Below are 61,468 nucleotides of genomic sequence, written 5' to 3' on the forward strand. Positions count from 1 at the left end.
AATATCATTTGATTAACTCATATTATATAAAATTTAAATATAGACAATTTATAAAATATATGCTTTTTTTTTTAATTAAGGTTTGAGTTTGCAACATTGGAATTATTCACTTTTCTTGGTCAAACTATGTTGAATCTATTAATATTTTGATAGGTCGACTTCTCTTAATTATAATCTTTCTTTCAAATAAATAAATCCAAAACTTTCACATATTTAATGAGAAATACCAATAGAAATATATACTTGTGTTATATATATACCAATAGAAATATATACTCGTGTTATATAAATATATAATATATATATATATATATTGTCGTAACGTCTAGATCCGGGGATCTATCGCTAGACATTGACTTTAGGGAGTCGCCACCAATCTTTTTTATCAAGGTGCGATTGGCCACCTAAGGAATCTGTCCTTCCAGGGAACACCTAAGTTTAAGGGTCCCTAGAAGAATAGGTTCAGGTCTACAAACCAGAACAGGGTTCGGGAGTTCGGTTACGTGTGAGGAAGGTTATAGCACCCTCACAACGCCCATCAAAAGATGGTACCAGCTTGAATTTGTGTTATCCAAAAGCCTTAAAATTTTACCAAGTAGTTAGTTGTTGAAAATTATTCTCAATTGACTCTAATACTTTTAGCAGAAAATTGAGAAAATTCCCTCACCTCAAGAGTATGCAAGAAAAACTACTGTTTCACTTGCAGAGGCTCCGTCGTCGGATTATTTAAAGAAAAATCAAGATCAACCAATTAATCAATTATCAAAAATTATTCTCAATTGACTCTAATACTTTTAGCAGAAAATTGAGAAAATTCCCTCACCTCAGGAGTATGCAAGAAAAACTACTGTTTCACTTGCAGAGGCTCCGTCGTCGGATTAATTAAAGAAAAAAAAAATCAAAATCAGCCAAGTAATTAATTATCGAAAATTATTCTCAATTGACTCTAATACTTTTAGCAGAAAATTGAGAAAATTCCCTCACCTCAGGAGTATGCAAGAAAAACTACTGTTTTTACTTGTAGAGGCTCCGTCGTCGGATTAATTAAAGAAAAAAGAAAAAAAAAATCAAGATCAAAATCAAAGTAAAAAAAAAAAAAAAAAAAAATTCAAAAAAAAAAAAATTCAAAAAAAAAATTCAAAAAAAAAAAAAAAACCTGGAGCGGCTCGGATCGCGGCTCGGCTTGGTGCGGCTCGGCTCGGCTCGGCTCGGCTCGGAGGGGCTGAAACGCGCGGGTCAGAAAGCGGGTCGACGCTTCGGGTCGGGTCGGGTTCGGCAAAACGCGCGGATCCTCTTATTAACTTAAAGCCAAAACGACGTCGTTTTGGGAGGGTATAAAAGGCACCTTCCTCCGTTTTTCAGCAGACCGTTCCTCCCCTCTCTCTCTCTTCTTCCCTTCTTCTCTGCCTTCTCTCTAGAATTTGAAGAACGCCGGTACCGGATTCTGGAAATTTCGCCGGAATCTGGGAATTTCGCCGGAAATTGGCCGGAAGTTGGCCGGATGGTCGCCGGTTTCTGGGATTCTCCGCCGGAAACTGGGTCTGTCGCCGGAAACTTCAAAGTTCGCCGGAATTGTCGCCGGAAAATTCAAAAGTCGCCGGAATTTTCGCCGGAATCTGGAAATTTCCCAGAAATTTCCAAAAAATTTTTTCGCCAAATTTTTCTAAAAAATTTTTCTCACTGCCAGAACACTCCTAAACTTTTCCTTAGCTCTCTAAACACCCCTATTCTCTCAATCAGTAGCTTTTGCTTCTGTTTTCTGTGTGTTCTTGAACTGTTCCAGGAGGTGCTTTATATAGGGATTGATCAGGAGTTTCTGATCAATCCCAATTCCTCCTTGGACGGGAATTCAGTCTTTGAATCCAATTGGACTCTCTTGATTGAATTCCCATTCCCGGTAGGATTCTTCAGCTTCAATCTTAGCCCTCCAAAATCAAAAATAAAAAAATACTAGATAATAATCAGATAAATCAAAAGATATAAAAAAAATCTGATAATCAGGAAAAATCAGAACAGATAATTAAAAATAATAATAATAATAATAATAATAATAATAAAATAAGATAAACCCAAGTATATATTACAAAAAAAAAAAATAATAATAATAATAAATATATAACTATATACATATAAATCTAATCTAATAAAAAAATAAATAAATATATACATAATAATAATAATAATAATAAAATACATAAAATACAAAAGAAGAAAAAGAAAAAAAAAATACAGGATTGAATTGGGCCTTATCCGTTTGGGCCAGGTCCAATTGATCTGGGCCCGGACCCAATTGGGTGTCTACAGCTGCCCCTCTTTGCACATTTTCTGTGAAACAGAAATTGTGCAAAGACGTAGACACCCAATCAAAATTCAACTCAACATTTTTATTTTTTGATTTTTTTTTTTTTAAATTTTTGTTTTTTTTGTTTTTTTGTTTTTGTTTTTTTTTGTTTTTTTGTTTTTTTTTTGTTTTTTTTTTGTTTTTTTTTTGTCTTTTTTGTTTTGTTTTTTTTTTTTTTTGCCGAAGCTCCTCTAAACAGAGACTCAACGACTTTTGAAAGTAAATTGCTCCTCTAAACAGAGGCAACGGACTTTGGAAAGTAAATTGCTCCTCTCAACAGAGGCACCACGACTTTGGAAAAGTAAATTGCTCCTCTCAACAGAGGCACCACGACTTTGGAAAAATAAATTGCTCCTCTAAACAGAGGCACCACGACTTTGAAAAGTAAATTGCTCCTCTAAACAGAGGCACCACGACTTTGGAAAAATAAATTGCTCCTCTAAACAGAGGCACCACGACTTTTGAAAAGTAAATTGCTCCTCTAAACAGAGGCAACGGAACTTTGAAAAATAAATTGCTCCTCTAAACAGAGGCATCACGACTTTTGAAAAGTAAATTGCTCCTCTAAACAGAGGCAACACGACTTTGGAAAAATAAATTGCTCCTCTAAACAGAGGTACCACGACTTTGAAAAATAAATTGCTCCTCTAAACAGAGGCAACGGAACTTTGGAAAGTAAATTGCTCCTCTCAACAGAGGCACCACGACTTTGGAAAAGTAAATTGCTCCTCTCAACAGAGGCACCACGACTTTGAAAAGTAAATTGCTCCTCTAAACAGAGGCAACGGAACTTTGAAAAGTAAATACTCCTAGACGATCATGTCTGAAGGAGTTGAAAGTTGTGTTTGAGGGAACTTCAGGAGATTATGCCCAAAGGTCTTATAAATCAACCCTGATACCAAGAGACATCCTATTTCAAGGATTAGGAACTTACCTGACAAGTTTCTTCTCAAACTTGCAAAGTCTTTTCATATCTGTCTTTTCCATGTGGGATGTTGGAACACCCCTGCTTCTTGAATTTGTACACTATACTTTCCTGAAAGTAGTGTATGCTATGCAAATGCATATGAATTTCAATGCATGCTATGCAAATGTTGGCCAATTAATTCCTGTTCAATGTATGGTACTCAAGTTTCTCAAGCTCTTTTTTTTCTTTCTTGGGTGTCAAGCCCTTTGATTCCTCAAGGATCCAATTGCACTGCTCTTCTAAGATCGAACCAGTGTAGCTCTCAATTGTCCTTTCCACTCACATTCTTTCCTTGTTCTGTTTTTCAATACTTTGGAATAAACTTCATCAATCGATCATCCCTTGACTATCATTCAATGAATTTCTCAGCACTAGCAAATTTCAAAACAAATTTCATCCACCATCACTGGGTCCTTGTCTCAGCCTCAACAATTCCAAAACAGACTTTGTCTACTGATTGTCTTCATCATTCAATCATATCTTGCAAGTCATATCAATCAATTCATCACTTTTCAAGATTTGCCCCATCATCTCTTTTAGGTTTCTACCATTTCTTCATCATCTTAGATTTCTTTTCAAATAAATGCAAGACTCTTTTAAGCACATATTCATTCATTCATTATCATTTCAAATCCTGACAAATACAATGCAATCAAGCATTTTCTCAATTCATTCTAGGGGTGAAACAATAAGAGAACAGAAGGTGAATTATGGTAAAGATAATCAATGGAGATCTATTTTGGTACAAAGCAAATGGGAAAGGAAATGAATTGGATACATGTCATTGGGATGGATGGTATGTCCAAAATGATGAATATTCGACAATTCTCAACATTAATCTAGGATTCATTTTCAAAAACTTATTCCATTTACAGTTGAAGTCATCTTGAGCTTGGCGAACTTTGCCCCAGTCTTTGAGGGATCTTCAAATGTCTTTGATCTTCCATTCATGTGAGCCATTTGCCCTGGATCTTTTTTTTTTTTTTTTACCAAGATCACCCTTTCAGGTTTTCAATTTGAATCTCTTTCTTCATTTTCTCATTTTTTTTCTTTTTTTTTCTTTTTTTTTGTTTTTTTTTTTCATCATCTTCTTTTTTTTCTCATTTTTCATCCATTGTTGATATCTTTCATATATCCAACTTTAGAGCAATGTAGCATGATTCCATTGCTTCATCATGAGTATACCTTCGTTCAACATATGATCATTCAAGTTGAGTATTCACACTTGATCCAAATGGACTTTTCAAGGTTGTAATGTAGGCCAAGGTGAGGGGTCATAAAAGAAATGGATATAATAGGCTCAAAACATATATTAAAAAGGTTCAAAACCAAAGGATCATTTGATACAACTTGACATTTTGCCCCACATTATTTCACTGCTTTTTCTTTCCTCACACAAAGGATCTCATTACTTTACCCCAAATCATGTGTGGCATTTATTTTTCTTTTGCTTTTCTTTCTCTTTTGATCTTTGAGACCTTTTGTGGTGCTTTTTTCTTTTTCTTTTTTTTTTCAAAATTACCCTCCAGTGTAGAGGGTGATCCTTGGTTGGGGTTCTTCAAGAAAGAAAAAAAAATCATGATAGGCTCAAAGGGGTAGCAATAAATGGTTTTTCCAATGGTAAAAGAAAGATGGCCATTTTTCATCTCAATTGTGAATACCTTTCTTGAACATCATCTATTAAACAAAGCTCATGATCCTGTATGAAGGATTGCATATCTTCAAGACATATCTCTCTACCTTACTTCTTGCTCAAATCATCTTCTCATATTAAATGTGGATGAGTTCTCAAAATTAAATCCCAGAATTACTGTTATCATTGTCTAAATATTCATCATCTGAAATTTGAGAATGGGAGTATAAAGTTATGAAAGGTAACAGGGCATGGAATAATGGTCAAGTGAAAGAGAAAAATGTAATGAAATGCATTGACTTACCTTTATTAAAATGATAACAAGTGAAGTCATATTAAAAAAAAATCTAACATTTTTGAAAAGAAATCCCAAAATGACAGAAGAAACCTTCAACCAGCCTTATCTCCATTGACATCTTGCCCCTCAATTCATTGTGAATCTCCGGATCCTTTCTGTTCTTGACTTTCGCTCAGTACACTAACATTAGGTGCTGTTGCTTTTCCTTGATCAAAACTTACCATTCCATCATTGATCAACCGTTGCACCTTATACTTTAAAGCAGTGCAATTTTCAGTAGAATGGCCAGTAATTCCATAATGATAGTCACAACGGGCTGTAGGATCATACCACTTTGGATAGGGTGGTTTAAGTGGTTCCACATGGCTGGGGGCAATTAAGTGGCTATTATAGAGTTCTCGATATAACTCTGTATAAGTCATAGGGATTGGATCAAATACAGGTTTTTCTCGAGTAGTTCGTTGTTCTCGCGAGCCACTGGCTGGGTTAGTAGGGCGGATTTGGGTTCTTACAGGAGCTTGAATGTTAAGGCGGTAAGTGGATGAATAAGATGGTTGAGGAGCTAGCTGGTATGGGTAGGATGAGACATTATTCACAGCAGGGTAGTATGGAGAGTAACCTTGGGATGGGTAGGGTTGATAACCCCTGAATTGTTGTCTATCAAAGCTCACAGCTTGAGCTTCAGCTTCTTTCTTTTCTGATGCCTTCTTGGTTTCTCCTCCTTTCAACTTGCCATTTTTTATGGCACTTTCAATAATTTCTCCAGAGATCACCATGTCAGCAAAATTCTTTGTTGCATTCCCTATCATCTTTTCATAATAGGGACGTTTCAAAGTACTAACGAATAGCACTGTGGTCTCTTTTTCTGTTAGTGGAGGTTGTACCTGTGAAGCTATATCTCTCCATCTCTGGGCGTATTCTTTAAAAGACTCATTTGACTTTTTCTCCAGATTCTGCAAAGACAAACGATCAGGAGCCAAATCGATAATGTGTCGATATTGACTGATGAAGTCATGTGCCATATCACTCCAAGAGCGAATACGAGTCCTATCCAGTTGAACATACCATCTGGCCGCAGAGCCAGTAAGACTATCCTGAAAGACATGCATCAAGAGTTTTTCATCATGTGCATGAGCTGCCATCTTCCTACAATACATGGTGATGTGGATTTTAGGGCACTTTGTACCGTCATATTTTTCAAATTTCGGTACTTTGAATTTATAAGGGATAACCACATCAGGAACTAGGCAGAGCCCAGTAGCATCAACTGACCCATAAAAGTTAAATCCTTCTACAGCCCGTAGCCTCTGCTCTAACATGCTAATCTTGAAACTTTCCTCAGCCTCTACTCTCATCTTTTCCTTCTCCTTCTCTTCTAGATCAGGAATTGGTTCTGCTGCCTTTTCAGTGAAGACAGGATTTATATAGCTGTTATACTGCCCTGGGTTGAAAGCTGATGGCATTCAAGGATAGGCGAAATGTTGTGGCGGGACCTCTTGGGCAGACTGGGCTTGAGGTGGGCCAAAACCTGGAGGGTACAAAGGGTCAGCCACTTCTTGTAAATGGGGAACTTGTTGGCTTGTATTTCCTTCAACCCCTTTCCCCTTATTCATGTTATTGAGGGCCTCCAGAATTTTGCTAAGTTCACTTTCAATCTTCTCCTGAGCTTTTTCTAGCTTTTCAAATCTATGGGAACTTTCCTCTTCCATTTGCCTTGCTCTGGATCTTGTGTTGTATGGATGAGCAGGATTTTCACTAGATGGAGCTATTCTGGGACCTTGAGTACCATACTTATGATTAGAAATGTTATGCTGTGCCTTATGTATGATGCTTTGATACACAAATGAAATGTACATTTTTTGAATGAAATCTAGTATGAAATGAATGCAAATGATTATGTTAAAACATGATCATGAAAATAATACAGATGCATACAATTAGACAAACAACATAGTTAGTTCCATGGATGAAATGAAAGTGATGCTGATGCATAGTGTTACATATGATAAAAATAATACACAAAGTTAAGCAATCAAAATGATTAGATAAACACCCTTTTGTGTCCTAATTTCAGGGTATATCTATCATTGGGTAGAAAGGGCTCTATCCTAGGTGTAGGCACTCTTAAAGTTCACTACATGCGGTTTTAAGGTTAGAGTCTAAAGGTCCTCAAATTGTTCCTTACATCCTTGTCCATCACAGACTAGTAAGGCACCCTAATCCTCACCCATTACAGGCTACAAGCGGAAAAGGTTCAATTTGAGTGGGAGTATTTCGCTAGCCACTGCGGATGCATTAGACCTCACGAAAGCAATAGGTACTTTACTCCCTCCTAGAGGGACAGAGCTCGGGTGTAGAGCTCATGTTATGCACATGCACATGAATGACATAATTAACAAGGTAAATAAAACATGAATGAATAATACACATATATACAACAAGGTTCAATTTTATTAGGCTTTTGGATAACACAAATTATTTGCTGGCCTGACTCTCAAGGTCCCCAGTGGAGTCGCCAAGCTGTCGTAACGTCTAGATCCGGGGATCTATCGCTAGACATTGACTTTAGGGAGTCGCCACCAATCTTTTTTATCAAGGTGCGATTGGCCACCTAAGGAATCTGTCCTTCCAGGGAACACCTAAGTTTAAGGGTCCCTAGAAGAATAGGTTCAGGTCTACAAACCAGAACAGGGTTCGGGAGTTCGGTTACGTGTGAGGAAGGTTATAGCACCCTCACAACGCCCATCAAAAGATGGTACCAGCTTGAATTTGTGTTATCCAAAAGCCTTAAAATTTTACCAAGTAGTTAGTTGTTGAAAATTATTCTCAATTGACTCTAATACTTTTAGCAGAAAATTGAGAAAATTCCCTCACCTCAAGAGTATGCAAGAAAAACTACTGTTTCACTTGCAGAGGCTCCGTCGTCGGATTATTTAAAGAAAAATCAAGATCAACCAATTAATCAATTATCAAAAATTATTCTCAATTGACTCTAATACTTTTAGCAGAAAATTGAGAAAATTCCCTCACCTCAGGAGTATGCAAGAAAAACTACTGTTTCACTTGCAGAGGCTCCGTCGTCGGATTAATTAAAGAAAAAAAAAATCAAAATCAGCCAAGTAATTAATTATCGAAAATTATTCTCAATTGACTCTAATACTTTTAGCAGAAAATTGAGAAAATTCCCTCACCTCAGGAGTATGCAAGAAAAACTACTGTTTTTACTTGTAGAGGCTCCGTCGTCGGATTAATTAAAGAAAAAAGAAAAAAAAATCAAGATCAAAATCAAAGTCAAAAAAAAAAAAAAAAAAAAATTCAAAAAAAAAAAAAATTCAAAAAAAAAATTCAAAAAAAAAAAAAAAACCTGGAGCGGCTCGGATCGCGGCTCGGCTTGGTGCGGCTCGGCTCGGCTCGGCTCGGCTCGGAGGGGCTGAAACGCGCGGGTCAGAAAGCGGGTCGACGCTTCGGGTCGGGTCGGGTTCGGCAAAACGCGCGGATCCTCTTATTAACTTAAAGCCAAAACGACGTCGTTTTGGGAGGGTATAAAAGGCACCTTCCTCCGTTTTTCAGCAGACCGTTCCTCCCCTCTCTCTCTCTTCTTCCCTTCTTCTCTGCCTTCTCTCTAGAATTTGAAGAACGCCGGTACCGGATTCTGGAAATTTCGCCGGAATCTGGGAATTTCGCCGAAAATTGGCCGGAAGTTGGCCGGATGGTCGCCGGTTTCTGGGATTCTCCGCCGGAAACTGGGTCTGTCGCCGGAAACTTCAAAGTTCGCCGGAATTGTCGCCGGAAAATTCAAAAGTCGCCGGAATTTTCGTCGGAATCTGGAAATTTCCCAGAAATTTCCAGAAAATTTTTTCGTCAAATTTTTCTAAAAAATTTTTCTCACTGCCAGAACACTCCTAAACTTTTCCTTAGCTCTCTAAACACCCCTATTCTCTCAATCAGTAGCTTTTGCTTCTGTTTTCTGTGTGTTCTTGAACTGTTCCAGGAGGTGCTTTATATAGGGATTGATCAGGAGTTTCTGATCAATCCCAATTCCTCCTTGGACGGGAATTCAGTCTTTGAATCCAATTGGACTCTCTTGATTGAATTCCCATTCCCGGTAGGATTCTTCAGCTTCAATCTTAGCCCTCCAAAATCAAAAATAAAAAAATACTAGATAATAATCAGATAAATCAAAAGATATAAAAAAAATCTGATAATCAGGAAAAATCAGAACAGATAATTAAAAATAATAATAATAATAATAATAATAATAAAATAAGATAAACCCAAGTATATATTACAAAAAAAAAAAAAAATAATAATAATAATAAATATATAACTATATACATATAAATCTAATCTAATAAAAAAATAAATAAATATATACATAATAATAATAATAATAAAATACATAAAATACAAAAGAAGGAAAAGAAAAAAAAACATACAGGATTGAATTGGGCCTTATCCGTTTGGGCCAGGCCCAATTGATCTGGGCTCGGACCCAATTGGGTGTCTACATATATATATATATATATATATAGTGGCATTATTGCTTCCAGGCCTTATGGTTTTGATAAAATGACTCAGTTGATTCATCCACTCTGGATTTCAAACTCTTTGTAGTTTTGTTTCATTTATAATCCAAGCATATGCTTGTGTCACGGACCCAAGGGGGAGTCCTGAATCCCACATCGAACATAATAGGAAGGTCCCTGGGGTATAAAAGGGTTCACACCATCTCCGCCTTGTGAGGCGCCTTTTGTAGGACAAAACCGTGAGGCCAAGGGGGCCAGAGCGGACAATACCTCACAAGGGTGTGAACCGTGGCGGAAGGCTGATCTGGGACGCCGGAAGGGTGAATGCCCGGGTCCTGGAGCCGCGCGGGTTCGGAGCTTGAGTCTCGACCCGTGACAAGTGGTATCAGAGCCAGCCCTAAACCGTTCGATCCACGCCGAGCGCCTCGAGGGAGGTAGGCAGGGTGGCCAGCCTCCGTGACGAGGGCGTCACGAGGTTGGGTGTGGGAGAATGTCACGGACCCAAGGGGGAGTCCTGAATCCCACATCGAACATAATAGGAAGGTCCCTGGGGTATAAAAGGGTTCACACCATCTCCGCCTTGTGAGGCGCCTTTTGTAGGACAAAACCGTGAGGCCAAGGGGGCCAGAGCGGACAATACCTCACAAGGGTGTGAACCGTGGCGGAAGGCTGATCTGGGACGCCGGAAGGGTGAATGCCCGGGTCCTGGAGCCGCGCGGGTTCGGAGCTTGAGTCTCGACCCGTGACACTTGGCCTCTCTTAATTTTCATGCTTTCAGGGCAGCAAAGCTACTGTATTGTATTAGATTCACCTTATAGTCTAGGCTTTCCTCAGGTACCCAAGCTTTTGGTTTACCAAAATCTAGCTCCAATTCAAAATTTATGTAATGTTTAGACTCTAAATTAAACACTTAATTACTCTCTACAGCCTTATTTGGATAAGCCAAATAAATTTTATTAAGTAATCAAAAGATTACAAAGCTAGAACTAACAGCAACAACAACAACAACAACAAAATTCATCTAAACAAGATACACCGAATGCGTGAAACATCAATTGCCACACCAAACGTCAATTGCCAAACGTGTCAAAAACAACTCCAAACGGAATACAAGCACTAGACAAACTCCTAACATTCCAAGATAAAATTCTCATAATAGAGATCATAATTTCTACAAACAGTCAAAAGGCCCAACTTTTGAACACACCAAAACACCGAAAATGAAAGTGTTTACACATCCTTCCAAGCTCATTAGTTTTTCAATAATTAAGTCTTCACTACAGGTAGCAATTAGGCCCAGTTTCTTACCAAGACTCCTAGTTTCCATTGCCTCTGTAAGAATCAATTTCCTGCCGACAAAGTCTCCATCAGATAGGATTACTCTTTACAGCTAAAGAGAGATAAGTGCACATATGGTTTGAATTAGAGTAAGCACAAGGAGGACTACTGCAGCAATTGTAGCAACACCTCTCCATGGAGTTGAGAAATACTGGAGTCTCAGAATTGCTAGCCAACTGTGACGACGAACTGCATTGTAAGCGTTTAGTTCTCTAAAAATATCAGAGAAATGGTTCTTCTCCATTGGAGTAATATGTTTGCAAAAGTTGTTGAATAAAGTTACCACTCTCGTATTGCTGCCGAGCTGGTTGATGATAATTCTTCTTCGAATGAGTAAATCCACATCTTCAGTAGATTTGATGAGATATTCCATTAGAAAGATATAGTCGCACAAGTAAGTTTCATGTGAATGGTAGCGTTGCTCCCAGGCCATGAGATTGCGGAAAAATGATTCAGTTGACTCATCAACTCTCAAAGGTGGGATTTTCAATTCTCCATTTTTTTTGTTAAATTCTATGTCTAGTAAGCATCTGTTTGTGCTCACTTTAAATTTCACCCCTGCATCACGCAACAAAACTGCACTATATAAATACCGACCTTGCACTCTGCCCGCCTCTAGGCTGTCTTCTGTCTTTTTGGATGATGGTACATATGAAGAAGACATTAGATTAAAGAAATGCGCAATTTTGGTTTTCATCCATTCGATTCCGAATTTGCTACAGAGAGATTTTTCTTTGCTGCAATCATCCTGAAATGCATATGGCATCTGAAGTGTTCTTAGCAAATCTGTGAAATGTTTAGCTCCCTCCAGCTTGGCTCTATATGCGTAATGGCAATGGTTTGGTAGCATTATATCCTCAATGGGTTTGTTTTGGTTGTAATAAGGACTGAAGAAGTGACAAGTAAGATGAATAAAGGAAGGGAAGTCGGGGTTACCACCAAAGGCAAGTTCATAAATGTCCTTGAGAATAAAGAAAGGAAGTTGATTATGAGCCAAAAACAAGTCTCGCCGGATATCATGCATTTTCCTTGGGGTGTTGAATATAAGATCAATTTCTCCTCTCTCTAATTCCTTGTTGTAGGCTCTCAAGAAAAGTTCAATGATGAAGCTTGCATCCACTAATACCATCTCAATAAACAATCCGGAACTGCCATCATTGACTGGTATGTTCTGTTGGATAACGTGTGAGAGAAAATCCCAACTTCGGCAATAGGTTTCTTCATAACAACCATGGATTCGGTCTGCAGAGTCTTTGATCAATTTGAAAAAATCGATCAAGCTAGCTTTCTTCTCAGCTCGCTGGAGAAATGAGGCCAAACATATCCGCTTTTGTATTTCGATGTGTTCTAAAATGGTCTCGTAACAACGAAGAGGACCAATAATGACAAAATTTGGTCTGTAGGCTGCTGCATTTACTTGGCGAAGTAAGGGGTCAACACAGCAGATAATACGATCCTGTAGCAAGGATCGCTGAGAATTGTATTTTACGATGTCAAACTTGGATTGAATCTGTATAGCTAAAGCATTGAATAGACTTTCCTCCGATGCAGAATTATTTTGGTTTGTTGCAACATTCTCCATCTGTCAGGTTCTTTGATTTCCACCTTAGCAAGACCAAAATCTCGGTGTTAGAAGAAAAATGTAAAATGCTAAATTTACTCACGTATAATCATGTAATACTGATTTATAAGTCAAATATCAAATATATAAAAATTTATTCACTATATGTTAAACAAATTAAAAGCTATGAATTTCTGGTTTGATTTATTCATAAATTGAGAATCTAACAATGAGTAAAGTTGTAAGGGGGCAATAAATTAGATTCAGAAATAGTAACAACAGAATTTTAGGAGTGGTACCTCCTGTTGTAGCTAGATATGATCAATCGATGAGCGAAAACACTATAGGTTCTGGTAAGGAGGTCTTCTTCAATGAGAGAAGGGAGCCCTGGGTTTCTCTTCCTTTCCCTGAATTAATCTGCAATCTGCATTACTATTTCACTCCTTTCATAAAGATATAAATAAATTTCATATATGTATACTATTATACCATTGACCTGCGTCAATGCATATGGGCTTTGGTGTTTTTATCAACGAAAGAACACATACTGCTAAGTTTAGTTGCATTCAAGCCAATAAAATATACATTGTATTCTTATATAATAATCTATATTAATGCACCCCTCGGATCTGTACGAAACATATTGGTCAAATTAAGGTCATTTTTTTATATTAATTGTAATTCTTTCCAACGGCTATTCCTTTATTTTTTACAAGCTTGTTTATGTTATAATTTCTCTGCTCTTTAATATATATTTTTTAACAACTGGACTTATTTAATGATAAATAATATATCTTGCATATTTTATTGGCTACAACGCAATTTTTCCAACATGCATGCATTGACGCAGACGCGCTTTCGTATTATAATACTATAATTAAATTAATAACGTTATGCCAAGTGGCGTTAGTGATTTTTATATATTATATAATCATAATTGAATTTATGATAATTTTAAATATTAAAATAATAATAATATGATTGATTAAAACTTAAAATTTAAATAGATTGATAAAATTATATTTAAAATCATAAAATTTACTACTTTTTTTAATTGTAAATTATAATTTTATTTGTATAAAATAATAATACCACCTATTACAGGTTGCCTGTTCATTTTATGCATTTAAAGTAATGTAGTTTATTACTGTTCAGTACTGTTTTTGTTCAATACGACTTTTTGCTTTTGATGTTATCTTGATGTTTGGTAACATCAATTCAATTTCACCCATCTTAACCAAATTCCTAATCGAGAAAAAAAAATTCGAAAGAAAATTCCGAACATCAAAAACCAAAAATTTTCTCCGAAAAATATATGATAAAGTGAGAAGATTCTTCATATTTTTCCAAAAGTCAAAAAATAAGAGTGAGTCAAATTTGACACAACAAGAAGCATCTCCGTAGTATCCCAAAATGAAAAGCCAAACAAGTTTCCACCCACATATAAAAAAATACTATACTATATTAAATTAAAATTTAAAAAAATCTGTACTGAGAAATTTGAAACTCATAATTTGCAAATATTATTTTTAAAAATTTTTTAATTTAAAAAATAATAATCAAATTCATCAATCTAATCATTTCAGTCGTCTAATCAATTTCCAAATCCTCAATCAACATATCCTCAATCCGAATCCCGATCATCTGATCAAGTTACATATACCCAATCTAATCATTTTTCATCTTCTCAATTTGCATACTGGCCATCTAATATGCAGCGACAATCCTAAAACTTTGATCAGTGTATTCTAGCCAACAACAAAAATCACGTGTCTTGTCGGGTATTCTAGCCAAAACATATATTGTTTGGTTGAAGTGATGAGACACTTAACCTTTATATATATATGTAAGGAATAAGGATCGATATCCGTGGTGTAACTCCATTTCTAACATTGAATTATATTTTAGATTCATTTTCATTTATTATTGTTATTTCATATTATAATTGTTCTCATCGCTAGCGCACAAGATGTTTATTATTTTAGATTTATAAAAAGAAAAGAAAATATGTTTTTTGTAGCCTTTGCTTCCTTCAAAATTAATATCTTCTACAAATATCATCATAGTTTGGATTCTTAATGAATTAAGTGGGGGCAAATTAATCATTCGATCACCATAAGGCAATTTATGTTATAACCATTTCACAGCTCGTCGGTAGCGATGAGTCCATCACTAACAAATTTTCTCAAATAAAGGCTTAAAGCTTTTGTAGACATTATTAAAATATACAATTCATTTTCCTTAATTATCTAACCCAATCTCTTATTGATAATAAATTTATTTTATGCCATCTGTATACTCTTAATTTTTTAAATTTCTTTCCAATTAACTTGATGATCCAAATTTTAAAATTGACTAAATACTGATTTGAACATGTAGAATCAAATTTTAGCTTTGACTGAAGACTTAAATCAAGATCAAGCATTTGCTAAGTTTGTCGATTTAAGAGCTAAGCATTTTATTTATTTATTTATTTTCAAATAGGACATGGTCCTTTCAATATTGTTTATTTGGGGACAAATCATTTAAATGGGGATAAGAGACACGCCGATAATTTGCCTAATAGTTGAAACATGGCAAATGTAGGGTTCAAGAGGGATTGGGTTAGATTATTTAATGTTTACGATCATTTTTAAGGTTGCTTTGATCCTTTAGAGTTCAGGTCATTTTTGGATCAACTTATTTCATATTCGATTTTGGATTAGAATAAATTTAATAGTTAAACATAGGATCGTTTAGAATGAAGTTTGATTTGTTATGTGTTTTGATCAAGTTGGTCTCAAAGTTTAGATCCTTTGGGATTTGGAGTATTTGAGATTCATCACATTTTATATTCAAATTCTTTTGAGCTTAGGTCAATTCAAGTTCAATTTATCTTAAATTGCGATAATTTTAAGTTTGAGATCAGGTTTCTTGAGGCATGTTTTCGGGTTCGAGTTCAGTCTACGACATCGACGTTATAATCACTACATGGTATAATTGTGACAAGCGGCCCAATCACAATTTTCCAATACGAGTGTTATGTTTTTTTCCCTTGGCGTAGTGGTTAAAGTGCTTGTTGAGGACTTAAAATGTTTGGTTTCGAACCATCATTTCCTTTCCCCATAAAAAATGCATTAAGGGAATATCCGATCAAATTGGAGCAATAAAGAGAAGATTAGCATCACACCTGCGCAAGGATGACACGCACAAATCAAGAAAAAGTCTAAAATTTTTTGGAGAACATCAAGTGGAAAATGAAGAGAATGGGAGAGAGAGCTAAAGAGAAAGCGGGTAACAGGTTCAACAGGGGGTGGCATCAAGGAAACAAGTGGAGTAAAGAGCAGGTTGCTGCAAAAAATGATCATGCAAAAGGAATTTAATCACTGTTTTTGTGGATAATATCTACCCAACTAAGAAAGAAGAGGATTTGTGGAGGTTGATAATGTAGTATGGCAGGGTAGATTTTTATGTCCCTTTAAATAGAAAAAAAAAAGACGTAGCAAGTTCGATTTCTTTTGTTTCAAAGACTTATGTGAGGCCCTATCAGTTATAAGGCTTTGGATGGCACAATATGGAACGGTTGGAAGCTGCAAGTTAGTCTCTGAAAGTTTAAAAAATGCAGGGCAACACAAAACAAAACACTTAAAAACTAGAAGAGGTTCGAAGGATTGACTAAGCCACGACGGCTAACAGTATATGGGCATGGAAAACCTTCATATGCAGAAGTAACAAAGTGGAAGCCAATGGAGGTCGAAAATAATGGTTGTAGAAGAGCTGAAGAGAAGGTATGTACTAATTCAAATCTTGAGCAAGAAGTTGAAGGTGAAAAAACCCAAAGTTCTCAAATAGTAATAGAAGAAGAGGAACTGAAGATGGAATGGCTAAAAGCATGCACGGTGGTGGAAGTTAAAAATCCACAAGCAATAAACATGCTCCAAGTCAAGGTGTATTGCATTTCTCTATTATAGTCATGGGTAGCATCTTGATCTTGTTACAATTTGATTCGAGAATAGAGATTGAATGGATGTTGGAATATGGGAAAGCCTAGTTGAGTGAATGTTCTTTTGGGTAAAACCATGGAGTCTAGAGTTGATAAGTAAAGATAAGTTTGCATGGTTAAAATTGGAAAACGTCCCCATTCATGGATGGTGTTTTGATCTCTTTAAGAAAATTAGAAATTTATGGAGAAATTTCATATCTATTGATGAGAGTACAATGAACAAAAAGAAGCTGGATACTGCTAGGGTTCTATCTTTAATCAGGAAAGATTATCCTCTCCAAAATGTAGTCCAAGTGACGATCAAGGGGGTTACTTATCTAGTAAGAGTTTCCATTGAGGAAGGTCTAAACTTCTTATGGAATTTAGGTGTAAAAAATTTGATAAAAGTCAATCTTTTGCAATCCTTATCAAGATCATGTTCAACTGAAGCTTCTCTTAGAGAGGAATAGATACAGAGTAAGCATTCAAAAGAAAAGGGTTCAAGAAATCTCGTAGAGACCAATGGAGAAGAGGAGTAGCCTTCATTAAACCAAGGAAATTTGAATAACAATGTCTATTTGGATTTGATAAATATAGGAAGGTTCTTTCTTTAACATCTGTATGAGAGGATGAGTTAACTATGTACGATCTAAGAGCAATTCACTCATGTAGTTCACTAAACCAAGGAATTATTGTATTTGTTTCTTGGAAAGATTTTCATCAAGAAAATCTACAAGTGTCTAAGAATGTGAGGTTAAGTTATGTACTGTCCATCTTTCAAATGCATGCTTAAGAAATTAATTTCTGAGGGACCAATGATCATTTTTTTCTCTAAGAGCATTATCTCATCTTATTGAGTAATATGCTAGAACTTATCCAATAGCTATGTATGAGATGTGACATCTAGAGAGAACAGTAAGATATCATCAATATGAATTAATGCATAATCAAGAATAGGAGTAAATATCTTCGTCATTACTTTTTAGAATAGTGAAAGAGCAACTTTTAATCTAAAAGGCATAACTGTCCACTAAAATGGTGTTGAGGGATGCAAAATGTCATTTTGTATTTGTCTTTTGGATGTATACCTAATTGCCAAAATCTTGCTTTTAGGTCAAATTTGGAGAAGATTTTTGCGTTTGCCAAATTTGGAAATAATTTTTTTTTTGTCTGGAAAAGGAAATTTATCATATGCAAGAAAAATGTTAAGAAGCTTGTAATTAATCACCAATCTTAATTTTTTCATGAACTTGTTCTAAACGTTTGTTGACATAAAATGCATCACATACCCATAAAGAAGAGGTTGGTTCAATTAATCCGTGAGCGTGGAGAAGGGAACATCCTTGGATTACCAACTTAAAATGATCTGGGTTCATGTCTGAATAACCTGCTTTTGTGGGATTGGCATTTTCATCTTTTTTGAAATGATGAGTAATGAAAAATTCAAAGGTTTTCCAAAAATAGTGGTTGCATTTTTGGAGGAATTTTGAATGATTTTTTGCACAAAAAATGAATAAATTTCTATCTGAATTCCTAAAAAACATTTGGTTGGATGGTTAAAGTGAAGAGGTTGGGAATGTTTTTCTAAGGTCTAAAATAACTTTCAAACTTTATACTTTTTTCATTAAGTTTTAAACCCGGTATACTAGTTATGACATCAAAACCAATAACAAGGTCTTTTTAGGGGAGTGGAGATCCTAAAATCTTTTGAGTTATTTGATAACCTAGAAAAATCTGAAGGGTAACAAGGTTGTTGATAAAGTCCGTAAAGAATACATTCTCATCAGCGGTCTTGAAGAAAGTTTTTTATTTTTTTCAAAGGTTTTTAGGTAGGTAAAACAATAGGATTTTTTATTTGGGCTGCACTAGTGTCAAAGAAAGTGGTAACTGTTATGGAAGGAGAATGTTTGTGAGTGAAGATCTAAATTGGAGCTAGAGCTAATTTTGAAGGTTGGAGGGTTTGGATTTTTTAGAGTTCTTGGACTGTCATATAGGTAGAAATGCCAAGGCTTTAGTAACTGATGGCTTCAGTTTTGAGCTTTCTAGGTGGTAAGTCATAACAATACTATCTGATACTATTTCAATAATATGCGGATCGGTTGCCCTATCAAGATGATACCAAACATAAGCATTTCATATATCAAACATATAATCAAGGTATTCTAGCCAGTGGCTAGAGTGATGAGCAAAGTGAAAGGTTATATGGCTAGTGGCTACAAATGGATTTTGTAGGAAGGATGAACTTAAGGTGGAAAGAATTCTAAAAGATATGCTAGTTCCTCTATATTAATTCCATCTCCTAATCCTTGTGTGCTAATAACTTTTTTGCATTTTAAGGAGCTAGTTAACAATTGTCTTAACTTAGACATCTGTGCCTCGATATTCAATTGTATTTCCATCACTCTTTCCTTTATCTTTTCTTGTGCCTTTTGTAGACACCCAATTGGGTCCAGGCCCAGATCAATTAGGCCTGGCCCAAATGGGTAAGGCCCAATTGAATTTTTATCCTGTATTTTTTTTTCCTTTTGTATATCTGTATTTATTTATTTTTATTTAGAATAGATTTATATGTATATAGTTATATATTTATTATTATTATATTATTATTATTTTTTTTTTTTGTAATATATTTTTGGGTTTATCTTATTTTATTTTTTAAATTATCTGTTAATTTGATCTGATTTTTTTTATTATCTGATTATTATTATTTTTTCTTTTTATCCTATCTTTTCTAATTATCTATTATTTTTTTATTTGATTTTGGAAGGTTGAGATTGAAGCTGAAGAATCCCACTATGAATGGGAATTCAATCAGAAGAGTCCAGTTGGATTCAAAGATTGAATTTTCGTCCAAGGAGGAATTGGGATTGATCAGGAACTCCTGATCAATCCTTATAAAAAGGACCCATGGAACAGATGCAAAACACACAGAAAACAGTGAGTAAAGCTATTGATTTGAGAGAAAAGGAGGCGTATAGGAAGCTAAGAAAAGTTTAGGAGTGTTCTGAGAGCTAGCAGAAATTTTTTAGAATTTTTGCCGATCTTTTTTTCTGGGAATTTCTGGAAATTCCAGATTCCGATGAATTTTCCAGCGAAGTTTGAATTTTTCGACGAAAATTCCGACCAACCTTGAAGTTTCCGGTGACCTGCCCAGTTTTCGACGAAGAATCTCAGAAACCGGTGATCTTCCGGCCAACTTCCGGCGAACTTCCGACAAAATTTTTAGATTTCGGTGATATTTTTCAGAATCCGACAAAAATTTCACCGGTGTTCTTCAGCCTTTTTAGAGAGAAAGAAGAGGAAAAAGGAAAGAGAGAGAGAGAGAGGGGAGGAGCGTTCTGCCAAAAAATAGAGGGAAGTGCCTTTTATACCCTCTCAAAACGACGTCGTTTTGGCCTTAAGTGACCAGAGGATCTGCGCGTTTTACCGAAATCCTACCCGACCTGGACGTCGACCCACGCGTGTCTGCCCCTTTTCGAGCCGAGCCGTGATTCGAGCCGCTCCAGGTTTTTTTTTTTATTTTCATTTATTTATTTATTTGTTTTTTTTATTTATTAGATTAGGTTTATTTAATATTCTTTTTATCTTAATTTTATTTTTATTTTTGTTTTACTTTTCTTTATTTTTCTATTTTTATTATTCTATTTTCTTTAAATAAAAATCAAAATTTCCAAAAAAAATATTTTTAGGGAAAAGTTGAAAGTATCAATTTTCCTTAAAAATAAATTTCCAAAAAATATTTTTAGGGAAAAGTTGAAAGTATCAATTTTTCTTAAAAATAAATTTTTAAAAAAAAGGGTTTTTGAGGAAAAGTTGAAAGTATCAATTTTCCTTGAAAATCAAAATTTCCAAAAAAGAATATTTTTAGGGAAAAGTTGAAAGTATCAATTTTCCTTAAAAATAAATTTTCAAAAAAGGATTTTTGAGGAAAAGTTGAAAGTATCAATTTTCCTTGGAAATCAAAGTTTCAAAAAAAATATTTTTGAGGAAAAGTTGAAAGTATCAATTTTTCTTAAAAATAAATTTCCAAAAAAAATATTTTTAGGGAAAAGTTAAAAGTATCAATTTTCCTTAAAAATAAATTTCCAAAAAATATTTTGGGGAAAAGTTGAAAGTATCAATTTTCTCCCATACAAGAACAATCATTCTCTCCTTCCTTTCTATTTTGATTTTGATTTTGATTTTTCTTTAACCAATCCGACGACGGAGCCTTTGCAAGTGAAACAGTAGTTTTTCTTGCATACTCTTGAGGTGAGGGAATTTTCTCAATTTTTTGCTAAAAGTATTAGTCAATTGAGAAGAATTTCCAATAATTAATTGCTTGGTAAAATTTTAAGGCTTTTTGGATAACACAAATTTAAGCTGGTACCATCTTTTGATGGGCGTTGTGAGAATGCTATAACCTTCCTCACACGTAACCGAATTCTCGAACCCTGTTCTGGTTTGTAGACCTGAACCTATTCTTTTAGGGACCCTTAAACTTAGGTGTTCCCTGAAAGGACAGATTTTTAAGGTGGCCAATCACACCTAGATAAAAAAGATTGGTGGCGACTCCCTAAAGTCAATGTCTAGCAATAGATCCCCGGATCTAGACGTTATGACACCTTTTTGACTCTTTCAAACCTAATTGTATTCTCTTATTCCATGATTAGAGAATTAGAATGAGTATTATACTTGTGCGAAATTGCTTGAGTTGATTTCTTTGGTTTTGCTATCCTTAAACCTCAAATTATTAATCATGAATTAAAATGCATAGTATAATCAATATTGTTATTATTATTAATATTACTATTATTGTTATTAATATTTTGATTTTATTAATTTACATGTATGCAATGAATGAAATGTAATGCAAAAGAGGTATTGCTTTGGATCAATCCAAGCAAAGGAAACATCCATTAACCATAGAAATCTTTATACATCAACCAATCATTTGTGCATTAAAACCATAAAAATACCTAACATAGGCATACTACTTCTTACCTTCATATAAGAAACTCAACAGTCATTAACTGCAATCTTAAATCGATACGACCTTTCGTGCAAGTTCTTCATCTCTCTCCATCATTTCGTTGGCTTTTTGCACTACCTTATAGATTTGAGAAGTTAAGTGCTCTATATACTGTTTCCTTCTTAGGCTTTTCGCTCTCCACATTTATTGAGCCTTTACTTCCATATTGCAGGTATAAGCCCTATAATCCTCTTTTGTTTGTTATTCAGTCAAAACCTTATTTATGTGGTTTTGATTGTTGACCAACTGAATTTTCAAGTTCATCAGCTCCTATTCTAAGGCCCTTTTCTCTTTTTGCAAATCATAATTCCTATTATGCTATTCTTTCAATTTGGCCCTTAGCTTTTCATTTTCTTCTTGGCATTTAGCTACTTTTAAAGAGACTCCAAAAAGCTTATATTTCCATGCTTGCTATTCTTTAATGAGAGCAAATATAATTTCCTTGTTTTTTCAAGCTCTACTCTTCCAATACTCCACCATCTTTCTTAGTTCTTCCACTTCCTTTTTAAATCCCCTTGAAAAATCGATGTCCATCTTCAATCTCTTATTCTCTTAGCGAAGATCTTACAAATCTTTTTTCAACACCTTTCGCTTTTTGGTCAACTTTTGTAATAAATCTTCTTTCATCAGTAAATCATACCTCAACTAGTTGACTTAATCTACCATTGCCATTATCTCTTTGTCTATCTTTTTTTTTTCAATCTCAAACTCTTGTTGGGTGATCTAAAAAATTAACAATACAAGCTTTGATGTGGGGGTGGGTAACTAATCTAAAACATCTGTTGGTAAGGGCCTAACTTCATTGTCTCTCTTCATTATTTATGCAAGGTACCTTCTGCAACATTATCTATTTATTTGGCCAGGTTCATCTAATTAATCTACATCTATTTCTTGATGATCTCTTGGACATTTTTCATATAACTGGGTGTCTCATAGTCGAACTTGAGCAAACTAAGTTTATGAGTTATAGGGATGAACTGACGACAATTATATTGCCTTTGAACCATAAGAGGTGCATAACTCACTGCCTCCCATATTCTTAGCAATGGTTGTGGGAAACATCCACGGTGCTCTCCATGTTACATCCTTACTAGTAAGCTTTAAAAAAAAAAACATCTACTAACCTTTTGTCCAATCCCTACGCCATTCTTTGGTGAAAGGCAAAAGGGAAAAAGTGAGACCAAAACTATTTTCTTCTCTTGTTGTCTTGCTGTTTTCTGCATGGTGTATGTTATGTTTGGGAAACTCATGGCTCTTGAGTATTCTTTAGTAGAAAAAAACAATTGCTAAAATGGAGTATGAAAATTTGTTGTGAAAAAGAGTGCTTTAAAGTCTAGGTTTTTTTTTTTTAAATGAAAAATGAAGTAATGTCTTAAAAAGAGAAACAATAAGATTTTTTAAAAAAAATAGTAATAATAAAAAATATAATAAAACTTTTGATTTTATGAATGTTTAAATAAGCCTTTCTACATTATTATTATTATTATTATTATTATTATTATTATTATTATTATTATTATAAGCTTATTTCAGCTTATGCTTGATTTTGATTGCTTAATAACTTGATGTATACATTAGCCTTTTAATTAGCATGCCTATGTCCTTTTTATTCTTAGTTGGTGTTTTTGAAATTTAAATTTAAAAAATAATAATAACAAAGGAAAATTTTTTCTTTTCCCTGCCTAAATGTTGGAGGGAGATCAAAATTATATTCTAAAAATTAATTCTGTCGAGATGTAAAAAAATTATTAAATAATAAAAATAAAATAATAAAAGATTAATAAATAACAAAAAATTTTAATAAAAAAAGTATAAAATATAAAAATTTATTTTTTAGAAAAATTTATAAAAAAAGAGCTTATACAAAGAAATATATAAGAATTAAATTTTGAAAGTTACAAAATACGAACTTATTTCAAAACTTTGCCTAGATGTTGCAGATTTTTAGAGATGTTTGTAAAACTCTAAAATTAAAACCCTAAATGAAACCCTAAAATTAAAACTCTAAACAAAACTCTAAGGTTGAAACCTTAAAAATCGAAACCTTAAAAATCAAAACCTTAAATGAAACTCCAAACGCTAAATCCTTGGTGGAATCCAAATCCTTATTCCTTAGTTGAAACCTCGAAACCATCATAAAATTTAAAGATTTATATAGAAATTTCTCATGAAATAATATGTTCTCGAATGTTACCTAAATGATAGGATATTTAAGAAATTTTATTTTATTAAGAATTTTCATATATTTTCATAACTTAAAAATAAAAACTTAATAATAAAAATAAAAGATAATAAAATGAAATTTTAAATATAAATAGTCTCACCCAAATTCTACCTAGATGTTGGAGAGTCTAGATGATCTCTTTATATTTGAAAACCTGATTCCTAAATTCGTATTTTATCACCTTTTTCATATATCTCATATTTCGATTAATATGTACATTTATAATGTATATATATATATATATATATATGTTTATTCTAATTATTGATGTTTAATATTAATTATTATGTTTTTCATTTTTACTACACGAAAAAGTTTTCAAAATATTAGTGTTAAATTAATAAAATTAAAATAGCATTTTATAAAATATAATTGTTGGTATTCTACATAAATGTTATAGAGTTATCAATGGTTATCATTTATAAAGAATGTTATTTTATTGTTTTTAAAAAAATATAACGATAAATCTTAAATGAAAAGACTATATTTGAATACTTCTTTTATGTCAAAGAATTTGAAAAAACTTCTTTAATCTAAAGATTTTCATAATATTTTAAAGTAAAGATTTTTTTAAATTGATTTTCTTTCTAAATAATGAAGAAAATTATAATTAAATTTCATATAAAAACTATTTTTGTCCAAAATAATAAATAGTGCATGATTAATTAGTGCCAATTTTGTAGGCGCTATGAAGATATTAATCCTTCCTCATATGTAATCGACTCCTAAACCTAATTCAGTTTTCGTATGCCAAAATAATCTTTTTAATAAACTTTAAATCCGTTTTATTAAAAAAATAAAATATTTGGGTAGCCAATCATACTCTAAAGGAGATTGGTGATAAACTTCTATATTTTTTTATAATTTTAAATTTTTACATCTAGCGATCGAATTTTTGGATTGACATGTTATAATAATAATTATTATAATTGTTGACATTTTACTTATATGTTAGAGAATCATTAATAATTATCATTTACAAAGAATATTATTTTATTATTTTTTAAAAAATATTATGATAAATCTTAGATGAAATGACTATCTTTAAATTCTGCTTTTATGTCAAAACATTTGAAAAAACTTCTTTAATTTAAAGATTTTTATAATATTCCAAAATAAAGATTTTTTTAAAATTAATTTTCTTTCTAAATAATAAAGACAATTTAAAGATGTTAATATCGATAGTCTTAATATTTTTATTAGAATCGTTCTTTATGAAAAGCATCATAAAAGTTAAATTATGAATACACCAAATTAATGTATTCGACAAAAAATAGATCCATATATACAAAATCAAAGGATTCTCCTAATCATGTTATAAGAAACTTAAATATAAAAAAATACTCTTAAATAAAACTTAAAAATTTATTTAAGTTTTTATTGTTTTATTGCATCACATATTTATTTTCAATTAATTGAATTTTTAAACATTTATTTTTTGTTCAGTTAAATCTTTAAATGTTTATTTTTACTCAATTAAATTTTTGATTAGATGAAAATGAGTATTGACGGTTAATCAACTTTCATATAATAAAAATTTAATTACTGAAAATAAATATTTAAAAGTTTAATTAATTAAAATAAGTTGACAAAAAATTAAATAATTATTTTTTTCAAAAGTTTTTTCTTTTTTTTGTTCTTTTATCTAAAAAAACAAATAAAGAAATAAGGTTGGCTTTAGCCACGGTTGTCAATTATCATGCTTATCACTTGTCCCTTTGGGACCTGCAATTTTGGAAAAACACCAATTTTGCGTAACAAGCACGACATGAATGCCCCTAAAGAAATGGTTTACGTATTCTCCAAGTACTTACTCTTTTTGGGTTTTGACATGGAATATATGTATAAGATTCTTTGGGCAACATTTTTAAGACATTAGTCATGATTTCAACTTAGTAGTAAGGGATTTGTGAATTTCGCTGGGCATTTTTTTTTTGTCAGTTCAAGTAAATTTATTTACATCAAAATTAATATATTTATGAAAAATTATTTTTTTCATAATTTCTCAACTTTTAGATACATGCAAGCACAAAATTTTGGATTTTTTTAAGGTTTTAATTTTGGATAAAGCTAAATGACTTATTAATTCTGAAAAAAAAAAAAAAAACCATTTTGAAACCAAGCAGATTATATTTAGAGTTCATGATATTGCAAGCAATGTTATTGTGTATGTAGACCTACTATTTGGTTTTCGAATAATTTTGACTCATTTGGCATTTCTTTATAATTATTTTCATTAGACGAATGTTCGCACTTCGTTGCGAGAAACAAAAGTTTTGCATTTATTTGATTTTAAAAAGTTATATCAATAACATGTAATTTATGAATAAAATATAAATAAGTACAATATAAAAATATATAACTAACAAAATACATGCATGTATAATTAAACAGAAATGTAATATAATTATAATAATTATATCAAAATATATAGATATTAACACATAAGTATCAATAAATTAATTAAGATTATTTCAAATAGTTGTCTCAAATTGAATTGAGATTATCCTTTAACAAAATCATGTATTTTCTAATTACATACATAATATACAAATTTCATATTCTTTTCCAAGTTAACATTGACTATAAATTTATTTAGGTCAAAGGTCTTTATTCATATCAAAGATGATGTGTAGAATCCTAATTTTATTATCAAGTTAATACTTGATGGGATGTCTTGACTCATGGATTAAGTTGGTACCAAAAAAATAAACCAAAGCCTATTAAAACAAAAGCCAACAACTTTGCATATCTTTTTTCAAGGAACAACTTTGTAATTCCGTAGAACATCAATAGCCAAAACGGGGGAAGTTTCCTCAATATATTAAATAATGTATTTTAAGATATTAAAACATAAATTCTATCAACTTTCCTCTTATTTCTTCTCTCCCATATCTCCTCATTTCAATTTTCAAGAAGCAAAGTTTTTTTTTTTTTTTTTTTTAAAGTTTAATCTTCTTTATACATGAACTTTGTCAACAACATCTGCTTCATCCCATGACCATCTATATCTTGGTAGAAGTATTATCAGAAATTAACGACAGGAAATCTCCCAATCTATGGATCGAGTCCAAAAAAAACTCCAAATTTATGAATTGAATTCGGAGAAAACTCTTGATTCATGGATTGAATCTAAAAAATCTTGACTCATGATTCAATCTTGATCTCAAATTAAGGATCGATCTTGATCTCGATCCTTAACAAAGTTTAACAATCGTTTTCAATCTTGATTTGATCCAAATCCAATGATCTTTCACAATCCCGATCCAAATTTAATGATCATTCCTAATCTTGATCGAATGATAGATTTTTTTGTTAATTTAATATTTTAAAAAATAAAATTATTAGTTTAGTACTCAAATTTTTGTTTTGTCATCCACTTTGATATTTTAAATTAATGCTATTAATCAACTTACTAATATGGCATATTCATCTAATAAAATATTAATACATATTAAAAAGTTCGATCAATGCCACGACATCAAATGCTATGTCAACGTTAAAAGAAAATTTCAAAAAAATTAAAAAAAACTTTTAGAAAAACTGAAATATTTTAGAAAATTATAATTAAAAATATGAAATAATTTTAGAAATTATCAAAATGAAAACAATTATGAAAACTTAAAATTTTCAAAAACTCTCAAATTTTAATAAAAATCCAAAAAATAAAAAAATTCAAAATATTGAAAATTTTAATCAAAATAAAAAATTCTTCAAATTGAAAAAAAATTCAAAAAAACTTAAAAATTGAAAATAAAAAAAATTCAAATTTTTTGAAAATTAAAAATTATTTTTTAAAAAAATTCTGAAATTTTCAAAAAATTTAAAAAATCTGGACTATTCTAAAAATATAAAAATTCTAAAAAAAATTAAAAAATTTAATAAAAAATCTAAAAAATTTTTAAAAAATCTTCAAAATTCATAAAATATTTAAAATATTAAAATATTAAGATTCAAAAAAGTGAAAAATTTTCATAATTTGTAATAAGTTTTTTGCAATTTTTTTTAAAATTTTTAGATTTTAAAAAATTTTTAGATTTTTTTAAATATTTTCAACTTTTTAAAGTTTTGTTATTTTTTTAATTTTAAGAAAATTTTATTTTTATAAAATTTTATTTTTAAAAACTTTTTATAAGTTTTTTAGATTTCTATAAAAATTTTGAGATTTTTTAAAAAATTTTAAGTTCTCATAAAATTTCTAAACATTTCAATTTTTTTAATTTTTTTAATTTGTTAATATATTTTAAAATTTTAAAAAATTTAGAAATCTTTTGAATTTTTTAAAAATTTCTTTTAATGCTGACGTAACAAATAATGATATGGTGTTGACAAAATATTTTGACATATGTCCATATTTTATTGGATATTCATACTATATTAATAAATTAACTAATTATGTTAGCATCCGGTGTCGTAACGTCTAGATCCGGAGATCTATCGCCAGACATTGACTTTAGGGAGTCGCCACCAATCTTTTTTTATCTAGGTGCGATTGGCCACCTAAGGAATCTGTCCTTTCAAGGAACACCTAAGCTTAAGGGTCCCTAAAAGAATAGGTTCAGGTCTGCTAACCAGAACAAGGTTCGGGAGTTCGGTTACGTGTGAGGAAGGTTATAGCACCCTCACAACGCCCATCAAAAGATGGTACCAGCTTGAATTTTTGTTATCCAAAAGCCTTAAAATTTTACCAAGTAATTAGTTATTGGAAATTATTCTCAATTGACTCTAATACTTTTAGCAGAAAATTGAGAAAATTCCCTCACCTCAGGAGTATGCAAGAAAACTACTGTTTTACTTACAGAGGCTCCGTCGTCGGATTATTTAAAGAAAAATCAAGATCAACCAATTAATTAATTATCGAAAATTATTCTCAATTGACTCTAATACTTTTAGCAGAAAATTGAGAAAATTCCCTCACCTCAGGAGTATGCAAGAAAAACTACTGTTTTACTTACAGAGGCTCCGTCGTCGGATTAATTAAAGAAAAAAAAAATCAAAATCAGCCAAATAATTAATTATCGAAAATTATTCTCAATTGACTCTAATACTTTTAGCAGAAAATTGAGAAAATTCCCTCACCTCAGGAGTATGCAAGAAAAACTACTGTTTTTACTTGTAGAGGCTCCGTCGTCGGATTAATTAAAGAAAAAAGAAAAAAAATCAAGATCAAAATCAAAGTCAAATAAAAAAAAAAAAAAATTCAAAAAAAAAAAATTCAAAAAAAAAAAAACCTGGAGCGGCTCGGGTTGCGGCTCGGCTCGGCTCGGCTCAAGGAAGAGAAAACGGCTCGGAGAAGCGGCTCGGGAAGAAAGGCTCGGCTCGGCTCGGCTCGGAGGGGGGCTGGGCACGCGCGGGTCAGAATCGGGTCGACGCTCGGGTCGGGTCGGGTTCGGCAAAACGCGCGGATCCTCTGATTAACTTAAAGCCAAAACGACGTCGTTTTGGGAGGGTATAAAAGGCACCTTCCTCCGTTTTTCGGCAGAACGCTCCTCTCCCCTCTCTCTCTTCCTTCCCTTTTCTCTCCCTTCTCTCTAAAAAACCGAAGAACTCCGGTGGAAGATTCACCGGATTCTGGAAATTTTCGCCGGAATCTGGGTTTTTTCGCCGGAAGTTGGCCGGAAATTCACCGGTTTCTGGGATTCTTTGCCGGTTTCTGGGATTCTTCGTCGGAAACTGGGCAGTTCGTCGGAAACTTCAATGTTGGCCGGAATTTTAGCCGAAAACTTCAAGGTCGGCCGGAAAATTCAACCGGAAACTGGAATTTTCCAGAAACTCCCAGAAAAAAAAATTTCGAAAAATCCCCAAAAAAATTTCTGATAATTTCTGGAACTCTCCTAAACCTTTTCCTAGCCTTCTATACTCTTCCCTACGCCTTTGCTTCTCAAATCAGTAGCTCTAGCTGACTGTTTTCTGTGTGTGTTCTTGACTGTTCCAGGGGGGTCCCTTTTTATATAGGGGTTGATCAGGAGTTTCTGATCAATCCCAACTCCTCCTTGGACGGGGATTCAGTCTTTGAATCCAATTGGACTCTTTAGATTGAATCCCCACTCCCAGTAGGATCCTTTAGCTTCAATCTCAACCTTCCAAAAAAAAAAAAAAATCAAATAAATATAAAAAATAATAGATAATTAGAACAGATAAATAAAAAGATATTATAGTAAAAAAAATATCTGATAATCAGGAAAAAATCAGAACAGATAATTTAAAAAAAATAATAATAAAATAAGATAAATCCAAAAATATCTTACAAAAATAATAATAATAATAATAATAATAAATATATAACTATATAAATAATATACATATAAATCTAATCTGAATAAAAATAAATAAATGAATAAAGATATACATAATAATAATAATAATAGAATACATAAAATAAAAAAGAAAAAAATATACAGGATTGAAATGGGCCTTACCCGTTTGGGCCAGGCCCAATTGATCTGGGCCCGGACCCAATTGGGTGTCTACAGCTGCCCCTCTTTGCACATTTTCTGTGAAACAGAAATTGCGCAAAGACGTAGACACCCAATCAAGACTCAACTCAACATTTTTATTTTTTGATTTTTTTTATTTTTGTTTTTTTATTTTTTTGATTTTTTTCTGATTTTTTTGATTTTTTTTTTTTGAGTTTTTTTTTTTTGTTTTTTTTTTGTTTTTTTTTGTTTTTTTTTTTTTTGCCGAAGCTCCTCTAAACAGAGACTCAACGACTTTTGAAAGTAAATTGCTCCTCTCAACAGAGGTACCACGACTTTGAAAAGTAAATTGCTCCTCTCAACAGAGGCACCACGACTTTGGAAAGTAAATTGCTCCTCTTCAACAGAGGCACCACGACTTTGAAAAGTAAATTGCTCCTCTCAACAGAGGTACCACGACTTTGGAAAAATAAATTGCTCCTCTAAACAGAGGCAACGGAACTTTGGAAATTAAATTGCTCCTCTCAACAGAGGCACCACGACTTTGAAAAGTAAATTGCTCCTCTCAACAGAGGCATTGCTCCTCTCAACAGAGGCACCACGACTTTGAAAAGATAAATTGCTCCTCTTCAACAGAGGCACCACGACTTTGAAAAGTAAATTGCTCCTCTCAACAGAGGTACCACGACTTTGGAAAAATAAATTGCTCCTCTAAACAGAGGCACCACGACTTTTGAAAAGTAAATTGCTCCTCTAAACAGAGGCAACGAACTTGGAAAAGTAAATACTCCTAGACAATCATGTCCGAAGGAGTTGAAAGTTGTGTTTGAAAGAATTTCAGGAGATTATGCCCAAAGGTCTTATAAATCAACCCTGATACCAAGAGACATCCTATTTCGAGGATTAGGAACTTACCTGACAAGTTTCTTCTCAAACTTGCAAAGTCTTTTTATATCTGTCTTTTTCATGTGGGATGTTGGAACACCCCTGCTTCTTGAATTTGTACACTATACTTTCCTGAAAGTAGTGTATGCTATGCAAATGCATATGAATTTCAATGCATGCTATGCAAATGTTGGTCAATTAATTCCTGTTCAATGTATGGTACTCAAGTTTCTCAAGCTCTTTTTTCTTTCTTGGGTGTCAAGCCCTTGGATTCATCAAGGATCCAATTGCACTGCTCTTCTAAGATCGAACCAGTGTAGCTCTTAATTGTCTCTTCCACTCAGATTCTTCCTTGTTCTGTTTTTCAATACTTTGGAATAAGTTTCATCAATCGATCATCACTTGACCATCATTCAATGAATTTCTCAGCAATAACAAATTTTCAAAACAAGTTTCATCCACCATCATTGGGTCATTACTCTGTCTCAGCATTAACCATTCAAAAACAAACTCTGTCCACTGATTGTCTTCATCATTTAATCATAACTTGCAAGTCATATCGATCAATTCATCACTTTTCCAGATTTGCCCCATCATCTCTTTTAGGTTTCTACCATTTCTTCATCATCTTAGATTTCTTTTCAAATGAATGTAAGATTCTTTTAAGTACATGTTCATTCATTCATTATCATTTCAAATTTTGACAAATACAATGCAATCAAGCATTTTTTCAATTCATTCTAAGGGTGTAACAATAAGAGGACAGAAAGTGAATTATGGTAAAGATAATCAATGGAGATCTATTTTGGTAGAAAATAAATGGGAAAGGAAATAAATTGGATGTCATTGAGGTAAATGGTATGTCCAAATGATGAATATTTAGACAATTTTCAACATTAATCTAGGATTCTTTTTCAAAAGCTCATTCATTTACTGTTGAAGTCATCTTGGGCTTGGCGAACTCTGCCCCAGTCTTTAAGGGATCTTCAGATGTCTTTGATCTTTCATTCATGTGAGCCATTTGACCTGAATCTTTTTTTTTTTTTTTTTTTTTTTTTTGGGTACCAAAATCACCCTTTCAGGTTTTCAATTCGGATCTCTTTTTTCATTTTTTCATTTTTTCATTTTTTCATTTTCTCATTTTTTCTTCTTTCTTTCTTTTTTTTTCATCATCTTTTTTTTCATTCTTCACCTATTATTGACATCCTTCATACATCAAACTTTTAAGGTAATGTAGCATGATTCCATTGCTTCATCATGAGCATGCCTTCGCTCAACATATGATCATTCAAGTTGGGTATTCACACTTGATCCAAATGGACTTTTCAAGGTTGTAATGTAGGTCAAGGTGAAGGGTCATAAAAAAAAAATGGATATAATAGGCTCAAAACATGTATTAAAAAGGTTCAAGACCGAAGGATCATTTGATGCAGCTTGGCATTTTGCCCCACATCGTTTCACTGTTTTTTCTTTCCTCACACAAAGGATTCTCATTACTTTGCCCCAAGACATGTGTGGCATTTATTTTTTCTTTTACTTTTCTTTCTCTTTTCATCTTTGAGACCTTTTGTGGTTTTTTTTTTTTTTTTTTTTTTTTTTTTTTTTTTCAAAAATTACCCTCCAGTGTAGAGGGTGATCCTTGGTTGGGGTTCTTCAAAAAAAATGATAAGCTCAAAGGGGTAACAATAAATGGTTTTTCAAATGGTAAAAGAAAAGATGGCCATTTTTCATCTCAATTGTGAATACCTTTCTTGAACATCATCTATTGAACAGAGCTCATGAACTTGTATAAAATATTGCACACCTTCAAGATATATCTCTTTCATCTCTGGTGATGGCTTACCCTCTTTATTTTCGCTCAAATCATCTCCTCTGTGAATGAGTTCTCAAAATTAAATTCCAGAATTATTGTTATCATTGTCTAAATATTCATCATCTGAAATTTAAGAATGGGAGTGTGAAGTTATGGAAGGTAACAAGGCATGGAATAATGGTAAAGTGAAAGAGAAAAATGTAATGAAATGCATTGACTTGCCTTTATTAAAATGATAACAAGTGAAGTCATATTGCAAAAAAATCTAACATTGTTTGAAAAGAAATCCCAAAATGACAGAAGAAACCTTCAACCAGCCTTATCTCCATTGACATCTTGCCCCTCAATTCATTGTGAATCTCCGGATCCTTTCTGTTCTTGACTTTCGCTCAGTACACTAACATTAGGTGCTGTTGCTTTTCCTTGATCAAAACTTACCATTCCATCATTGATCAACCGTTGCACCTTATACTTTAAAGCAGTGCAATTTTCAGTAGAATGGCCAGTAATTCCATAATGATAGTCACAACGGGCTGTAGGATCATACCACTTTGGATAGGGTGGTTTAAGTGGTTCCACATGGCTGGGGGCAATCAAATGGCTATTATAAAGCTCTCGATATAACTCTGTATAAGTCATAGGGATTGGATCAAATACAGGTTTTTCTCGAGTAGTCCGTTGTTCTCGCGAGCCACTGGCTGGGTTAGTAGGGCGGATTTGGGTTCTTACAGGAGCTTGAATGTTAAGGCGATAAGTGGATGAATAAGATGGTTGGGGAGCTAGCTGGTATGGGTAGGATGAGGCATTATTCACAGCGGGATAGTATGGAGAGTAACCTTGAGATGGATAGGGTTGATAACCCCCGAATTGTTGTCTATCAGAGCTCACAGCTTGAGCTTCAGCTTCTTTCTTTTTTGATGTCTTCTTGGTTTCTCCTCCTCTCAACTTGCCATTTTTTATGGCACTTTCAATAATTTCTCCAGAGATTACCATGTCAGCAAAATTCTTTGTTGCATTCCCTATCATCTTTTCATAATAGGGAGGTTTTAAAGTGCTAACAAACAGCACTGTGGTCTCTTTCTCTGTCAGTGGAGGTTGTACCTGTGAAGCTATATCTCTCCATCTTTGGGCGTACTCTTTAAAAGACTCGTTTGACTTTTTCTCCAGATTCTGCAAAGACAAACGATCAGGAGCCAAATCGATAATGTGTCGATATTGACTGATGAAGTCATGTGCCATATCACTCCAAGAGCGAATACGAGTCCTATCCAACTGAACATACCATCTGGCGGCAGAGCCAGTAAGACTGTCCTGAAAAACATGCATCAAGAGTTTTTCATCATGTGCATGAGCTGCCATCTTTCTGCAATACATGGTGATGTGGGTTTTGGGACACTTTATACCGTCATATTTTTCAAACTTCGGTACTTTGAACTTATAGGGGATAACCACATCAGGGACTAGGCAGAGCCCAGCAGCATCTACTGACCCGTAACAGCTAAATCCTTCCACAGCCCTTAGCCTCTGCTCTAGCATGCTAATCTTGGAACTTTCTTCAGCCTCTACTCTCATCTTTTCCTTCTCCTTCTCTTTTAAATCATCTAGATCAGGAATTGGTTCTGCTGCCTTTTCAGTGAAGACAGGATTTATATAGCTGTTATACTGCCCTGGGTTGAAAGCTGATGGCATTCCAGGATAGGCGAAATGTTGTGGCGGGACCTCTTGGGCAGACTGGGCTTGAGATGGGCCAAAACCTGGAGGGTACAAAGGGTCAGCTACTTCTTGTAAATGGGGAACTTGTTGGCTTGTATTTCCCTTGTTGGCTTGTATTTCCTTCAACCCCTTTCCCCTTATTCATGTTATTGAGGGCCTCCAGAATTTTGCTAAGTTCATTTTCAATCTTCTCCTGAGCTTTTTCTAGCTTTTCAAATCTATGAGAACTTTCCTCCTCCATTTGCCTTGCTCTGGATCTTGTGTTGTATGGATGAGCAAGGTTTTCGCTAGATGGAGCTATCCTCGGACCTTGAGTACCATACTCATGATTAGAAATGTTATGCTGTGCCTTATGTATGATGCTTTGATACACAAATGAAATGTACATTTTTTGAATGAAATCTAGCATGAAATGAATGCAAATGATTGTGTTGAAACATGATCATGAAAAGAATACAGATGCATACAATCAGACAAACAACATAGTTAGTTTCATGAATGAAATGAAAGTAATGCTGATGCATAACATTACAAAAAATAATACACAAAGTTAAGCAATCAAAATGATTAGATAAACACCTTTTTTGTGTCCTAATTTCAGGGTATATCTATCATTGGGTAGAAAGGGCTCTATCCTAGGGTTAGGCACTCTTAAGGTTCACTACATGTGGTTTTAAAGTCAGAGTCTAAAGGTCCTCAAATTGTTCCTTACATCCTTGTCCATCACAGACTAGTAAGGCACCCTAATCCTCACCCATTACAGGCTACAAGCGGAAAAGGTTCAATTTGAGTGGGAGTATTTCGCTAGCCACTACGGAGGCATTAGACCTCACGAAAGCAATAGGTACTTTACTCCCTCCTAGAGGGACGGAGCTCGGGTATAGAGCTCATGTTATGCACATGCACATGAATGACATAATTAACAAGGTAAATAAACATGAATGAATAATAACACACATATACAAAAATGGTTCAATTTTATTAGGCTTTTGGATAACACAAATTATTTGCTGGCCTGACTCTCAAAGTCCCCAGTGGAGTCGCCAAACTGTCGTAACGTCTAGATCCGGAGATCTATCGCCAGACATTGACTTTAGGGAGTCGCCACCAATCTTTTTTTATCTAGGTGCGATTGGCCACCTAAGGAATCTGTCCTTTCAAGGAACACCTAAGCTTAAGGGTCCCTAAAAGAATAGGTTCAGGTCTGCTAACCAGAACAAGGTTCGGGAGTTCGGTTACGTGTGAGGAAGGTTATAGCACCCTCACAACGCCCATCAAAAGATGGTACCAGCTTGAATTTTTGTTATCCAAAAGCCTTAAAATTTTACCAAGTAATTAGTTATTGGAAATTATTCTCAATTGACTCTAATACTTTTAGCAGAAAATTGAGAAAATTCCCTCACCTCAGGAGTATGCAAGAAAACTACTGTTTTACTTACAGAGGCTCCGTCGTCGGATTATTTAAAGAAAAATCAAGATCAACCAATTAATTAATTATCGAAAATTATTCTCAATTGACTCTAATACTTTTAGCAGAAAATTGAGAAAATTCCCTCACCTCAGGAGTATGCAAGAAAAACTACTGTTTTACTTACAGAGGCTCCGTCGTCGGATTAATTAAAGAAAAAAAAAAAATCAAAATCAGCCAAATAATTAATTATCGAAAATTATTCTCAATTGACTCTAATACTTTTAGCAGAAAATTGAGAAAATTCCCTCACCTCAGGAGTATGCAAGAAAAACTACTGTTTTTACTTGTAGAGGCTCCGTCGTCGGATTAATTAAAGAAAAAAGAAAAAAAATCAAGATCAAAATCAAAGTCAAATAAAAAAAAAAAAAAAATTCAAAAAAAAAAAAAAAAAAAAAAAAAACCTGGAGCGGCTCGGGTTGCGGCTCGGCTCGGCTCGGCTCAAGGAAGAGAAAACGGCTCGGAGAAGCGGCTCGGGAAGAAAGGCTCGGCTCGGCTCGGCTCGGAGGGGGGCTGGGCACGCGCGGGTCAGAATCGGGTCGACGCTCGGGTCGGGTCGGGTTCGGCAAAACGCGCGGATCCTCTGATTAACTTAAAGCCAAAACGACGTCGTTTTGGGAGGGTATAAAAGGCACCTTCCTCCGTTTTTCGGCAGAACGCTCCTCTCCCCTCTCTCTCTTCCTTCCCTTTTCTCTCCCTTCTCTCTAAAAAACCGAAGAACTCCGGTGGAAGATTCACCGGATTCTGGAAATTTTCGCCGGAATCTGGGTTTTTTCGCCGGAAGTTGGCCGGAAATTCACCGGTTTCTGGGATTCTTTGCCGGTTTCTGGGATTCTTCGTCGGAAACTGGGCAGTTCGTCGGAAACTTCAATGTTGGCCGGAATTTTAGCCGGAAACTTCAAGGTCGGCTGGAAAATTCAACCGGAAACTGGAATTTTCCAGAAACTCCCAGAAAAAAAAAATTTCGAAAAATCCCCAAAAAAATTTCTGATAATTTCTGGAACTCTCCTAAACCTTTTCCTAGCCTTCTATACTCTTCCCTACGCCTTTGCTTCTCAAATCAGTAGCTCTAGCTGACTGTTTTCTGTGTGTGTTCTTGACTGTTCCAGGGGGGTCCCTTTTTATATAGGGGTTGATCAGGAGTTTCTGATCAATCCCAACTCCTCCTTGGACGGGGATTCAGTCTTTGAATCCAATTGGACTCTTTAGATTGAATCCCCACTCCCAATAGGATCCTTCAGCTTCAATCTCAACCTTCCAAAAAAAAAAAAAAAATCAAATAAATATAAAAAATAATAGATAATTAGAACAGATAAATAAAAAGATATTATAGTAAAAAAAATATCTGATAATCAGGAAAAAATCAGAACAGATAATTTAAAAAAAATAATAATAAAATAAGATAAATCCAAAAATATCTTACAAAAATAATAATAATAATAATAATAATAAATATATAACTATATAAATAATATACATATAAATCTAATCTGAATAAAAATAAATAAATGAATAAAGATATACATAATAATAATAATAATAGAATACATAAAATAAAAAAGAAAAAAATATACAGGATTGAAATGGGCCTTACCCATTTGGGCCAGGCCCAATTGATCTGGGCCCGGACCCAATTGGGTGTCTACATCCGGTATCAAAATGGATGATAAAATTAAAATTGGAGTGCCAAACTAAAAATTTTATTTTTTTAAATATAAAACTAAGAAAAATATATAATATAAGGTTCACTTATATATTTAACACTGCAATATACAATATATATTCTTATATAAATAATAATCTATATTGTACCCATTCATTGTAAATACTATTTCCGTCATAATTAATTACCTTTTATTTTTTTCAAAGAAAAAGTCAATTTGATCTTCATTTTATAAAATATTATATGAAACTACAATTGTAAATTAAGAAATTTGAAACTCATAATTTGCAAATAGTATTTTAATATTTTTAATTTTATTAAAAATAATAATCAAAATTAAGTTAATTTGATAAAAAAAAAAAGTGAATTAATATTAGGAGGAAAGGAATATACTATAGTCAAGTCAAGATTAACGACGGATACTTCTTTCATTATGGCAAAAGGGTAAAAGAAATTTTGAAATAAAAATTTAATAATTATTTAAAATTTTAACACTTTATTACAATTAATCAAATCTTAAACTTTTAAATATTTGTTTTCATCAAATTAAAATGTTATATATTTATTTTCACTCAATTAAGTTTATCGGTTGAACTGAAACAATTAATCATTTTTTTAGTAAGAATTTAATTGATGAAAATAAATATTTAAATATTTAATTGATTGTAAAAAAAAACAAATATTTGAATGATTATTAAATTTTAGTTCAAAAGTTTTTTTTTTACCCTTTTGCTTTTTATTATTCACATTTTTAATTATGTATGTATTAATTTCTTTAATTATAAAGTCTATTTGAGCTTTAAAATATTTTTTTAACAACCTGGCAAATTTTATGATAATCAATAAAAGTAAAGTACAGGTAGACATGCATGCATATAGTATAATACTATTATTATATGATTAACTTTTCTGAGAGATAATTTTTTGATGGAATATTTAATTTTTAATTATAATAATTAGAATTTAATATATTACAATTTTAAATATTAAAAAATAATTTAATGGGATATAATTTAATGGCACTTTTTTTTTTTTTTTGAGATTAGAGGAACTGCTTTAATCAGTAATTTTCTGATCAAAATTTTTAGGATCATGAATTAATTTTCACTCATCTTAACTAAATTCATACTTGAGAAATATTTTCTCAAAAGAAACATCAAAGGGAAAAAAATCCTCAAAAGAATAATTTACGTAGAGTCAACTTGAATAATGTAAAAGTTAAATAAAATATATGAAAAAGGAATAGAAGATTCTTCCTACTATTAGAAAAGAGAAAAGTCTTACATTAAATTAAAATTTTTAAATAAAATTTGTGAAGTTTTTTTTAATTAAGAATAATAAAAAATAAAAATTACAAATCAAAAGATTTTATTATAAATATAACGTATGTAAAATTTTAAAAAAATTAATATATTTTAATATATTTTTTAAATATACAGTTTTAATGAAAATTTTGATGGAATTTTAATATTTAAATGAGTATGAGCCAAATTTTAATTAAAAATAGTATTTTTAATAATTAGTTTATATATTATATATTTTTTATTAAACTTTATTAATTTATAAATTTAATTTTTTATTAAAATTTTTTCCAAAATTTTTTAATAAAAAATATTACTAATTTTATTTTAAAAAACTCATCTAAATTTTGTCTTTACAAAAATTACAAAAACATCGAAAGAGAAATAGGATGAAGCTTCCCTCCAAATATTAAAAAGACTTTCACCGTCGTTCGCTTCCTCGTACCGTACCGCATACTTCGTCCTTTGCAGATATATTTGCTGTAGAAGAACCGAAGGAGAATTGCCCTATCCCACAAATTAAAAGAGCAGATCCACCTGCACTACTTCCTCACAAATTTAAAGGGAAGAACTTAACTCATCCTGTAAGTATCATCATCTTTTGTCAAAAATAGCTTGTTATTCCCCTTTACTCCGACGTCCCTCCACCAAAATATGCAGCGACAATCTCTAAACCAAGTTCTGGTCCCGGAAAAATCTCTCCGAGCTGTCCAAGCTGAGGGTCCTGTCCCGTCCCTTCGAGATGTCCAAGCTAAGCTCCGGTCAAAATCCCTCCGAGCAGACAAAGAGGTTCAGGAAAAATCCATCCCAGTTTTCCAAGCTGAGGTCCAGTCAAATTCCATCCGAGTTTTCCAAGCTGAGGTCCAGTCAAATTCCATCCGAGCTGTCAAAGAGGTCCAGGAAAAATCCATCCGAGCTGTCAAAGAGGTCCAGGAAAAATTCATCCGAGCTCTCATCCGTCCGAGCTCCAGATAAGGTCCAAAAATCCATCCGAGCACCAGCTAAGGTCCAACAATCCATCACTAGCAGTGATGCCGAGCGATCTAACCAAGCTCCAAATTTATCAATCTCATTTCAGTCATCTGATCAATTTCCGAGTTCTCAATTAACACACCCTTCATTTAATCAAGTTTCGTATTCTCAACTCCCATATCCTCAATCCAAATCTGATCGTCTGATCAAGTTACATGTACCCAATCTAATCAATTTTCATCTTCTCAATTTGCTTACTGGCCGTCTAATACGCCGGGACAATCCCAAAACCGAACTGTGGTCCAGTCAATATCCACAACTCCAGCTATGATCCAGTCAATATCCACCACTAAAAGCAAAAACCTACAATCTAATTCATCATTATCATTCCGGAAATCCACCACCCCAGTTATGGTCCAAGCAATAGCTAAAACCCCAGCTATGGTTCCATCAATATCCACCAGTGGGAGAAAAACTCTACGATCTAATTCATGATTCTCATTCCGGAAGTCCACCACCCCAGCTATGATACAAGCAATGTCCAAAACACCAACTATGGTCCAGCCGATATCCACCACCCCGATTATGGTCCAGTCAAGATCCATCACCCCACTTGAGGTCCAACCAACATCCACCACCCAAGCCAAGGTCCAACCAAGCCATCACTAGAAGTAAAACCCTGCGATCTAAGCAAGTTCCACATTCATCATTCTCATTCCGACCATCTGATTAATTTCCAAACTCTCGGTCAGCATACCGGCCATCTAATCAAGTTTCATATACTCAGCCCGGATCCAGCCATCTGATATTGTTCCATATTCTAAATTTAATTGATTATCTGATCATTTAATCAATTTCCATATTCTTAATACGAGGAGATATGCTCAACACCGCCATATATTTCTATCCTCAATACTAGTGTTTCCTTAAAACCAACCGCATTTAAACAACCATAATCATGTTTCTTATCGGGTATTCTAGCCAAAACATACATATTGTAAGGAAAAATGATCGATATCTCCATGGTAACATGGTGTAGCTCCATATCTAACATGGAATTATATTTTAGATTCATTGTCATTTATTATTGTTATTCATATTACAATTGTTCTTACATGTGGAACGCAAGAGAGATTTATTATAGATTTATTAAAACAAATGTTTATTATTGCGTTTGCAGCCTTCAAAACTAACATGTTCTACAAATATCATGATATATATTTTGGATTTTTATTGAATGTAAGTGGGAGCTAATTATCACTCAATCTCCATGAAGGCAATTTATGATATACTCATTTCACAGCTCATCGTTAGCAATGAGTCCATCACTTTATTTTTTTAAAAAATATTTATTAAAAAATAATACCAAATTTAATAATTTACAATAACGATAGAAATAACAAAAATGATTATTGAGTCTTTTTATTTTAATATAGAGGATAAGATGATTATTGTAAAGGATTGAGTTTTTTTTCAAGTAAGCTTTAAAGGCTAATAATCAACACCTTTAAGGAAGCTCATTTAACAATATAGCAAAAGATAATATAAAATAGACAAATTCATATTCTTTTTTCTTTTTTACCTAAAAATGACAATAAATTTATTTAGGTGAAAGGTGTTTATATCCATATATCAAAGATGATTTGTAATATCATAATTTTTCTATCCAATTAATACTTGATGAGATGTAAGGACTCACGAAGTCTAATCAAAGTTAAGAAAACCGGATTCGGTCATTTCTTTTTTTTTTTTTTTAAGAAAATAGAAGTTGTGTTTGTAATTTTTTACATATAATCAAGGAATTAGGTCAATTTAGTACACACAAATTAAGTATTAGGTCAATTTTTTACAACCAAATTAATAAACCAAAGCCTATTAAAACAAAAGCCAACAACTATGAGTTTCTTAGAACATCAACATGTAAAAAGAGGGCAGTTTTTGTCCAAATATTAAATGAATTTTAAGATATTAAAACATAAAAAAGAGACCTCTTATTTATTTATTTATTTATTTATTTTTAGGTAGGAAAAAATTTGAAGGTAGATAGGATTTTCAATCTTTCATATTAAGATAAAATATGTTATATTTAACAATGTAAGACATATGACTGCAAGTCTTGCATTCGAGATAACCTTAAAAAACGACCACATACAAAAACTTGAATCTAAAACCTTTATATCGAAAAAAAAAAACCTTTAACTAATTGAGCTAACCACATATTGGTAAAAAGATCTCTTATTTCTTCTCTCCCTTGTCTCCCACTCATTTCAATTTTCAAGAAGCAAATATTTTTTTTTTGTTAATCTTCTTTATACATCAATTTTATCAATAGCATCAGTTTCCTCTGAAAACAAAAAAAAAAAAAAACAAATCACGAACTCGATCTAAATCATGATTTCGAACTAAAGATGAAAGTAAAAAAATTTCATGATCTCGATCTAAACATGAAAATCAAAGAGGGTCTGAATTCATATATAAAATCCAAAGAAAGTCCAGATTTAGATATAAAATCCAAGGAATATCCCGATCCAGAAATCAAATCCAAAATAAATCATCATCTGCATCTATGGATGGAAGGGAAAATATGTCCCGATCCAAAGATCAAATCCCAAAATCAAAATCATCTTCTCAATCCAAAGATTGAATAAAAAAAATTCTCAATCCAATAGTTTAAAAGAAAAAGAAAATTTCCAATTCAAGGATCAAATCTAACAAAAATCCTGATCCAAAATCAAACGCAACAAAAATCCAAATCCAAACATTGAATCCAACAAAAGTCCAATACAAGAAATTTCATCTTTAGCAATAAAATTTTTTAGTACAATTTGTATAGATGTTGCGAACAAGATAATAAATGGTGTTATATTGTAATAGTGTAATACAAGTTACGTTTTGCAACAAAAATATGTACAAATTGTTGCTTATACTTTTTACAACACTATTATTTGCAGCAATTTGTACAATATTGTTGTAACATAAAAGTGTGACGTTGCAATATGTATTCTAAACTATTTTTTTGCAATAACAATGTTTATATAAGTTGATGTAAAATATATATATATATATATAAATATATTGTGTAACATGACAATTTGCAACACCTTGTAACATTACATAAAATTTTTGTTGCTAATTATCAAATTTCTTTTAGAATCCCAAGCCAAGCATCAAATCCAGGCAAAATCTCAATACTAGATCAAATCCAACAAACATTCCCACAACCCAACCTTCGAAACAACCATCAACCTCAATATCCTCAATCTTTAATCGGATCATTTGATCATGAATTTAAATTATAACTGCAATCATGTTTTTGTTATGTTGCTTTTATCTTCAATCATTAAATGAATAATTTGGGTATAGATTTAAATTGAGATTATAATCGCATTTTTTATTACATCGCATTTATTATTATTTGAGAGAAAAAATAAAATAAAGATTCTCATGCTCATTGTCATCATGATTCTTTTTTTTTTTTTTGCACAATTCACTAAAAAATAAAATAAATAATAATTATAATCAGGAAAACTTTTATCGTACAATATTTAAAATAATTTAGGACATTTTAACTCTGTCACTTATATGATAAAATAAATTATTAACATTTTTTAAAGTATCGCTCTATAGTGAATACCCATATTTAATAGTTGTTCAATAATGTCCATGAATATTATGAGCGTTATTACTAGAATTATATAAGATTGACAAAATAGTATCTTATATTTGAAATTAAGCTTTCTTTTTCTTTTTTAAGTATATGAAATTAAACTCATAAATGAATTTAACTAGGAAAATAATGGATAAAATTTTAATATATTTTAATTCAAAAATTAATTCAATATAGTTAGCAACCAAACATTAATCAAGCACAGGAAAAATACAATTAATAATAAAATTAATAATAGCACAACTTTAATCATTTAAAATTAAATATTTAATTTTTGAGAAGTTATAATCATAATCAAATATTACATTCATATAATCAACTGAATAATCAACTATTATATCATAATCAAGTTACAATCAATAAATAATTAACTAATAAACTAGAATACAACTAGACATTAAAATTCATACACAACTAAACTTTGACTTAGGACTTATGATTCTAAAGTCTCCTTCTTACCACTAAATCAAGATCTGATTGACAAATTAATTATTTTTAGATTATACATATCTATATAACTTTTTATTCATGAAAAGATATTTTATTTATTATATTTTTAAATTGTAATTTTGAATGTTTTATTACTATGATTTTTAGTTATAATTAAAAAAATCAATGGTAATAAATTTACCTGACATATAGTAAAAAATTTTAATTTTATATGATGGTTTTCATATTATAACCTTCCAAAAGTTGATTCAGCAACATTTATTCATCATATTTTGAATTTAGTCATATTAAATATTAAAATAATAATAATATGATTGATTAAAACTCGACTAATTAAAAGTTAAAATTTAATTAGATTGATAAAATTATATTTAAAATCATAACATTTACAACTTCTTTTTTTTTTTTTTTTTAAATTATAATTTTATTCGTATAAAATAATAATACTATCTATTACTGGTTGCGTGTTCATTGTATGCATTTAACGGAATGTAGTTTATTACTCTTCACTGTTTTTGTTCATTACGACTTTTGGCTTTTGATGTTATTTTGATGTTTGGTAACATCAATTCGATTTCATCCATCTTAACCAAATTCCTACTCGAGAAAAAAAAAATTCAAAAGAAAATTCGGAACATCAAAAACCAAAAATTTTCTCAGAAAAATATATGATAAAGTGAGAAGATTCTTCATATTATTCCAAAAGTCAAAAAACAAGAGTGAGTCAAATTTGAAACGAAGTATCTCTGTAGTATCCCAAAATCAAAAGCCAAACAAGTTTCCACCCAAATATAAAAAAAAAATCTAAACTATAGTAAATTAAAATTTTAAAAAATCAGTATTGAGAAATTTGAAACTCATAATTTGCAAATATTATTTTTAAAAATTTTTAATTTAAAAAATAATAATCAAATTCATCAATCTAATCATTTCAATAATTTAATTAATTTCTAAATTCTCAATCAACATATCCTCAATCCGAATCCGAATCATCTGATCAAGTTACATATACCCAATCTAATCATTTTTCATCTTCTCAATCTGCGTACTGACAATCTAATATGCAGCGGCAATCCCAAAACCGAACTGTGGTCCAGTCAATATCCACCGCTAAAAGGAAAATCCCATAATCTAATTCATCTTCTCATTCCGAAAATCCACCACCCCAGTTATGGTCCAATCAATATCTAAAACCACAGCAACGGTTCGGTCAATATCCACCATTAGGAGCAAAACCCAACAGTCTAATTCATCATTCTCATTCCAGAAGTCCAACACCTCAACTATGGTCTAATCAATATCCAAAACCCCAGCTATGATCCAGTCAATATCCACCACTCCATCTAAGATCCAGTCAATATCCACCAACAGGAGCAAAGCCCTACGATCTAATTCATTATTCTCATTCCGAAAGTCCACCACCCCAACTATGGTCCAGTCAATATCCAAAAACCCCAGCTATGGTCCAGTCAAGATACATCATCACAGCTGAGGTCCATCCAACATCCATCACTAGAGGTAAAACGCTGCGATCTAAACAAGTTCCTAATTCATCTCTCTCGTTCCGATCGTCTGATCAATTTCCATATCCTCAATCAACATACCAGCCATCTAATCAAGTTTCATATTCTCAACGCGGATCCCGACCATCTTATCATGTTTCATATTCTAAATCTAATCGATTTTCATCTTCTCAATTCGGACACCGGCCGTCTAACCAAGTTACACCTTCTCAACTCTGATAATTATCATCTATTCAATTTCCATATTCTTAATGTGAGGAGATGGTCAAGACCAACATATATTTCTATCCTCAATTACTTGTGTTTCCTTAACACCAGCCTCATTTAAACAACAAAAAACACGTTTCTTGTCGGGTATTCTACCCAAAACATATATTGTTTGGTTGAAGTGATGAGACACTTTACCTTTATATATATGTAAGGAATAAGGATCGATATCCATGGTGTAACTCCATATCTAACATTGAATTATCTTTTAGATTCATTTTCATTTATTATTGTTATTTCATATTAGAATTGTTCTCGTTGCTGGTGCACAAGATGTTTTTTATTTTAGATTTATAAAAGGAAAAGAAAATATGTTTTTTTGTAGCCTTTGCTGCCTTCAAAATTAATATCTTCTACAAATATCATCATAGTTCGGATTCTTAATGAATGTAAGTGGGAGCAAATTAATCATTCAATCACCATAAGGCAATTTATGTTATACACATTTCACAGCTCGTCGGTAGCGATGAGTCCATCACTAACAAATTTTCTCAAATAAAGGCTGAAAATTTATTTTAGCCCGTCTTTATACTCCTAATTTTTTAAATTTCTTTCCAAGTAACTTCATGAGCCAAATTTTAAAATTGACTAAATACTGATAGCATGTAGAATCAAATTTTAGCTTTGACTAAAGAATTAAATCAGGATCAAGCTTTTGCTAAGTTTGTCAATTTAAGAGCTAAGCATTTTACTTTTTTTTTTTAATAGGATATGATCATTTCAATATTCTTTATTTGGGGACAATTCATTTAAATGGAGATAAGAGACACACCAATAATTTTCCTAGCAATTAAAACATGGCAAATGTAAGGTTCAAGAGGGATGGAGTCAGATTATTTCATGTTTACGATCATTTTTAAGGTCGCTTTGATCCTTTAAAGTTTAGGTCATTTTTGGATCAACTTATTTCATATTTGATTTTGGATTAGAATAAATTTAATAGTTAAACAAAGGATCGTTTAGAATGAAGTTTTATTTGTTATGTGTTTTGATCAAGTTGGTCTCAAAGTTTAGATCCTTTGGGATTTGGAGTATTTGAGATTGATCACATTTCATATTCAAATTCTTTTGAGGTTAGGTCATTTCAAGTTCAATTTATCTTAAATTAGGACAATTTTAAGTTTGAGATGAGGATTCTTAAGGCATTTAAAAGCCACTATAGCTAACGGTATATAGGCATGGAAAACTTTCATATGCAGAAGTAACAAAGTGGAAGCCAGTGGAGGCCAGAATGGTTATAGATAAGCTGAAGAGAAGGTATGCACTGATTCAAATCTGAAGCAAGAAGTTGAAGGTGAAAAACCTAAAGTTCTCAAATAGTTATAGAAGAAGATGAACTGGAGATGGAATGGCTAGAAGCATGCGTGGTGGTGGAAGTTAAAAATCCACAAACATGCTCCAACAACACAATGTTAGTCAAGGTATATTGCATTTCTCTGTTACAGTCATGGGTAGCAGCTTGATCCTGTTGCAATTTAAGTCGAGAATGGAGATGGAATGGATGTTGAAAGATGGGAAAACATGGTTGAGTGAATGGCTCTTTTGGGTAAAACGATGGAGTCTGGCGTTGATAAGTAGGGATAAGTTTGTATGGTTAAAATTGGAAAATGTCCCCGCTCATGGATGGTGTTATGATCTCTTTAAGAAAATTAGGAATTTATGGAGTAATTTTATATCTATTGATGAAAGTACAATGAACAAAAAGAAGCTAGATACTGCTAGGGTTCTATCTTTAATAAGAAAAGATTATCCTCCTCAAAATGTAGTCTAAGTGATGATCAAAGGGTTAATTGTTAGAAATAATCACTCAAATCCCATAAGAGATTTATTTGAGATTTGTTAGATATTACTTGATGGATAAAAAGATTTATAAAAGAAGAATTTTAAAAGGAAAGAGATTCTTAATAGGCAAGTTTAACTTACAGAAAATGAATTTTAAAAGGAGAGAGATTCTTAATAGACAAGTTTGTTTGGTTATAAATATATGAAGTCTCTATAGGGTTAAGTATAAAAAAAAGATATAAGAGAGTTATAAGGTTTTATGGGTAGATAACCCATAAGATTATTAAAGATTTATATCTTATGAGTGTATATATTTGTTTGTGAGTGGACTAGAGGAAACTAAGAGGATCCACGTAGGTATGATATATGAGTGCATATGGGTATATGTTTGATTGTGTTGAAAGAATGCACATGGAAATGTGTTTATTTAGGTTGAAACTATTTCATAGGATTAGATAAGATTAAGAGGGTCTATGGGTATTGACTGTTAAGTGATTGATATATTTTGATATATATATTTGTAATTCTCTATAACTAGTAGATCTTGTTTATCATCTGTGGATATAGGTAAGTTAGATCGAACCATGTTAGATTACTGTCTTTTATGTGATTGATTAATTATTTGATTTCATTTTCACTGGTGTGATGTGATTGAGGCTTTTTAACCTAACAAGTAGTATCAGAACTGTGGTGATCCCTAACAAGTGATATCAAAACTGTGCTGATTCTTAACAAGTTGTATCAGAGCATTGTTCGAGACATAAGAAAAGACAAGTTTAGAGGAGCTTGATTCAAGGAATAAATCCAAGTTCATGTTTTGAAGATCAATTTGTATGAAGCATAAAGACACACAAAAGAAAATGATTGTGAAACTTTCATTGCAAGTGGAGCAAGCATATCTAGCATAAAAATAGATGATTGATAGAATTTAAGTCAAGGTGAAGATTGTTAGGAATAATGACTCAAATATCATAAGAGATTTGTTTGAGATTTGTTAGATATTACTTGATGGATAAGAAAACTTACAAAAGAAGATTCTAAAAGAAAATGGATTCTTAATAGGTAAGTTTGATTTGCAAAAAAAGAATTTTAAAATGAGAGGGATTCTTAATAGGCAAGTTCGTATTGTAGGGTTTTATGGGTAAACACCCCATAAGACCACTAAAGATTTATGTCTTATAGGTATGTATATTTATTTGTGAGTGGATTAGAGGAGATTGAGAAGATCCATATAGGTATAATGTATGGGTGCGTATGGGTATATGTTTGATTGTATTGAAAGAGTGCACATGAGTATGTGTTTGTTTGAATTGAGAATACTCCATAAGATTGGATAAGATTGAGAGGGTCTATGGTATTGATTGTTGAGTGGTTGATAAGTTTTGATGTATGTTTGTAATTCTCTACAATTAATGGATCTTGTTTCTCATCCGTAGACGTAGACTAGTTAGACTGAACCACGTTAAATTACTATCTCTTGTGTGATTGATTAATTATTTAATTTATTTTCACTTGTGTGATGGGATTGAGGTTTTTTAACCTAACAAGTGATATCAGAGCTATGATAATTCCTAATATTACTTATCTAGTAAGAGTTTCCATTAAGGAAGGTCTAGACTTCTTATGGAATTCAGGTGTAAAAAATTTGATAAAAGTCAATCCTTTACAGTCTCTATCAAGATCAAGTTTGACTGAAGCTTCTCCCAGAAAGGAATGGACACAGAGTAAGCATTCAAATGAAAAGGGTTTAAAAAATCATGTAAAAACTAATGGAGAAGAGGAACAACCTTCATTAAACCAAGCAAATTTGAATAATAGTGTCTCTTTGGATTTGGTAAACATAACTAGAGAAGCTGTTGACAAGGTAGCTATAATAAAATGTAAATGATACCTCATATAATATAGAAAACGAAGACCAAAATTACGTATGTTTAAAGACAAGTCTCCTAAAAATGTTGGGATGAAAGATTTGGAATGGGTATCTAAATCATGTCAAAACGGGCCCAATTTGAAAGAAAGATTATATGGGATGAAGATATAAGCTCTAGTAGCTTGAGCCCAATGGGACCCATTAAAGCTCTACATCCAAACAAAGCCTAAAAAGTAAATGGTGTGGACATGAACAAATCAATGGGGAGGACAGTAAATGAAATTAAAGATAGAGTTTCCTTTAAGAAATTGGAAGAAAAAATGGATAGAGAGGAGTCCGAAAATGGGATCAACAGCGATGAAGAGGCTGTAACAAATTTAGACAATGAAATCTTGATGGAACTAAAAGGCCCATGTTCAATTCAACAAAGAAATAAGAAGAGAAGGAAAAGAAAGAAAGTTGCTACTGTGTTGGAACCAAAAGAAGCAAAGAAGGGAATGGTAAAAATGGGTAAAAACAAGAAAGGTAGCAAGGGCAACACCAAGAAAAAAGACATGGGAAAAGATGACTGGGAAGCTTAATACCTTCTAGAAAGCATTCTATCTGATAAAGATATTAGAAGTAGGAATTGAGTTCTAAGAAATAAAATTGAAAAAATGTTGGAAGTAGGCAAACTTCTTGGGCTGATGTATGATGAAGCTGATGAGGTAATTATTGAGAAAGTGTTAAGAATTGAGATGCAAGATAAAAATTGGGATGGGAATTGATAATTTCTTTTTATTAGTTTTATTTTTGGGTTACAATTTTATAGATGAAGATAATTTTGGTAAATATCAGAGAACTAGGGAAACTAGAGAAAAGAAGGGCCCTAAAGAAGTTTACTAATAAGGAAAAGCCATTTATGGTTTTAATCTAAGAAAGCAAACTGAAAGCATTGACTGATAGACTAGTACCACAATTGTGGGAAAAAATGGTGTAAAATTCATTCATAGTAACGCTTATGTATGGGCTGGAGGCTTCACATGCATGTGGCCAGGAGACTTCCAGTTACTTTTTGCAACATCAGAGGAAAGATTTATCTAGCTAAAAGGTAATTTCCATAAGTTGCCTAGCTCTATTAATGTGATCAATGTATATGCTGCAAATGAGGTTGGTGAGAGGCGATAGTTTCTGCAAAAATTAGGGTGGTTGCAAAATAATTGTGATGAATTTTGGTGCTATTGTGATGTTTAGGGATTAGGACGAGTGACTCGAAAATTAGAAGAATCAGGGAATTTGAAAATCGGTGGTTAAAAATATTTTTGATAAAAATAAAATAAGAAGTTATTGTCAATTTTTTTAGCATGTGATTTATTACACAAAAATTTTATCCTTTTAATAAAATATTTAAAATGGATTTAAAATTTTTATGAAAAGCATAATCAGCGATCTATGAAATTAAAGTTAGGTTTGAAAGTTTGTTACATATGAAGAAGGATTAGCACCCTACAACATTTGTTGAAAATGATACCGATTGATTATATGTTATACTTGCATTTTAGTTAAAATGGTCTTATTTTTTTTAATATTTAAAATTAATTTCTTTTTTCTTTTATTTTAAAAGCAAATCAAAATTTGAAAAAAAAAACATTTATTTTATTTATTTTATATTTTTGGATCAAAATGAAAATATTTTAAATATCGAAACAATTTTTTCACTTTTTTATAATTAGGTAGAGTTTCAAAAATATTTTTAATTTAAAGGTTTTCAAATTGTTTCACAAAATCAAAATAATGAGTCTCTCGATAGTTAGGTTAGATCTTGATAACTATATTTACTTGAGATATTATCTTATTTTAAAATATTTTACTTTGAAAACATATTTTGAAAACATATGCATGAAATGCATTAACATAATAATATGATAGATGCATGAGAATATAACATAAATGACAAATTATGAATGCATGACAATATAAAAATGCATGTGATGACAAGGTCAAATGAAATGCTAATGCATGATAGTTTTAGGGTTTAAAGGGTTGTAGAGTTTGGGTGCGTTTGGGGTTTAGGTTAGGGTTTTATTTGGGATTTAAGTTTGGTTTTGATTAAGTTTAAGGTTTAGATTTTAGGTTTTAAGGTTTAGGGTCATGATTTAAGTTTAGGTTTAAAGATTTAAGATTTAGAATTTGAGATATCATGGGCTTCATAGAAATGTACATGTGAGAAAAGCAAATTATAAAAATATTATTCATGAATTCATATGATAAAAGTATGACATTAAAAAATAATTGCAAACTAAAGTATTTATAAAATTAAATTGCAAACATGTTGTGTGTGAAAATTCAAAAACAAAATGGATCAAATATAAAAAAAAACTTTGAATTTGATTTGAATGTTCCACCAATTTTTCTTGAAAAAAAAAAAACCAACCAAAAAACTTATAAAATCATCAAAATCAAACATCAAGACAACTTTTTCGTTCATTAGAAATTTGACTTAGCACATAAAAACATGAAAATCAACACAAAAATATAATTCAAGACATGAAATCAAGTATATTTTTTGTAACATGACAATTTGCAACACCTTGTAACATTACATAAAATTTTTGTTGCTAATTATCAAATTTCTTTTAAAATCCCAAGCCAAGCATCAAATCCGGGCAAAATACCAATCGAAGATCAAATCCAAGAGACATTTCCACAACCCAACCTTCGAAACAACCATCAACCTCAATATCCTCGATTTTTAATCGGGTCATTTTGTCATGAATTTAAATTATAATTGCAATCACATTTTTGTTATGTTGTTTTTATCTTTGATCTTTAAATGAATCATTTGGATATAGGTTTAAATTGAGATTATGATCGCATTTATTATTATTTAGAAGATTAAAAAAATAAAAATTCTTGTGCCCACTCTGATAGTGAATTTTTTTTTTTTTTTTACTTTTGCACAACTCACTAGAAAATAAAATAAATAATAATTGTAATCATGAAAACTCTTATTTTATGATATTTAAAATAATTTAAGACATTTTAATTCTATCACTTATATGATAAAATAAATTATTAACATTTTTTTAAAAGTATAGCTCTATAGTGAATGCCCATATTTAATAGTTGTTCAATAAAGTCCATGAATGTTATGAGCGTTATTACTAGAAGTATATAAGATTGACAATATTATCATATATCTGAAATTAAGCGTTCTTTTTCTTTTTAAGTATATGAAATTAAACTTATAAATTAATTTAACTAGGAAAATAATGGATAAAATTTTAATATATTTTAATTCAAAAATTAATTCAATATAGTTAGCAACCAAATATTAATCAAGCATAGAAAAAATAAATTAATAATAAAATTAATAATAACACAACTTTAATCATTTAAAATTAAATATTTTTTGAGAAATTACAATAAGTATTATATTCATATAATAAATACTGAATAATAAATTATTATATCATAATCAAGTTATAATTAATAAATAATTAACTAATAAACTAGAATATAACTAGACATTAAAATTCATGCATGATTTAACTTGGACTTAGGACCTTATGATTCTAAAGTCTCCATCTTACCACCAAATCAAGATCTAATTGACAAAATTAATTATTTTTAGATTATACATATCGATATTACCTTTTATTCATGAAAAGATATTTTATTTATTATATTTTTAAATTGTAATTTTGAATTTTTTTAATAAAATTTAATTGATGAAAATAAATATTTAAATATGTAATTGATTGTAGAAAAAAAAAACCAAAATCTTTTCTAAGACAAAATTTGTTGATGGAATATTTAATTTTTAATTATTATAATTAGAATTCAATTTATTACAATTTTAAATATTAAAAAAATAATTTAATGGGATATAATTCATAGCCCATCACTATTCATCTATTATCTTGTTTTTTGCACTATAAAAAATTGTAATTTTAATGGCACTTTTTTCTTTTGAGATTAGAGGAACTGTTGAAGCTTCTCTATTTTAATCAGTAATTTTCTGGCCAAAATTTTTAGGATCATGAATTAATTTTCACTCATCTTAACTAAATTCATACTTGAGAAATATTTTCTCAAAAGAAATATCAAAAGCAAAAAATTACTCAAAAGAATAATTTACGTGGAGTCAACTTGAATAATGTAAAAGTTAAATAAAATATATGAAAAAGGAATAGAAGATTCTTCCTACTATTAGAAAAGAGAAAAGTCTTACATTAAATTAAAATTTTTAAATAAAACTTGTGAAGTTTTTTTTATTAAGAGTAATAAAAAATAAAAATTACAAATCAAAAGATTTTATTATAAATATAACGTGTGTAAAATTTTAAAAAAATTAATTTATTTTAATATATTTTTAAATATACAATTTTAATGAAAATTTTGATGGAATTTTAATAGTTAAATGAGCAGGAGCCAAATTTTAATTAAAAATAGTATTTTTAATAATTATTTTACATATTATATATTTTTTATTAAACTTTATTAATTTATAAATTGAATTTTTTATTAAAATTTTTGCCAAAATTTTTTAATAAAAAACATTACTAATTTTATTTTTAAAAACTCATCTAAATTTTGTCTTTACAAAAACTAAAAAAAAAAAAGTTAAGTCAAATTTGAAACAAAAAGTGATGTCTGGATGATGTCCTCACATCGAAAGCCAATTAAGGAGAAGCTTCTCTCCAAATATTAAAAATACTGTCACGTCATTTGCTTACTCGATACTCTACCGCATATTAGAACAACTGCTCTCTTCCTTTGCCTATATATTTGCTATAGAAAAACCGTAGGAGAATTGCCCTATCCAAAAAATTGAAAGAGCAGATCCACCTGCACTACTCCCTCACAAATTTAAAGGGAAGAACCTAACTCATCTTCTAAGTATCATCATCTTTTGTCAACATTAGCTTGTTATTCCCCTTTAGTCTGACGTGCCTCCACCAAAATATGCAGCGACAATCTCTAAACCAAGGTCAGGTCCAGGCAAAATCCCTCCGATCTGGCCACGCTGAGCTCCAGCCAACATCCCTCTTTGCTAAGCTCGAGGCAAAATCCCTCCAGCCAACATCCCTCTTTGCTAAGCTTGAGGCAAAATCCCTCCAGCCAGAGGCAAAATCCCTCCAAGCTGAGCTCCAGCCAACATCCCTCTTTGCTAAGCTCGAGGCAAAATCCCTCCAGCCAACATCCATGTCTGCTCAGCTGGAGGCAAAATCCCTCCAGCGAACATCCATGTCTGCTCAGCTCGAGGCAAAATCCCTCCATAATAAATCTATTTAGGTGAAAGGTGCTTATATCCATGTATCAAAGATGATTTGTAATATCATAATTTTTCTATCCAATTAATACTTGATGAGATGTCATGACTCATGATGTCTAATAAAAGTTAAGAAAACCGGATTTGGTTTTTTTTTTTTTCAAGAACATGAAAGTTTTGTTTGTAATTTTTTACATATAATCAAGGAAATAGGTAAATTTGGTACACCCAAATTAAGTATTACTTAAGTATTAGGTCAATTTTGTACAACCAAATTAATAAGCCAAAGCCTATTGAAACAAAAGCCAACAACTATGAATTTCTTAGAACATCAACATGAAAAAAGAGGGAAGTTTCCGTCCAAATATTAAATGAATTTTAAGATATTAAAACATAAAAAAGAGACATCTTATTTCTTCTCTCCCTTATCTCCCCCTCATTTCAATTTTCAAGAAGCAAAGATTTTTTTTTGTTTAATCTTCTTTATACATCAATTTTATCAATAGCATCAGCTTCCTCTCCAAAAAAAAAAAATCACGAACTCAATCCAAATCATGATTTCAATCTAAAGATGAAAGTAAAAAAATTTCACGATCTCAATCTAAAAATGAAAATCAAAGAAGGTCTGAATTCATAGATAAAATCCAAAAAAAGTCCAGATTTAGAGATAAAATCCAAAGAATATCCCGATCTAGAAATCAAATCCAAAAAAATTCATCATCTCCATCTATGGATGGAATGGAAAATATGTCCCGATCCAGAGATCAAATCCAAAAATTAAAATCATCATCTTGATCCAAAGATTGAATAAAAAAAAATTCGATCCAATAGTTAAAAGAAAAAGAAAAATTTCAATTCAAAGATCGAATCTAACAAAAATCCTGATCCAAACATCGAACGCAACAAAAATCCAAATTCAAACATTGAATCCAGCAAAAATCTACAAGAAATTTCATCTTTAGCAATAAAATTTTTAGTGCAATTTGTATAAATGTTGCGAACAAGATAATAAATTGTGTTATATTGTAATAGTGTAATACAAGTTACATTTTGCAGCAAAAATATGTACAAATTGTTAATACTTTTTACAACACTATTATTTGCAGCAATTTTAAAATATTTTTGTAACATAGAAGTCTTACGTTGCAATAGGTATTCTAAACTATTTTTTTGCAATAAAAATGTTTATATAAGTTAATGTAAATATATATATATATATTTTGTAACATGACAATTTGCAATACCTTGTAACATTACATAAAATTTTTATTGTTAATTATCAAATTTCTTTTAGAATCCCAAGCCAAGCATCAAATCCGGGCAAAATCCCAATCCAAGAAACATTCCCAAAACCCAACCTTCGAAACAACCATCAACCTCAATATCCTCAAATCTTTAATCGGATCATTTGATCATGAATTTAAATTATAATTGCAATCATGTTTTTGTTACGTTACTTCTATCTCCAACCATTAAATGAATCATTTGGATATAAGTTTAAATTGAGATTATAACTGCATTTTCGATTATATCACATTTACGATTACTTAATAAATAAAAAATAAAATAAAGATTCTCGGGCCCATTGTGATTGTGATTTTTTTTTTTTTTACTTTTGCACAATTCACTATAAAATTAAATAAATAATAATTATAATCATGAAAACTCTTATTATATAATATTTAAAATAATTTAGGACATTTTAATTCTTTCATTTATATGATAAAATAAATTATTAACGTTTTTTAAAGTATAGCTCTATAGTGAATATCCGTATTTAATAGTTGTTCAATAATATCCATGAATGTTATGAGCGTTATTACTAGAATTATATAAGATTGACAAAATAGAATCATATATTATTTTTATTACTTTTAAAAAAATGTTACGATAAATCTTAGATGAAAAGATTATCTTTGAATTCTGCTTTTATGTCGAAATATTTAAAAAAATTTCTTTAATTTAAAGATTTTCATAATATTTCAAAATAAAGATTTTTTTAAAATTATTTTTCTTTCTAAATAATAAAGACAATTTAAAGATGTTAATATCCATAGTCTTAATATTTTTATTAGAATCGTTCTTTATGAAAAGCATCATAACAGTTAAATTATGAATACACCAAATTAATGTATTCGACAAAAAATAGATCGATATATATAAAATCAAAGGATTCTCCTAATCATGTTATAAGAAACTTAAATATAAAAAAATACTCTTAAATAAAACTTAAAAATTTATTTAAGTTTTTATTGTTTTATTGCAATCAATTGAGATTTCACATATTTATTTTTAATTAATTGAATTCTTAAATATTTATTTTTTGCTCAGTTAAATCTTTAAATATTTTTTTTACTTAATTAAATTTTTGATTAGATAAAAATGAGTATTGACTGTTAATCAACTTTCATATAATAAAAATTTAATTACTGAAAATAAATATTTAAAAATTTAATTAATTAAAATAAGTTGACAAAAACTTAAATAATTAATTTTTTTCAAAAGTTTTTTCTTTTTTTTGTTCTTTTATCTAAAAAAAAAAATAAAGAAATAAGGTTGGCTTTAGCCACGGTTGTCAATCATCATGCTTATCACTTGTCCCTTTGGGACCTGCAATTTTGGAAAAACACCAATTTTGCGTAACAAGCACGACATGAATGCCCCACGTATTCTCCAACTAGAAATAATATTAATATCATATTTATATCATGTTTAAAATTGTGCTTAATATAAAACATTATATAATGAAATAAATTACCAAATCTACCAACTACAAACGCATTTTCTCAAAGGAAAACCAATTACCGATATAAAACATACAAATTTCATATTCTTTTCCAAGCTAACATTGACTATAAATTTATTTAGGTCAAAGGTCTTTATTCATATCAAGGATGATGTGTACAATCCTTATTTTATTATCCAATTAATACTTGATGAGATGTCTTGACTCGTGGATTAAGTTGGTACCAAAAAAATAAACCAAAGCCTATTAAAACAAAAGCCAACAACTCTGCAAATAATAAAAAATTTCATATAATAAAAATTTAATTACTGAAAATAAATATTCAAAAATTTAATTAATTAAAATAAATTGACAAAAACTTAAATAATTTTTTTTTCCAAAAGCTTTTTCTTTTTTTTTGTTCTTTTATCTGAAAAAACAAATAAAGAAATAAGGTTGGCTTTAGCCACGGTTGTCAATCATCCTGCTTATCACTTGTCATGATTAAGTTGGTACCAAAAAAAAAAAAAAAACCAGAGCCTATCAAAACAAAAGCCAACAACTTTGCATATCTTTTTTTAAGGAACAACTTTGTAATTCCGTAGAACATCAATAGCCAAAACGGGGGAAGTTTCCTCAATATATTAAATAATGTATTTTAAGATATTAAAACATAAATTCTATCAAATTTTTTTTTTTTTAAAGTTTAATCTTCTTTATACATGAACTTTGTCAACAACATCTGCTTCCTCCCATGACCATCTATATCTTGGTAGAAGTATTATCAGAAATTAACGACAGGAAATTAATGATCATTCCTAATCTTGACCAATGATACATTTTTTTGTTAATTTAATACTTAAAAAAATAAAATTATTAATTTAGTACTTAAATTTTTATTCTGTCATCTACTTTGATACTTTAAACTAATGTGACATATTCGTCTAATAAAATATTAATACGTGTTAAAAAGTCCGACAATGCCATAGATCAAATGCCATGTCAACGTTAGAACAAAATTTCAAAAAAATTAAAAAAAATTTTAGAAAAACTGAAATATTTTAAAAAATTATAATTAAAAATATGAAATAATTTTAGAAATTATCAAAATGAAAACAATTATGAAAACTTAAAATTTTCAAAAACTTTCAAATTTTAATAAAAATCCAAAAAATAAAAAATTCAAAATAATGAAAATTTTAATCAAAATAAAAAATTCTTCAAATTTAAAAAAATTCACAAAAACTTAAAAATTGAGAAAAAAAACTTAAATAATTATTTTTTCCAAAGGTTTATTCTTTTTTTTTGTTCTTTTATCTAAAAAAACAAAGAAAGAAATAAGGTTGGCTTTAGCCACGGTTGTCAATCATCATGCTTATCACTTGTCCCTTTGGGACCTGCAATTTTGGAAAAACACCAATTTTGCGTAACAAGCACGGCATGAATGCCCCACGTATTCTCCAACTACCTACTCTTTTTGGGTTTTGACTTGGAATATATGTATAAGATTCTTTGGGCAACATTTTTAAGACATTAGTCATGATTTCAACTTAATAGTAAGGGATTTGTGAATTTCGCTGGGCATTTTTTTTGTCAGTTCAAGTAAATTTATTTACATCAAAATTAATATATTTATGAAAAAAAAATTTTTCATAATTTCTCAACTTTTAGATACATGCAAGCACAAATTTTGGAATTTTTTTAAGGTTATAATTTTGGATAAAGCTAAATGACTTATTAATTCTGCAAAAAAAAAAAAAAAATCCATTTTGAAACCAAGCAGATGAACATATAAGAAAAATTATATTTAGAGTTCATGATATTGCAAGCAATGTTATTGTGTATTGTTATTGTGCATGTAGACCTATTATTTGGTTTTCGAATAATTTTGACTCATTTGGCATTTCTTTATAATTATTTTCATTAGACGAATGTTCGCACTTCGTTGCTAGAAACAAAAAGTTTTGCATTTATACGATTTTAAAAAGTTATATCAATAACATGTAATATATAAATAAAATATAAATAAGTACAATATAAAAATATATAACTAACAAAATATATGCATGTATAATTAAAAAGAAAAGTAATATAATTATAATAATTATATCAAAATATATAAATATGAACACATAAGCATCAATAAATTAATAAAGATTATTTAAAATAGTTGTCTCAATTTGAAATGAGATTATCCTTTAACAAAGTCAGGTATTTTCTAATTGCATACATAATATATTCACGTAGAATATAAAATCGACAACATTAATTTCTATTTGACCCTCAACAAAGTAAAAATTGTTGTTATGATTTAATTAACCCCAAATAAGTAGGTTTACATGTAAACAAAAGTTTAAATATTCTAAACACTCATTCTCAGAGCATGCAAATATACTCATTGTCATAAAAAATTAACAAGGCTAAATACTAAGTTTAAAATTAAACGTTTTCCTGTTGCTTACATCTGTATCAAATTTATTATTTGTTTCGAATCAAAATAAATATATATTTATTAAAAATAATATTAAATTAAATAATTTACTTTAATGATACAAATAATTTAGATAATTATTGTAAAGTACTATTGAGTTTTTTATTTATTAAGCTTTAAGGGGTAATCAGCACGAAGCTTCTCTCTCTCTCTCTCTTATGTATATATATATATATATATATATATATATATATATATATATATAATGAGTTTGGTAGCTAGCCATACTACACTCCTGTTAAACTGATATTTGGTCAAAAAATGCTGGTAGTACTCATATTTAATGGTATCAACTAGTAAACGAGATAATTTTAAACACAATTCAATGATACGATATAAAAATGATATATAATAAATTATACATGTATTTTTTATAATTATATTTTATATCTTAATCGTAATAACACGTTTAAAAGATAATGTTGTACGTATCATATTTCATATTTTACACATGTTACATGTTTAAAACATTGACTAATTAAATAATCGTGTTATCATATCAATACGTATAAATAATTTATTTATAACACATAGATAATCATATTTTAATATTTTGTTGCATTATCATTTTAATTTAATGTTGAATTGTTGATTATATATTTAAGTGTTAATTATATTTAATCGTATTAATCATATTGTATTATGTCATATTACTCATTTCTAAAACGAATTAAAATATATTATTATATCGTATCACATGTACTATGTATAATAAATATATTATATTTATATTTTGATTACTTATATAATTTAAATATTAATAATTTAAATATTAATATCATATTTATATCATGTTCAAAATTGTGCTTAATATAACATTATATAATGAAATAAATTACCAAATCTACCAACTACAAACGCATTTTCTCAAAGGAAAACCAATTACCGATATAAAATGTAGACACCCAATTGGGTCCAGGCCCAAATCAATTGGGCCTGGCCCAAATGGGTAAGGCCCAATTGAATTTTTTATCCTGAATTTTTTTTTCTTTTTTCTTTTGTATATCTGTATTTATTTATTTTTATTTAGAATAGATTTATATGTATATAGTTATATATTTATTATTATTATATTATTATTTATTTATTTATTTATTTATTTTTTGTAATATATTTTTGGGTTTATCTTCTTTTATTTTTTAAATTATCTGTCAATTTTACCTGATTTTTTCCCGATTATCAGATATTATTTTCTTATTTTTTTATACTATAATATCTTTTGATTTATCTTTTCTAATTATCTAGTATTTTTTTTATTTTGATTTTTATTTTGGAGGGCTAAAATTAAAAGTTGAAGAATCCCACTGTGGAGGGAAATTCAATCAGAAGAGTCCAATTGGATTCAAAG

General features: G+C 30.9%; 1 protein-coding gene and 1 non-coding gene across 2 annotated transcripts; one reads left to right on the forward strand and one right to left on the reverse strand.

The window, feature by feature from the left end:
* Positions 1 to 10,739: 10,739 nt before the first annotated feature.
* On the reverse strand, positions 10,740 to 12,685 carry LOC149511585 (UPF0481 protein At3g47200-like). Its single transcript, XM_089754347.1, has one exon. It carries the CDS (start codon positions 12,683 to 12,685, stop codon positions 11,156 to 11,158), a length of 1,530 nt encoding a protein of 509 aa, XP_089610473.1. The 3' UTR covers positions 10,740 to 11,155.
* Positions 12,686 to 15,775: 3,090 nt separating this feature from the next.
* Positions 15,776 to 15,879, forward strand: LOC149511586 (U6 spliceosomal RNA). The gene has a single exon (XR_016333909.1). It is a non-coding gene; the product is annotated as a U6 spliceosomal RNA (small nuclear RNA).
* The last annotated feature ends 45,589 nt before the right edge of the window (positions 15,880 to 61,468 follow it).

Source organism: Durio zibethinus, chromosome 25, assembly GCF_047325235.1.
Source record: "Durio zibethinus cultivar Kanyao isolate XHJ-2024 chromosome 25, ASM4732523v1, whole genome shotgun sequence".
Taxonomy (NCBI): domain Eukaryota; kingdom Viridiplantae; phylum Streptophyta; class Magnoliopsida; order Malvales; family Malvaceae; genus Durio; species Durio zibethinus.

Coding starts and splice junctions, on each gene's coding strand:
- LOC149511585 (XM_089754347.1), bottom strand. CDS start 12,685: ATGGAGAATGTTGCAACAAACCAAAATAATTCTGCATCGGAGGAAAGT.